Below are 66,139 nucleotides of genomic sequence, written 5' to 3'. Positions count from 1 at the left end.
GCTTCGTTTTTGTTGAGATGATCATCTATACTATTGAATACACCGTCTATGGTGTCCGATAACCGCGCACGAAAACTGTTCGAGTCCTCAGATGTAGGAAAGAATAGAAAATTCCCCGCAAAGAACAGAACCACCAGACCACTAAAAAGAAGCCTCCTCAAGCCAAATAACCGGGGCAGAGAAGGAGACAAAGGCTGGTTCTCAGCCTCAGACTGATTGCTGACTGTTGCCCCTGTAGCAGGTGGCTCGATTACGACGGCACCACCATGTTGCCATAGTCCCTCGCGACTCCCCCGGAGAGGAACATCCCCGATCATGCCAAAATGTTTATTTTCTGGGGCTTCACTCAACAGAGGAACTCCGCTGAAAGCATACTGCTGCGTATAGGGCAGCGAGCTAGGGGACGAAAATCCTTCTTGAAAGGTCCCTAGTGTATCACCACTTTCCCAGGTGGACCTAAAGTCAGTATTGTAGGTAGCAACAGCCTGCTCCCCTAAAAGGGCAATTATTGAGCAGGCTGCTGCCGCCTTGAGCTGTGGTCTGTGCATTGATTTATTTTGTCAAAGAAGGGTGTATGGAATGGATGAAATGACGTCTCCCTGTGGGTTTATGGGTATGGCGACAAAGGCTCTTCATTAGAGGGAACAGAGGGTTCCAATTCCACCGCACAGAGCGCAGCTGGCGTATGAATCGTAGGACAATCTATGTCTCCGAAGAGGGGCTGCAGTGCATGCTGCTGTACTGCTGGCGGACCAGCGACGGGAGTAGGCTTATCCATATCTTGTTTTGTCTCGAAAAATTCCCATAGATGCTTCTATTGACATCATTGCAAAAAATTTTCTCCATAATATGTATATGATGATTATATAGAGGTGTGAAGGAATAAGAGTGATTTCTAGGCTTGGTATACCCCAGGAATACAGCTTGCCGTCCTCATGTCCATCGTTACCGGGCGGGGCAGCGATCCACTTGAGATTGCTCCCCTGGACCAATCCTCTTTTATTGCCATTGAGGTATGTATTATTGCTTTTTCGATGCTTATTTTCTCTTCTTGGAGCATCGGGGTCATCTGTGCAATATGAGCTGTACGTCTTACTCTTTTGCACAGCGCAGCTGTAGGGGACTGTGTGCGCACATACCTAAAATCCGCCTGAAATATGGATACTTGCGGCTTATTGCATCCTGCTCTGTTTCGGCAGAATAAGACGGTGTTGTTACGGAGCCCCTCTCTTTGAAAACAAAACACCGACCTTTGACTTACTGGTGCTAGAGGTCATTGACTGCCATGTAGGGGCTGTAGGCGGATGTATGCTTCTTAAATGCACTTAAAGCCGCACTCACTCAACAGGGCATGGCCCAGCCCACGACAAAAGGCACTTCACCCTATTTGCAAAGCTCTCCTAGGGCATTAGCGAGCAACCCACGATGTTCACGCTGTAGGAAGCTTAGCCACTCCTAGGGAATTTGTACTGCTTTAATTATCTCTGATTAAGAACCAATAAGGAGTTAATTAGCTAGCTTGACTGCTCACGCGCATTGTTTATTACGGATTTATACTAGATATCTGTAGTAAAATCGTAAGGTTATGTGCTTCCGTGTTAGATGCAATAGGCAATTAGCTGTGAAGGTTTGGAATAATTTGAAGTTATAGCACGGGCTCTCCATCTGTTCTTTTCCACTTATGCCTGGAACTCTGAGGTGTGGGGCTCGAGGAAGGAAGGAGCTCTCTCCAAAAATGCTCATTTTTCCATTAAGTTTGTATTGACTCTGGAGATAAATGCCCCCTACGGAGGCCATGCAACAGTGTTACAGTTGATTCCGCTGCGTGGTTCGATGCGTTTGTCCCCCCGTCAACCACAGGCGGTGGATGCAGTGGGATGTCTGGTTTCCCTACGACAGTTGCCTGACGATGATCAAGTTTCCTGGTATTTGATCCTCGGATTTTCTTTGTCAGCAGTTCTGTAGAGGAATACTCGGTAGATGGAACTAACCGGTGGTGCGGCGCACTTCAGGACAGCAGAAACCGGCCTGCAAGGCGATGTGAATGCAGTAAGCAGGTGGTCTATAAGCATGATTTGTCCGCTGTCGATATTTTCATGGATGCGTCGATCAGATAATGCCGAACAAAAAATCATGACGGCCTTAGGTAGGGGCAAGTGCGCTAAGATTTTATCGACTGTTTAGAAAGGTACCTCCCTTTGTACCCCACAGAAGAAAGGGAAAAAAATTTTCTTGCGACCTGTCTATTGGAACACCAAGCAATTCACTGGTAGCTCTATGCATGGAAAGGGGGTCATTTGAATCTCGGGATTTATACACTCAAGTTTCCATGTGGCCTCCACCTTATCGGTTTTAGCTAAGACCAGGCCAAAAGCAAGCTTTGAGAGAGCGGAGAGGCAGAAGTGAATCGATCCATTTACAAATCTCTGCAGGGAAATATTCAAATTCAGATTCTAGACAAACTTAATGAAAATTCGTTGAGTGTTCTTCGAAATGGCTCTCCCCCTTTCCGTGCCGGCGCCCCTCAGAGTCCCCCACTCTGGGGAAGAGGGATCGCTAGGGGAACGCGTAGATGCATTCTCTCAGCACGCTTAGCATTCATAGCTAGTTGCCCAGCATCTACCTCTGGCACACAACGATGCTTCTTCGTGTACGAGGCAACAGTACTCTGCAATAAATAACAGAAATGAGTAGACAAACAACGAATCGATTCTTTGCTTATTCCAAGGTAAGAAATACACCTGTAGTAGTAAGTTCTTGAATGTAGTCCAGCCTGCTGCAGTCTCGACCAACAGGTAAGGAGAACGAAGGCATGCTTCTGAATTGAGGGGGGAAGATGTAGCGGGCTAAGCTACACTTCAGCACACCCTAACAGACTAGTTAGCTTCAACTTCTTGAAGAGTTGAGTAACAATTTGTGGAAGCGTAGATCATGCCTCTTTCAGAGTACTATCAGCACGAGACAAGAAGACTTGATGTTGTATGCTCGTGCCGTACATGCATTTTGGTGTTACCAGCCGTACATAGTGTAGTTCTCTGAGGTTTCATCAACGCACACCCCAGCTGTCCCTCTTCCCTGATGCGAGAACTTTGAGGGGCACGGGTGAAGGAAGGAACTACCTTTCTTTAAGAAGCACTCAATCAGTGTCTCCCTACAGAGGCCGCAGGTAGCGTGTTCCAGAGATAATAGAGAAGCGATTACCTTGCTTACAGCTACAGTGCGTGGTAGGGGTGCTGCCCAGCTTCGTGAGGCCATTCATGTTTAGAGAGCGTAGGCTCCCGCCTAATAGTGGGCAATAGGCGGGGATCCCACACTTAATCCGAGACTTTCCTCCAAAGAGATCTCCACTTTTCTATCCCGCAACTCCATTAGCTCCGAAAAGAGAAGAGTGGGACATCCGGGGAGTGTACTGGTGCACCCTCTGAGAGCCTCCAGCATTCAAACCCCTTTACGCTTAGCACCTAGCTCACCGGCACAACAACAAAATGTTCTCACAGTGCTGAGCTAACTGTCCGGTGCAGCATATAGCACAAACCAACAGCCAAACCAATTTGACTATTCTGAGCTTGCTCTAACATTGATATGACCAGTGTAGAGGAAGAGCTAAATATAGCTAAGCCCTCTGTACATAGCCTAATATTCAAGAGCTTTCCAGGCATTGCCACTGTGAATTAACGTCATAGCCCGATCAGTCCCATCATACAAAGTCCTCCAATATGGCGAAACACCGAATCCATTCGCACTCTTGTATTTGGAAATCAGAGAAATAAGGGTTTATGGGCAAGGGAAAACAATGCAGCGCCTCGTAGATGGATCCCATGAGCAACGCGTTCCCCCTACTAGTGGTGCCTCTGTCCTGACCGCCCTTTATTGATTGATGAATGCAATGCAAAAGCAATTAGAATCATTGAAGACAGGTAACTGGTGGGGTACCACATGAGACAAAATCTTATATGGGTACGTATCCCAATGGTTGACTGGCATGCAGCTGCTTTGAGGATACTGCCGAGGGACGGGTGCGCTCCTGTCGAAACTATGCTCACTTGTCGGCTTGTCTGGTTGAGAGCTTCTACATGTGTTCTAAAAGGACAATTAGACGTGTAGTTAGTCCTAAATCAACCCTCCACCCCAGGAGGGTCGAAGCATCTTCACCTATCTTCTCTGGTACCAAGATTCCACTCCACAGCAAATGATGCGGGGCGTTCATCTCACGACGAGAGCAGTCTGCTCATTGCTTCTTTTGGGGCTTCAACTAGCGAGTGCAGGCGAAACCTTGACCTCAATGCGCTCCGTGGATGCCTCTGATGAAACTTTAGGCCCTCAAGAAGAGGAGGCGCTTTTTACCACAACGTGGCTTTATGAGGGGGTTCAAGGAAATCCACTCTTTCCGACGCATGAACTCGAATCAGGTTCATATATTACTGATCCGGATGGTAAACTCCAAAATAACGCTGGCCTGGACAAGCAAGGACAGCAGAATGCTGATCGTACTGCTGTGGTACTTGAAGCAGGCTTTCCCACTGAGCCGCAGCACGAGGCACAGCCTCAATCCCTGCCGCTTCCTCCCGTTACAGGAGTGAAAACGGCACTGTTCGGTGCTGTACTTGTAGCTATTCTTCTGGCGCAAATTTTGAGTTCTTCACGGTTCCGGGAGAAAGACTCCCCTCCACTGTCGGGAAGATTTTCAACACTTTTCCATGAATGGGGTGAATCCACTCAATACTTATTTCAATCTCTGGGCCGCACAACAAGAATAGCATTTTTTGGCTCTCTGTTCGTTTTGTTCGGTGGCTTAGTAGAAATGCGACGCAGTCACTCTGCTCGACAGGCCATCCGCAGTGGAAAACCTTTGTATTTTTTGTCCCCCCATAGTGGCATCGAACTCCTGGCTCTCAGTGTACTTGTATTCGCCATCTCACCGATATTCACCCGGTATATGTCATTAAAGACGGTAGCACTACCAGCGGCTCTTGTTGGCCTAGGTTTTCTGATGAAGAGTTACTTCAAAAGAAGGAGGTACCTGCGGCAACTGGCAAAAGCTGAAGCAGACAATGCAGCATTTAGTCCAGCTGGAGGCTTGGATGCCACCAATTCAGCTTCCAGACATAATTTACCGGACACCCGTGTACCATGATTGCAATAAGTAGGCATCCTGTGGCTGTGTCCTACAGCTACGTGCTTCTCAGCATCCCTCCAGACTAGGCCTCCAGGGGTAGCGAGCCTCTGCAAGAACAGGTTCCGCAAGTCTTCGCTTAGATTGTACAACTTTGGCCTAACGCGTGGATACTCGTGCGAGCGCTTTCGCTGCCCCATTCCTTATCGTCCATTGGGGGAAAAGTATCAAGATTGTGATTTATTGGCGTTATTCCCGTATGTGTGCTGTACATGAACCAATATGTAGAAGATCCTGTTTCCATGTGACGCACGACTTGTGTTTAGGAGCCACAACAAGCACGTAGGTTTGTGGAGGCTGCCCACAGGTTGATTCGTACAATTGTTCGACAAGTCTGTTTTTGAAGGTTTTTGAAACACCCTGCAGTAGGTGCATTTGTCTCGCGAGGCACAGCCATCTGACAGAAGAGGGCAAGTGGCAATCTGCATCTGGCCTACTAATGCAGAGGCTCAACATGCACCCCAGGAGGGAAGAGAGGCAACGGAAAGGGGGGGAGCACATGAGAAGAGAGTAATATGAATGCCTTTTCGCCGCTCTTCCTTCTCCACCCTAGGCGCACTGAACGCACATGAGGCAGGAGGGTGCGAACTACGGAAAGGCGCGGGGAAGCCGTGGCAGAGCGACGGACGTACCTGGGCAAAAGGAAAAACAGGCAGAGATGTGAGAAGTAGTGGAGGGGCAGCTAGGGGACACGCAGCACACAAGGGGGCGGGTAGAAGCGAAGGATGGGCGAAGGGATTAGACGCATTTGAACATGTGGGAAGGATACATAAGCAGATGGGGGAAGGAGCACGCAGGCAGTGCCGAAGAGGATATGCGAAAGTGGACACACGGGGTCAACGCGGCAAGAATACTTCCTCTATCACCTGCTGTTTGGAGCATGTGGATAATGTCAAATATGAATATGCAGGCACCACAGGAAAGGGGTGAAATAGACAGGGGACAGCGAAGTGCAGCTGTCTTCGTCCTGCAGGGGTCCGGGCCCTTGCTTTCAGAATGCGTGTCTGTCGCAGGAGTGTCATGGGGGTTTCTCTACATGAAATCATTAATTCTAGACGTCAATAGGCTCTAAGGAAACCTAAGAGTTTGCCAAAAGATCTTCCAAGGGCTGCCCCTGCACAACCCTTCATCCTGGCCATTCCTAGAGGACGACAACAAGTTAAGTCGACATAGAGGGTAGTAGAGCAGCCTGAGAGGCAATAGGAGAAGGCAACGTGAAGTATCTGGTAACCCTGTGAGAAGCTCCACGAGCCAAAAAATAAAGGCCTTTGAGGCTGCCGCGCCCCTCTGGCAAAGCATGCCCACAAAGACATGACAAAACGCCTCTTTTCAGGGTGACGTTTGCAGGGCAAGTACTACTGCTGCTGGCGCTGCTTCTCATGCAGCTGTCTTTGACCTTGCCGATGGTGGTGTGCAGTGCACAAAGGCCTCCTGCGACAGGAACTAAGGCTCTCAAACCCCCTCATGTGGGTCGGCCATGCGTGCTGCAAGCACTCGAAAGCCCCTTTTTCTACTGGGGCCTTGCGTATTTCAGTGTGCGTCTATGGGCTGCATGCACCCTGTGGGGACTCTGCTGCATTCGTGTTTGCCTTGGAGGGTTTTCTTGCTTTAGTCACTTCCTTTGGCACACATAGCAAGCACACCTCGATCCACGGGGTACATCGCACCCAACGAGCCACCTCGCTGAATTCACTCCCACAGCGTCTCGTGTTTTCAAGAGCCCTTCTTGAAGGGCGTCTCTAAAGCCCCAAAAGACCTCGAGTGACCTCAGCCTCAGACGCTCCCCTATCCCCTCAATCCCCTGGAATGTGCGTCCCGCCTGCTCCTCTAGTCTAAAAGTAGGAGGGTGCTTGCACGGCTAAAGGTGTGCATGCATTGCATGTGTGTTGAGTCTTGCCTCGACAATGGCATCTACAGCCTGCTGATTAACAGCCTGAGACAGGTGGTAGAGTTGGTTTCTCCATCTGCTAAGGTACAAGCGCTCTGCTTCCAGATGGGCAGTCTCCTCCTCGACAAGGTTCCGCAACACAGCGGCATCCTGCTTCGCCTGCGCCATCGCCGTCAGCGCCAAACGAGTCCGATCGTCAGACACTGCAGACGCATGCACAGCAGCCGCAGCGGGGCCCCACAACTCGAATACTATATGTGGCAGCGACACCCCCCACTAGCGGCAATAGTGGAAGGGCTGCTGCAGCCTAAGCTGCACGAGGATGCACAAGAGGACGGCCTCTCTCTAGAAAGGGCAACGCCATCCACTTAATCCCGTTCTAAAGGGCAATTTGCTCGAGTCAAAGGCTTCAAAGGCCTGCTGCTCTAAGCAACCCGCCATCGCAAGGCTACCCCGGATTTCTCACGCGTCAGCCCCTTTCTTCTAACCGCACGCCCGACTCATACAAATGCCAACTCCCACGTGAGCGGGGGAAATGAGGGGGAGGGAGGCAGGAAAGGAAGAAAGGCCTTCAAGCCCCCTAGGAGGATTGAGAAGCTCCCCCTCCCATGTTGCAGCTTACAGCCGTCTACTATACCGGGGAAGAGGAGGCCGTCACCACGGCTCGAATCGTGGGAAAACACGAAGAGGGCGTAGATGCCAGCAGCGAGGCGCTTTTTGTAAAAGGAGCAGAGAAGGAGAGCGAGGAGCCTAACGCTTCGCTCTCTGTAGCGGTTGTTAGCGAGCCCAGTCCGCTGGGAAGCCTCCCAGCGAGTCCGCGCAACTTCCTCCGCTACTTTGCAACGCCCCCAAGCAGTAGAAAAAAGCATCATGGAGAACGACAGCTGACGCATGCGCCAACGCGATACTGTGCTGTACAAAGAGAGAACAAAGAAAGAGGGGACTAACAGCGCCCATGAACTCATACCAGGCAACAAAGACGAGGGGCAAGGAAAAGGAGTGGATATGATCATCACATCATCATTCTACGGTCGAGTGACACTTAAGAAGCTACAAATTGCACAACAGCGCTCTAGATGTAAATATACATATGAATATATGTATAGATATACGTATACATACGAGGTATCATTTCACCCTGGCTATCGTTTACCCTTCAAGTTTTGCGATTCCAGTCCCGACTTTGATTGCCCTTTGGGAAGTCTCATGCAACAGTCTTTGCTGTCGCTCGATGAACTTGGTGATTGTCTGTTGGTGCTGTTGAGATTCTTCTTTCAGCTGTCTCTCGAGGGTCTGAGCACGTCCTTGAAGAGTCTCGCGCTCCTCAGCCAAATGCTCAATCGCCTCAAACGCCTGAAAGGGGGCCCCCCGAAAGAAAAAATGCATGGGCCCCCAACTGTGCTCCAAGGGCAAGCAGGGGGCGTTCTTGGCTAGCTCTGAGACAAATGAAGACAAGGCGAATGCGCAGCTGGCTGCCTCCGGGAAACGCAAGAGAGGGGGGGTGTATGTACACCCCCCAGGGTCCACGGTGTGCGTGGCGCATGCAAGGCGTAGAGAGGGCGGCTAGCAGAGGGGAAGCAGGAGGGCGTTTTTGTGGCACTTGCATGCAACGCACTGGGGTAAACGACCGCTTTGGAGGCAGGGTAGACGGAGGCCTTTTCATCAGCAGCTGCAGCTGCCAGCATCAGCTTCTTCTGGGAAACTCCTGACTGAAGTGGAGGAACGGGGGCAGTCAGTGGCAGCTCCTTCTTAGGCTCAACTGGCGATGGCGGAGTTGGAGGAGGTGGCTGCAGAGTTGGAGGAGGTGGCTGCAGAGTTGGAGGAGGTCGCTGCGGAGTTGAAGGAGGCATCTTCTCCTTAGAAACAGAGACAGTTGGGGAGGAGGAGGGAGGCTTTGGAGAGGGATAAGGGGCGGCAAGACTGGGGGGTACACTGGCAGCGGCAAGGGTTGCCTGCTGCATTTTGAGGAGATCTGCTGCTTTTTGCTGCTGATCCTCCACTGCCTGGCGTATGAAGCGCGCCGTCTCTTGTATTTCTTTCTCTTTCTGTTCCAAGAGTTTTTCGAGCGCTTGCTTCATCTCCAGTCTCTTTCTCTCGCGTTCTTCTCTCTCCTGCTTCCTCCTGCTGGCCTCCCCGTGAGCCTCTCTTTCATGGGAAGACGGCACCGCTGCCTGCTTCGCTGCGACGGCTAGAGCCTTCCCCTGCTCCTCTTTCTTCTTCCTCTCCGCTTTCTTTTTCGCCTCCTTTTGCTGCTTGGCCCTTTCCAGAGCCAAGTCCACCTCTTTCTGCGCTTTCTCCATATCGCGCATCAGGGCAGCCAAGCGTTCCTTCCTCTCCCTCTTCCTCTTCTCCTTCGCTGCAGCCCTGCTGCTTTCCTCCTCTCCCTTCGCCTTCCGCTTGCTCTTCCTACTGTCTTCCGAGCTGTCTCGGGAGGTGCTGCCTTGAGAACTCTCCAGCTCTTGCAACCGTCGCCTTGTTGCCTCCACGGATCGAGGGCTAATCTGCAACTCGCCTGCTGCAGCGGCCTTTTCACTGTCAGTCCCCTTCTGCTTCTTCTTCGTTTTCTTCTTCCCGGAGTGCCCTTTCTCCGTCTCCTGGAGGGTGACCTCCTCGTCTCCCCTAGCATGGCCCTTTCCCTCCCTCTCGCGGATGCCGCTGTCTTCGCTTGCCGTGTGTGCCTCATGTTTCTTCTTTTTACGCGATTCCTTGGCTGAGACTTGTGCATCCACAACCGCTGCGGAAGGCGAGGAGCTCTCGGCTTCCTGAGTTCAACAAACAGGTCAGACACCCCATGGCGGATCGCAATCACCAGCCACTAAAAATCTCTTCCCCTAGTGAGCGGCCTTAGCGTAACAACGATCTGTGCTCAGCTCCAACAATAGCGAGCTTAATTACACTGCGTCGGCAGCGGCAATTTCATGAATGGTGCATCATCTTGCGGGTGGTAGGGGTCACGGTTGGTCGGTTCGGTTTAAGCGTAGATACACTTCAGCCGAGACGATTCAGCAACTACCCTAAGAGAATTACGTTCTATACGTCAAGCAGGCGGCTCAGCAGCATTGATGTGGCCCTCAAAAGCAACGGGAAAAGATACCGCATCATGGATCACATGCTGCTGCACCTTGACAAAGAAGCCTACCTGCGGTGCAGTCTCTCGCTCTGCTGGAGTCTCGTCGTACCCGAACCAGCTCCATATGCCCCCCCCGCCCGTCGTTGGGGTGGCGGGGGGGCCCTCGGGAGCTGGAGGCTGTTCCTCAGGGGCCTTTTCATCTGAATCACTAGGTTTTGTCTCCTCCTCTGGGGTGTTCGAGTAACCCAGGAGAGACCACATGGCCGCGGGAAGAGGACAAAGAGACGACTAGGAGCGCAGCAAGGTGCATGAGAGCCAGAGAATGGGAGGAAGGAGTGGATGGAGGGCTGCGAGGAGTCATAGAGGCGGGGAGGCGCTCAGCAGGCGGGAAATGACAACGAGATCAGGAGAGGGGTAGCGGCGGGTGTGCAACTGTATGAGCGAGGGGTGGAGAGGCGCCAAAGAAGAAGCTACAATAACCGGCGAAAGACTAGCGGAGGCGAAGGAAGCAACGCTCATGGGATGAACCCCTGAAACCGGATCCGCGGGGACCGTTACGTGAAAGCTAGTGACTGTCACGGCCACTGGCTTCCTCCCCCTGGCTGCGCCGAGTCTGAGAAACTACAGGGAGACACCGCTTCTGAAGCTTTGCTCTACTGGTATGTACAGCTACCTGCGGGCATACTAAACTCCCAAACCCCCGAAGGAGCAGAGAAGAGGGGCCCCCGCGTTCTGCTCACTGCGTCCGTGGAAGGAAAGCCAGAGAAAGCGCGAAGAAAGAGCAAATTAATGATGGAAGTCAAATTAATGAGAAAAAGGGATTAGGAATCGATAAAAAACACACGAATTGGCGCACGAGTCCTTGGGCCGACGTTTGCAATATTGTTAAAACAATGCGCCTCCGCTTGAAAACCAACGCTTGTTGGGGTGATCTGTGCTGCTCAGCACACCACTTGTTGAACGCTCAGTGTAAAGCTTAAAAAATACTTGACTGAGGGGCACTCTCAAGGGGAAAAAAAGAAAACTGCCGAAAAACAAGCAAGTACGGGGGCCCTGCTCGGGCGCTATTCTTCTACCTTTTCTTTGTGCCCAGCTACACAGCAACAAGACGAGGAATAAAAGCACTTGCATAAAGCAATGAATGCACTTCCTTTTAAATACTTAAAATAAGAAAACGCAGCTCTTTAGCCGAAATTTCACTAACTTTGGCCGACGTTTCTGGATAATCTTGTTTTGCCTAAACCGTGCATTCACCAAATCAGGTGTCAGCGGCTACCGCCCTTTTCCATTTGCCACTCCCTTTCTGGGTCTTTTTCTTATGTTTTAACCTCTAGGACGCTATATTTTCCCCGCATTCTCTATTCTTTGCACAAATAGCACAAAATGCAACTGACTGTACACCGCACGGGGCTGCTGTATTTACTTGTCTTATCGCTGCTTAGCATGGCAGGAGCAGCCTCGACACCCTCATCTGAGGAGCTGCAAAAGCAGCTGGATTCGGCCGCGCAGGTGCGTCAATCCCCTTGTCCTCCAGTAGATCTGGTCTCGTGCAGTCTTTACGCATGTATTTCCCCTTAGAATACTGTGGGCTCTGCTTCCATTGGCAGGCATGTACCAGATCCCATCCTAAGCAAACAGAAGAGCGTTTGTAGAAACCCTTTTTCCTGTTTGTGCATGCTGCTCCGGCCTAGAAGACGATGAAGGGACAAACGCCATCCATCTTTGAAGCCGCACTCTGAGCATTTGTTCTGACTTGTACCGCTTTTCTTGAGATCTGTGTGTGCCTCTTTCTCTGTTTCTTCTGTGTCTATGGGTTTTTACGTTTCCCATTTCATTTATTTCCTGGCGACGCTTCCTGGATACTGAATGACGGTGTGCGCCTTGCGGTTTGTGACTCTCAGACTGTAGATTTCTCTCATGTCAGTGGCTCGGAGACCCCCGATACTGCGGAGATTCGTGTTCCTCCTAACTCTACAGTTGCAGTTCGCTTGAGCTGCGTTGGCGGCTACAGAGGCTTTCTGCTTTCCGGTCACTCTGGCCTCTTAGCTCTCACAGATGTTCCCCACAAATCCCTTACTGCTGAGGAAGCCCGCAATCTTCTGCAGGAGGAGCCAAGTCTCCCAAGCGGTATTAAGGCAACGCAGCCTGTACCTTTTGCAGGTATAGTAACTGTCTCGCTGTTGTCTATTGCTTGCTCGCTTTCCCTGGGCTGTCCTGACTGCCTCTCCGGGGTGTACCGCTTGCTCTAATGTTCTCTTGCCTTTTCATCGAGTTTCTTGTTTTCGCTCCCACGTTCCTTTCAAAATAGAGCTGTGGGTTTCTTCTCCACTTTAGAACAAGCGGTGGGACGGAGCAATAGATCTAATCAGGAGGCAGCCCCTGTTGGAGCTCTTGTACAAGCAGCCGCCGTGACGGGAACTCCCCCCTTTTCTTCGCCGGGACCATAAAACTCTTCAGTACGGATCAAGGAGTTCATGTTTTGGTGTTTGTGGTGTGTTCTCAGGATCACAGGGTAGCGGTTTAGGGATCGTGGGGGCCCCTGTTCCCTTCTTGGGCATTGTCCACGCAGAAACCCCCGGTGTATATACTTTGCTGTACTCCATTATGAGGGCATGGGCCCCCAACAACGGCTCGCGATATGCCCTCAAAATTCATGTAGAACCCTGAAAGCTTACGAATTCGCAGCTCCCAAATTCTGATTGGGAGCGCCCTCTGTGCTTCATCACCCTCACGCTGCTCAGTTCACAGGTAGCTGCAGTAGCGGGCCGCACTCAGCTCGCGCGGCTGCGTCCTACTGCGTCTGCAAACGCTCTTCAGTGTTTCCTGTCTGTTTATCACAGCCAGATGCATTTTTGTGGTTGAATACAGGTGAACTTGAGTGAGTGCAGTAGGGCTCCCGCAATCTTTCATGCGTTTTTCGAGCCAATGGCTCCTGTGTGCCTCTTGCCATTCTGACTTCTTGAGGTTGAGAGACATGTGATTGTTACTTTCTCCCGCAAAACGGCTATGTATCTAGATAATAACAGCTAGCCTTCACGCCGCTTGACATTTAGACGGCAGGCGATATGCGGATACTGCATGATGGGGAAGACCGTAAGGGGCGTATGCCCCGACGATAGGATTGACCACCCCAAAACTCTGAACCTCCATGGGAATTTGGGCAGCTACTGAGCCCTGATAGTATATTTGGATGGCCTCCCCGCGATCCCGCGGCCAATCCCAAACAAGAAATATGCTTTCTGCATGCTTTTTGTATGCCAAATTGGGGATCCGTTCAAACTACAAGACTTAGAAGGGAAGCTACCTTATTTTAAATAGGAGGGTAGACATTTTTTTAGATTTTTATCTCCGCGAAGAGCAAGTCTTCCTCTGACCTCCGAGTACAGCAGAAAGCGTCCTCTCGCCGGAAGGCAAAGGATATGCGTATTCAAGTTATTTCTCAAGGGCCGTCAAAGGGGTGCTGCGGCGATTCAGTGCCGTCAGTAGTATTTTTGCTGAAATACTGCACTGCGTTATGTATCGTCTTCTTGGCCCCTGAGTGCCTTAGGGGACTACCAGGCGTTGAACTACGGCAGGGGCCGGAGCACGACAGGCTAGAGGGAGACCAGGCAGGGGGCTCTTGGTACGCGGACAAATATCAGCTACAGCCACCGATCAGCTTCAGAGCCATTCTTCAGCATCTCTCCTAACGAAGCCCGGGAGTCGTAGTGCGGTTTATGGCTCTCCCTATTACCGTAACCCTCTAGCACTTTTGTTCCGGTTCTTTGTGGAGATTTTCAGGGGGGGATTCCTTTACCTGAGACCCTTTTATGCGCAAGTCGAAGAAGCAAAAGCCGAGGACGCTTATGATCCTGGAATTGTCCAGCAGGCCTGGAGGGGCAGTGGTCCGGGAGTACGGAATATAGATTATGTGCAAAATGATGTTTTGTCGGGGCTGTTCGAAACCAAATGTGGGGAGAGACACAGAGTAAACGACATCCCACAGGTCTTGAATGACATGAAGAAGAGGCACAATTAGCCATGAAGGCTGAATGAGTTGACGCGCATCCCGATAGCGTGCTGGTCCCCTGGGGCGTAAGGATGCGAAACGGCTGTCCTATTAGAGCCCCCTGATGTTGTTTGTCCTGTCTTTTGCTTACCCCTTAAAGTATATTGAGAACAATATCTAAACTAGACTCGGGTAGAAGTAAAAGAACTGTGCGTGTCCTTTCTCCAAGTAGTAGTAGCCAGATCTAGGGCGGCATGGAAGGCGAGACCCTCCAGACGACTCGGGCTCTGTTGGAGCGGACGTGAGGGTGTGAGATCAGCTCATCAAAACATTCTTAAAGCAATGCTTGTGCGCTTATATGTTGCTCTAGTAATTATGATTTTTTATTTCAATCGGAGAAGGCGGTTTAGGTCCTGTGTGGCTCCGGTATGCGTGCAGCCGTGGCTTGCTCGGGTCCCCCCCTCCCCGCTGTCGGTAGCGAGCTGTACACTATTTTAACGTCCCTCTATACGACGTGTTCGGGAGCCACAACATTCTCATTCACGTTTACTGCTATATCTTAACAGGTGTTGGGGCCCCCTATACTGTCTGCTCTCTACTAACAATGCGGCAGCTCCTCTCCAGCCTTCTCGGAGCCTCATGCGCTCTGGCCCTGTGCAGCGCGGCTGCAGGCAGCGAAACAGAGTCACCGGTTCCTGTCCTCTCTGAGGTATCTGCTGAGGGTGGGGAAACAGAAGAAGAAGACTTTGGGGTTTACTTGAAGTTTGAGGGGGACGATGTTGTCGTCAGCTTGCCGCCCGGAATGGCAGGCTTCGGCCTTGAGGAGCAAGAACAAGGTTTTCTTATGGAGCCTGCTGAAGAAGGAGAGGAGGGCGCAATCAAGAGGGAGCTTTGCTCGGGGTATAAATGCGTAAAGATCCAACCAAGAACAGGCAAGACGTACAAGAAAAAGAAACACCACTACAAGAAGCACAAGAAGTATGTCGTTCCGCAGAAGGCCGTTGCTGTCCCCGTCCCTCGAAAAGAGCCAGAACCAGAGCCAGAGCCAGAGATAGTCCAGTTCGTCCAGCAGCCAACAAAGCAATACCTTAGGGCCCCTTGCTTTGCTGCGAGCACCACGACAACAACAACTGCTCCACTCCCTTGCGCTCAACCCCCCGTGACGAAGACCATCGACACCAGCAACATGATACAGCGGTACATGGTCAAGCCCACCTACATTATGGAGCCTGTTCAGCCTTCTTACAATAAGGGCTACTAAGCAAGACAGTTGCATAAGCAGAGGCCTACTTCAAGAGAGGGCACTCGCGTTGGAGCACTCGAACTTCTGTGTGCGAAGCTTCGTATGAGATACCCTCTCAACAAGCGTTAGATGACAGCACATGGGAAAGCGCCCAGCTCTAGATCCTTGTTCGTTTCCATTTAATATTTCAGTGTGTGTATCCGTTTAGCCAAATCAGCACCAGCCATTCCATTTTGAAGGGCTCGTCTGTTTGGTAAAAGGACGGAGTTCCCATGGCCCCAAGGGCGTTAATGGGCCTTGAGGATTTTAATACTTCCAAGTGCACCCACTGCAGGGTGGTGTCGGAAATGAAACGATTTAAATACCATAAACTGTTATGCTTCGTCTAGTAGTATCTTCTGAGTAATACGCCTCGTAAGTCTACCGAACGATTAGCTGAGTGCTGACAAAGGACTGAACCCTATGTCTTAGCGATAAAGCATTGGGCAGGGTGTCGCAAGGCACTGAATAAAGGCGCGAAAGGGGTGGGACAGGGATGGCACACTGTCTTGAGGCACAGGCTGGTTAAGTGCTCATGTAAATTATATGTCCTTTTCTGCTTGAACTTTCAAGAAGCTTCCATGTCGTTCCTTCGTGTTCTAAATTTCTGTGTCACACCACTCTTCTACGTAATTAAATCCTCGTATTGTAGTATTTTGTCGCCCTCTGTGGCTCTACTGCATTCAACTGTTGGTGATGCTACTCCCTCGTGGCCACCTGTCCTCATTCCTGGCATCGTTGACAACGATTGAAACACCCGGGCGCAGCTTTCAGAGCTCATGCAGTTAAAGCGGCGACCCAGAGTTCTAAATCTGTACCAGAACGTTTGGAAACGAATATGGAGGAGTGTCTTTTACAGAATCTCCTTTCGTTGCCTTCATTCCCCAATATTCTGCTCCGCTGGTAGAAAGGCAGCTGGCATGCTCATGGATGCACCCTCTCGTCACTTTGGGCACCCATTTGCTGATGCGCAGAGCAATTTACTCCAAGTGAAAGAAATAGGCTGTAGCTCGCTGCTGCAGGTAATACACAAGTAAATGACACCCAAAGAGCCAATCGTTAACAAAGGCGTACGTATTGTGACTTTTGCACAAGAATCCTGTATCGTAGCGTGGCTTATCATTGATGCCCCCGGAGCAAGCAGTTAACGACAGCATGCTGTAAACACCAAGCCTACAGCATCGCTCAGAGACAGCTGCAGTTTGCCCAGTCCGTGCAAAAGCATATAACATGTACCATGACAGAGTTTACTCTGAGGTTCCTTGATTGGGAGCTCAACTCTGTAGCTTGATGCGCGACCCTACATCCGATTATCTGGACTGGAGGATTGGGAAAGAAAACCCTGATCCTAATCGATAAAACAAAAGTCCAAGACTACTATCAATGCCCCAACCAATCCGTGCAAGCACGCCGTAAACCAGAATCCTTAAACCTGCATGCTAGTGTATGAATTCTACACTGTAACCCCGAACACTCTGTAGAGCATCCGTTTTGACGAAGCTGGTACTCTAATCGTCCAAACCCTAAACTCCGAGCCCTAATTAGCAAATTGTAAAATAGAATACCAAAATACTGTCCCATTTGTACTTTTAACGTTGAGCGTAATACAATCTTGACCCCTAGCACTAGCTGCCAGCAGCACATGCAAATAGGGCGCCACCGTGCCATGAATATCTACTGTAAACTCTATGCCTTAGACGACGTATTCTTGCGAATACACTATAAACTATCAATCATATGGCATGTGATGGAGGAGGAGTGCATTTTGGTCTTCTTTTCGACGCCAACGGGTAATCTGTTCGCCCCTGTGCCAGTGTAGCGACACCTGAACCGTAGATTCTGAACCCTGCATTCATCGCGTGTGCCACCAGCCAGATTCCCGGATTTGATAGGGAAAGGAATGATGACCAATTAAGCCCTAAAACCCAAAGCCGAACTATGGGCTCAGCACATGTCCGCCCTCAAGAAGCAGGTATGCAAATCCGAATTCCAATTGCCGACAGTCCCCCATTTCTACGCCCACCCGCTTCACACCCGCGGTTCTTTCAGACCCAAAGGCGCATGCCACTGCTCCTTCGGCTGCCGTCAAGCTCGAAATCTCACTGGCTGGTGTATGCGCAGTAGAAGCCACCCCCGTCGGAGGGACTTTACTCCTGAGCACCGGCGATAGGTACAAGGGGTGCGTTAGCCCCTACGTGCAAGCCCCCGAGCTTAGCGCTCTGGAATTCAGATTTCTGCCCTCTCTGAAAAGTCCTCCGGATCAGTCGAGAGGCGTCTTGTCGAAGCTCTCTAGAGATGCGCTCGACCTATGCATGCGCCTCAGACCCGTCGATTCTACCGGGGTTCCATCAGGGAGAGGCCTTCTTCTGCTCAAGTAATCTCTTCCCTCGCACCCCTTGCTTTGATTCTGCCGCCACTGCGCCATCCTCCGCTCTGCGCACTTTCTCCAAAAGCCGCTCCGTAGTCCTCGCCTGCACGTAGATGCTGCGGGGATGAGGCTTTGCGTTCGAGGCTTTTTGTCTTAGGGCTGGCCACTGTTTCTGTGGGACGTTCCATAGAGGGCGTCGCCAGGGGCCTGGTGTCTTCATAGAACTCCGCAAGGGCGGAGGACTTGCCATTCACTGGGGTAAGACGAGAGGGAGGGCTTTTTAACGGAAAGAACCGCCATTAAGGGCCATTCCTGAAGACTGCGAAACGGATGTTTCTTCTAAACTCTGTGTGCCCTGCTGAGTAGACAGACACCTTATGAACCCCTACCTAGAGGGAGAGAGGCCTCCCTCCCTTAGTTTCGTGAGCTTGCTCTCTGCGACCAAAAAAATTCCAAGCCCGCTCCTGGCCTCATTACTCCGTCTGCCTCCCTCCGCCTCTCCCTCCGAGGCTGGCTGCGCCTCGCTCAGGTGTCTGGCTAGACTGCTTCTTGCACGGACCCTCGCGTTCGCTCTTTCTCCCCGAGCGCCTGCTGGTCTACGCGGAGTGGGTGCAGGGGCGCCGTGTGCTCGTGAGGGGCCCCTCGCCTCTTCCGAACGCGCAAGCGCATGAATTTTTTTTCTCTAACCGCCGACAGTCTTCTGCGGAGACAGAAGGCAGCCTGCCTGAAGACCTCCTTGCCTCACTCCCGCAGGGGGAGGAATCGACTCCACGGCAGGAAGCGCTGAGGCAGGAGAAGTGTACCCGCAGCCTCTTCCGAGGGGCGAACCGAAACAGGGGATCACGAGACTCTGCACACGCAGCCATCAACGCCGATGACAGTATCGCGTCGTACTGCAGCAGCTCTGCTGCGGCAACGTGTGCTGGGGGGGGCGGGCATGACGGCGCGCAGCAGCCCACGTGGAGTAAGTTTTTCCTGCCCGCAGTAGCTGCTGCCGAGGCTCAAGCGCTGGAACCTTCAAGCTGTACACCCTTAGTGCTGTGTGGGATTGCGGCTTGCAGACGCGGCGGAGTCTTCCGACGATATCTGGCCAGACGAGGCAGAAGGTGTGCATTTTTTGCCGCTGCATCTTTTGCTGCTGCTACGCAGCAACGTCTGCTGTAAAACTTGGGGCCTGCACAGGAGTCGGTTCGGAGGGTGGGGGCAAAGTAGGAAAGCCTTGCTGTCGCGTTTTGTGTCTATGCAAAAGACGCAGTAAAGTCGGCGGCTGTTTCCTCCTTAAGCGGTTGGACTTTGGGCAAGAGAGGCTTATCAAGGGCTCCTGCTCCCGAATTCGCATGCGCATGCACTGCTGCCTTTTCCGGGGGGTGCTGCTGCTGCTGTTGCACACCCGTTGTAGCCCTATTGGCAGTGCTGTCTGTGTGACGATTGCAGCGGTCCACTGGTCGCCATCAGAATTGGTGTGTTGGCTACGCCTCGCTTGCAAGGAACTTCGCAGCCACCAGCTTCCCAAGGGGTTCATTGAGGCTCTCCTTGCGCGCCGAGTTGGAGGTAAGTTATTGTCGCTGAATGCAGTATTTCTGCCGCGTAGCTGAGCGGCGACACTAGGAAGGCGTCGCCTTTCCCCTCGTACGTCCGGCACCCTGGAGGGCCTCCCTCTCTTCTCCTGTGGGCTGCCTTTTTGTGGGGTCTGGACGCTTGCTTGAAATCCGCTTGCGAGGGTTGCCGAGTGTGCGGTTCGCGCGTAGGGGAGGAGTTTCTGTGTCTGACTGCTGGAACGCTTAAAAGCCACTTTGGTCTAAACACCTTTGGAGGCCGCAACAGGGTCCTTACCTTCGTCAAGCTGCTCAAGTAAACTGTCAGATTAGTTGGGAATGGGCATGCGTGTAGAGGCGATCTCGCTTGAGAAACTTTCGAACCTAACGAGTTCAGTGGCTGCTTCGGCAGTCCTTCTGACACGCCTCGAGAGGAGGCTATGTGCAGTCAGCTCACGCTGTCTGCAGACGTTTTTCTCAAACAGAAGGGCCTCGTTGCTCGCAGTCCTCCCTAGCCACAGACGCGTAGTAGTAGACACCCGCTTCTGCGTGGAAAGCTGTTTTAAATGCGTGCTTGCGCGGGTGTGTTGCTGCAGGCTGCAGGCCTCTCGGCGACGGCGCATTCGCCGTTTGCTTCTCTCACCATCAAACAACATTTTCAGCATCGAGTCTGGAAGTATCTGCTTCCTTGGAAGGACCCCTGGGGCACACGTGGCTCCCACGACCCTTGACTCCCGTGTGTCTTTTTCAAAAGCGTCTCGGCTGCATGCTCGCCAGCGTGGGTGTGCTGGACTTGTATTTCCGAAGGCTGAACGGGGTGTTTCGGAAGGTGATAAAAGGCACTTCCCCCATCCCCCTTTCGCTCCTCAGGGGGCCAATAATATCCCCCTGCGCGTGACAGCAAGGCAGACGAGTGAGGAGGGCCCCCCCAACCCGGGAGCTCTCATTCCTTTCGAGCAGCTACAATTTGTACGATACTTAGGGGGGCGAAGGACGAGTGTTTATTACGGCTTCTGGTTGGGGAAGGAAGTCGCTATCAAGGTCTTCAAGAAGCAGCACTTCTGTTACCACATGCCAACCAGCGCTGCTTCTTTTGCCACTTCTGGCGCAGTAGAAGCAGCAGCCCCTGCCGTTCCCACGGGGCCCCCTTGGAACGAGGGCCCTCTTGCACTTCCTCCGCAACGCAGTGGCGATATCGCAGACGCGCGAGCTTCGCCGGGTGTAAAGGCTTCAGATCTGCAGAAGCGGTTGCAAGAGATACAGTGCCACAACACTGACTTGCTGCTGCAACAGCTTCTTCTGCTTCAGCAGCTCCGTCACCCCCATTTAGTGATGCTTTTGGGGGTTTCACTTACCCACTCGTTCCACGTGTGTCTCGTGATGGAGTATATGCCGAATGGTGGTCTCGATGCACACCTCTCTCAAGGCGATCCCCAAGAAGTCGTCTCCCGTCCTTCAAGCGCCATCCGATCGCAGTCGCAGCAAGGCGGGATGATGGCAATCCTTTTTGGTGGAGGGGCTTCCCAAAGCCAGAGCATTCCCAGCCAGTGCACTGTAGACAGACACAGGAGCGCGAAGCCGTGTTGTAGTGCAGGGCGACATCCCCGACCGCTTCTCAGGCCGTCGGCATGCAACAGCTCTCCTGGGGTCTTCGGGAGGCCTCATGGGGGCCCCCAAGCGGGGGGGGCCCCCTGGTGGGAAAGCGAGTTTGCGGGGGCTGAAGGCGGCTCCCACAGGCCCGTCGGACGTGCTCCCCTGTTGCCGCCTCTGGAGGGGGGGGCCCCACACCCGGGGCCCCCTCAAGCGGGAGAGGGTTCCTTGCCCCTCCCTCCTGCGTGCTGCGTGCTGCCCCTCGTGCTTGCAGTGTCTCTGGAGGGGCCCCCGTCCCTCGAAAGCAGCCCCACAGCGTCGACGGACTCCCCGTGGGAGGTATCTCGGCGATGCCCTTCTTCCGAGGGGTCTTCTCCTAGGGGCCCCCGCCACCCCACAGCTCTTTCTCACGCATGCACGACGGACGTGAAGAAGAAAAATCCAGCAGCGACGCAAGGCTCAGCGTCGGGGCATGCAGCACTTGCCAGAGAGGTATTCCCAGGGGCGGGGCTCCTCCTGGGGGCCCCCCCGTTCTTTGGATTTCGCCCCAGGGGCCCCCTCTCCTACAAGGACAGGGCCCCCCTCGAAGGCCTGCCCTCCTCCTGTGGTAAGGAAGCCCACCAGGAAACTCCTTCTGAAGGCTCCGACTGCTTCTCGCTTCCCCAGCGGGGGCCCCCCTGCATTGCGTGGGGCGTCCCCTACGCAGTGGCCGGGCTTAGGGGCCCCTACTGCCACGATGGGGGCCCCCGTAGACCCACAAGTCCCCAGGGGAGCGGCGTGCAGCCGCTGCATTTGCTGGATGCACTCAACTTGGCACGTGGCATTGCTCTCGGCTGTGCATACCTACAAAGGCAGCAGGTGAGGCTGACAGCGTTCACACTCGCTCCCCCGTGGGCCCCTCCCACACAGCGCGCATGCCCAGACAGAGCCAATCGCGCTGCACTGCCCTCACACACGCGTTGAGCTTTTTTGCATGTGAGATTTTGGGGGCCAGGTCTACCACTTGCAGCTAAGGCCCTCCAAGGTGCTGCTGGATGGGGCCCTTACTCCGAAGCTCGCAGGATTTGGTAAGTTGGCGTTACCGTGCATATGCAGAGAACGAGCGGCGGCCGTTTACTGCGTTGTTCTTCCCTCTGTGTGTGCATGTCTGTGTGTGCATGTCTGTGTGTGTATGTCTGTGTGTGTATGTCTGTGTGTGTATGTCTGTGTGTGTAATTGTGTGCGTGTATGCGTATGGATACGCGTATATATGTGAATATATATATGTATGTACACATCCATATATGTATACATCTATATATGTGTATACAACCACACATGTATACATATATATATGTATATATGCGTTCGTCTGCATGTACGTATACGCATGTGAATGCGTGTATGTTTGTATGCATGCATGTACGTACATATATAAGTGTGTGTATGTGCATGTATGTATGCGTGTGTTTCGTCTTTTTCTCCGATTTTTTGTATGATGCATCACCAGGCATCGCTGAGCTGGAGGCGCTTTGCACTAGAAACGTTCGCGAATGCCTTGAGGGGGCCCTTGGGGATATGCTTGCTGCCCCTGGGGACCTCTTTCATCGAGGCACTCCCGCGGAGGGCCCCTTACGGGGAGCGACTGCCTTTCACAGGAGGTCGTCGGCAAGTGTAGCAGGTAGGTATTTTAGGTACCCTTTGCCCGTTTTTTGCCTTTCTTTATGCACTGCGCTAGGCAGGCTGACTTCGTGTTGTCACTCTTGCGACTTGCGTGGTTTGTATTTTGCAGAGAGCGCTTTCGAAGGGCTGGCGTCGCCGGCAGATCAGCAGCAGCAGCAGGAGCAGCAGATGGCCTCTGCGTACGGCTTATCCTTGGCCTTGCGTCAAATGAACTGGTGCACGCAGATGCTGCAGCTTCCCTGGGTGCCCCCAGCGGTAAGTGAGGCTCAGAGGGGGAGGGCCCTTTTGCAGCCTGCAGTGACACCCCGAGCTGGGGTTGCTGTTCCCCTGTACTGTGGCCGCACGTGTTTCAAGGCTTTCGTGTGTATCTGCAGATCTTGCATTTCCGTGTGTTAGAGGTGCTCCTGAGGGTGTTGTCGTTAGGCGGGAGACGTATCGGCCTTGCAGCGGGCAGGAAGCAGCCGATGAAGGGGGGAGGTGGGGCGGGGGAAAGAGAATGGCAACCTCCCAAGCGCCCTTTAATGACTCCTAAGTTGTTCTCACTGGGTGGGCTTCTCAGGTGTGCTTCGGCCTCAACAAGCCGGAGGACAAGGACTGCACCGACGTGTATTCTTTTGGAGTTCTTTTTTGGCATATTGTAAAGAGCACGGCATCAGTTGTACTGCGTAGAAAAAGCGTTGTGCTACCTCATAGCTGTCGCCTTGCACTTGCATTTGCAGCAGAGGTACCAAGATCTCGCGGGTTCGGCTTTTTCTGTGTATGTGCATGTTTAGGTGTAGGTGCATGCGTGTGTGGATTTGACTGCTGCAGCTCACCGGCCTAAAGCCGTTTGCGGGTCTTTCTACAGCGCAGATTGTGGTGAGAAGCAGCGCTCTCCTTGAAGGCTTAGATAGGGAGGCAGCCAGCGAGACGCGTGCATGACACAGCAAGCAGCCATCTTGCACGGAGCGTGGGGGCGGGTCCTACCTACCACACGACGCCACCCTACAGAGACTTATTTGAGTACCAGCTGCGCCGCACCGGGTGTATATACGCACCAAATATGTAAATATATATGTAAATATATTGTATATATGTATATATATTTGTGGTTCAAAGGGATGCGTGGAGTTTTGGAGGGAGCCGGTGGCCGACCCCCGTGACGCGATACCCGACACTTTGAAGGTGGGTTGCATGCAGCGAGTTTTTTTGTCTTTTGGCTGCTTGTGAGCCAGTTGCGACTGCTGCTGTAGCGGGCACGTGTCTCTTTATCTCACTAGGCTTCCCAACGGGTTGTCGGGTGGTGCGTTTTCTGCAGGCTCTTATAGAAAAGTGCTGTTACACCGCGTGCTCCGAACGCCCTACTTTCCTGAACATTGTTCATGCAATTGCGGCGCTTCACGCGAATGTGCGCGAATATGCAGGGCAGTTCTTCATATCCCTTTTTGCTTGCCTGGCTGGTGCTTCGTTTCCTCGTCGCGCTCCCCTCGGGGGAAGTGCGAAGCCGATTTCTATAGACCTCTCTTCGAGGTCGCCTCTTGAAGCGCTGCGTTGCGTTGCTGATATCTTTACCGTCAGTCGGCAGAAGGATTCATGGATCCCGCAAGAATAGTGCCCGCCTGTCCCTCTTCAAGTAGATCAGGTATAAAGGGTCTTCGTTTCGCTTTGTGTGCAGACAAGAGATTCAGCAGAAGACGCCCTTGAAGTATTCATGGGCTCCTTGTAGGAAGCCTAAAAGGCACACAAGAATCTGTCTGTGCCTACGCGGCGGGGAGGAAGGAAAAAGGGGGAAGGCAGCTCTGGCTACGTGTACAATACCTCCGCTTGTTAAGGCCCCCCAGCCTCTCCACCTACCACCACCCACCCATCACCACCCACCTACCACCACCCACCTACCACCACCCATCCATCGTTTGGAGTGGAAGGCAAGGGTCTCGAGAGAATTTGGGCAGTACGGGGGCATACCCATTTGGGCTGCCTTTTTTCTCGAGAACAATGATTCAATGTGGGATACCACGATTTAGCCTCCTGGCCTGCCATGTGTGCGGGCACAGCCTGCGGTGGCACTGCGCAAAGAACTGGCTTTCTTCTTCACGGGGCAGTGCGTCGGGAAGTCTGATTAAGTGCATGCTTAAACGCATTCAATAATTAGCGGGGCGCTCCTAGGACCTGCAGGAGACTTGCTTTGCTCCTAACAGCCCTTATCTGTCTTTCCACATTCGCTATACCGTAGCGCAGGTTCGAATCGCCTGAGTTCGCGTGAAATACCAATAAAACTTCCGAAGAAAGTTGGAGGAACGGCAGCAGCAGCAGCAGCTTAGCAAGTGCAGGACCGCCGCTACAGGCGGTGGGTGTTTATGGGGGAAGGCCCCACACTATTAAGAGGCTCATGGGAAAGCTCATGTAAAAGAGCCGTTGTTAAGGACCCCTCATGAGTGTGCAGTCGTCGTTCGTACAGCACGTTGGACAAAGCAGGTGCGCAGAAGAGGAGACAGGTAACTTAACCTCTTAGCTCCTTACAAAGGGGCGGCATTCCTCTAGGGAGTCAAAAATCCTGCGAGGTACCAAAGTTTCATCGGGCTGTCCTGTGAGGCTGCCTTCCTCGAGTGCGAGACTGGGGGGCATGTAGGACCCTTCATGTTCTGTGGGCGACACAAACGCAGTGCACAGAGATGCGCATTTCGCGAGCACTTCCACGCCATCAAGACTGCATGCAGACCGCTAGGTGCATGCACCTGCGACGCTCAACCCTTAGAGCAGAGATGTTCTGTCTCAGCTTCAGAAGGGGCTATTACGGACCGCGTTTTCGGCGATTCCTGGGAGTGAGCATTTCCTCATCAGAGAAGTAACTGCACAGACACCGCACGCAGCCGCACACCACAAATTTGAATTCTTGAACTTCCCGTGGGTAGCCAGAGCTAGCTAACACACATACGAAGAGTTAGGTAGAAAGCTTCTTCGGAAAGGGCAGCGATTCCAAAGCAGGGAAAGCTGCATGCTAGTTCCTGGCGTACTGGAAATAACCGTCATTTCGGACACTTGGATCTCTGGCCAGCACCTTGATATGCACATGCGCCGCCTGAGTGCAAGAAAAAGCGAAAAAACAAACAGGAAAAGGCAGCTTCCTCAGGCTTCGGCCTGCCTGCCAGCCTGCCAGTCGGTTGCAAGTTTAGCTTTAGGGCATGCTTTTTCTGCAGGCTGTTAGAGGCGGCTACAAAACTCTCAGGGATAAGAATGCGTTCAAGGAGAAGAGCGAATCACTGCACATTACAGTGTATGGTTATGAACCTCTGCGGTAGCCGTAATGTCTCTTTCTAAGCTGCCCTCCTCCGATTCTCCTTCAACCGCGTCTCCGTCTGACGCTCGCCTGCAAGAAAACAATTGCAAGCTCATTTCGAATTCTCATTCAACAAGGCCGACAAGGCCAAAATTCAAGGGAGACAGCAGCCTACAAGACAACGTAATGACATACATATGTATAGAGAAAGAGAGTTACTCATATATACATATATATATCTAGCTCTCTCTCTCTATATATGTATGCAGTTATACGTAGATGTAGTTATCTATAGTCGTTGTACATGTAGCTATATATATATATATTTTATGTATGTTTCGCCGTTTAGATTTGAAGCTTATAGCCCGCAAATGAGGAAGGGCTAAGGCCTTAGCATTTGTCGTACGAAGACTTCTGTCCACCCAGGCGGAAGGCGAGGAGCCCTACAAGGAGGATGAGCTGCAGAGAGAAATAGGGGAAAAAGGAAAGAACAAAGAGGAAGCAGAGGGCAACGCATGCAGACAACAGGAAAAAAGAAAAGAGATGCCAAAGGGACCTCAACCCTGTACAGAGGGCGAAGAAAATACGTGCGCACAAACTCCTCATACGGCACACGTTGGCAGACAAGACAGCAGTGGGTGTAGAGGCTACCGACAAAAGCGTTGATGCAGAGAGGAAACAAATATAGTCGAAGCAACGAAGGCTATGGAAGAGAAGGACAAGACAAGAACACGCGGCATCAAGAATCAGAGAGGCGAGAAGAGAGAGCAACCACGGCAGACACACACACACACACATATATATATATATATATATACACACACATAGAGACACAGACAGAGAGACACAGACGCACAGAGACACTTAGAGACACATACAGACACTCAGACACACAGACAGACACAGACATAGAGACACATACAGACACTCAGACACACAGACAGACACAGACATAGAGACACACAGAGAGACAGAGACACTTAGAGACACATACAGACAGACAGACACAGAGACACACACACAGACACACATACAGACACACAGACACACACTGAGACATAGACACACATACAGACACAGAGACACACATACAGACACACATACAGACACAGAGACACACATACAGACACACACAAACACAGAGACACACACACAGAGACACAGAGACACACATACAGACACACACAGAGACACACACACAGAGACACAGAGACACACATACAGACACAGAGACACACATACACAGACACACACACAGAGACACAGAGACACACATACAGACACACACAGAGACACACATACAGACACAGAGACACAATTTTGAGTTTGGCGTGTATGAGTGCGAGGGAAGTACCAGGCCGAAAAAGTCCGTAGCCTTCGCTGGAACGGCGCTGTCTCCCTGTGCGAGCACGCGAAGCGGAGAAGCCCTACGATTGAGAGTGTTGGGTTTGTGCACGCCTCACGAGGAGACAGTTTTAGAGCGTTTTTGCTTCGTGCATCTTGGTGAGCAAAGGCAGCAGCAGCAGCAGCAGCAGCAGCAGCAGCAGCACCCCCCGCTGTTGCAACTGCTGCTGCAGATGTTTTAGCGTAACAGCGCAAGACTTGTGAAAAAGGCCTCGCCTTCCCAAGTCTCGAGGCAGGTGTTCGCTTACCACGATAAGCTTTGAGTAGAATGCCATGGAAGTCAGCGGGAGGCGGACTGTCATTATGAGGAAAAGCACAGTGGCTCCACAGTGCTTCAGTACCTGCAAAGAAACACAGCCTTGGAGTTGCATTTGCGATTTCCGACAGCCAAAAAGAGGCAGCAGCTAGCCCGCTTCTTTGGCTGCAAAAGGCCTCTTCTTGCATCCGCGCAAAGCCTCAGTCTCGCGAAAAACCCCGGCTCCTTGAAAACGTACCAGCATTGAGCAGACGTTGTAAATCAAGTTGAATAGAACATAGACAAGCACTTCCACCTGTACAGCCCACAACAGGGGAGCGCTCGCTCAGCGTGTCACAGGGCGGGAGGCACCCGGTGAAGGCTCAGCGAGGCCAAGAAGAGATGTCTAGACACTCCGCCATCTACGGGGGATGAAGCACCGAAAGGTGGCTCGCGCAGCAAGCAGACGAAGCCTTTACAATCAAGAGTAATAAGGCAATATAAAACATGCCCGACTCGCGACTTTTACCCATGCGCCTTCGCAGAAATCACAGGGCACTCCCCAGACTGGGCCGCATTCCTGTGCGCCAAGTGCAGCACAGACAGAATACACCGAAGAAAGATCTTGGATACCGAGTCGATTTTTCTGAGCATCCAAACATCTGAGAGGGGCAGAAGAAGACAGCACGTCGCTCAGCAGGGGCTGGACCCGAGAGACTTCCTCACAGGCGGTACGATGATGCTGATGCCAAAGAGGCATTTTCCACCATTGATCAGACGAGTCCACAGCTCTGCGAGGGGTACAACTTCTGAAGAATCCGACAGCAGGCAGCAGACACGTAAGAGGGGGAAGAAGGGGGGTCGGGGGGTGTCGCTACGGCCTGCCTAGCCTCGCGCGAGAGGCAACGTTGAGAAACAGAAGCTAAGAGAGATGCCCTGAGCGGCGGGAAGGAGGATAAAAGGGACGGTTTTTTGGGAGGAGAGCACCAATGCTACCCGACTGTGTAGGATATCCGTGTCTCGCGGCTGTTTCCGCGAAGGATACCGCGATTTGAACCTCGTGTGCGATCTCTGCACGATCGCATACCTCTTCCAAGCAGCGGTAGGGAGGTGACGGGCAGAAGAATGAAGCCGACGAAAAACTGGAAGAGAGCCACCCAGAATTGAAGGAACGAAGTATTCATCTGCACCCCGCGAAATGCGATCTCCTTAACCACGTACGATAGACTGCTTGGCTGAAGGGACAAATTCAAATTACCGGAGGAAGAGACACAAGAGACAGGGTGAGGCCTTTAAGATTAGAATTATGCCTTGTGGTGGGATTCTTTTCGAATTACCGCGAGAGAGCCTCGCCTCCGCACAGCGGTTCACCCCTGACTACACCGGCCGTTTGTAACGGCATAGACTACGGCTACCGCTGGGGGAGAAAAAAAGCTCACGAGGATAGATAGCAGAAAAAGGAGATTGAAGAAGGGCACATTGTTGCTGTCCTCCTTATTCGGGTGCAATAAGCCAGGGCTCTCCACTACCAGAACTCCCATGATGATGACAGCAGCACCGAGGTGTTGAATGGCGTTGTACCTACACATCATCAGCAACCCCACCACCCAGCGCACAACTGACCACCACACACATGCTGGGAAAGTGCGCATGCATTCGCTGGAGCGACGGCAGAATCCGAAATGCCACTCCCGCAACCCACGAAAGGCTTACTTCTTGCCGAGCATCAACCAACAAAGCAGCAGCATCACGGGGATGCCTAGCTGAGACAGAACTACTTGAGCCGTTCCTGCACAGGTCGAGCACCAAACGGCAAACTGGCTTTGACTTTCAACCCCACACCCCCTCCGGCGCCAATGCGCACCTGATGGGAATACTCTCATCTCACCCCAACACGCAACCCTCGTCAGCTAGCTAGTTGCTTCACGAGATGCACTGTTTGAGGCTCCTGTCTCAGCGCAACTTCTCGAGCCGTTTATGTATCGACCTCCCCTGCCATTTAGAATGCGCGCTCGACAGCTACCCCAAAGCGCGATACTACCCCCCAAGCTCCCAAGCACCTGATGTATGTACACCGCCGACCACTGCCATAATACCGCAGAGTCCATCAAGGCATCCCATAAGCGCAAAATTCTTCTTCGGAAAACGCAGCACCTCCTAGACGCACACTCAAACACATTACACTCCACTGTTGCACACCTCGGAACACGAAATCGCATACCACCACTCTTGCACTCAAGAGGCCTCGCTCCTCTTTCTATACGTCTGCACGCCTCACAAGATGCGAGTCACGCAACGCTGCCTTCCTTAACCCCCCACCATATTCAAAAAAATCACCTGGGAAAGCTTTCCCTGAGAATACTGGTAGAGACAAAACGCCGCAAAAATCGGAATAAAAACAAAATTCGTTAGCTGATTCAGAAACCCCGAATAATTCGGCATCTTATCCAACATCCGCCTGTACATAAACAAACCCACATAGACAGCCATTTGCACATACGTACATGCATATGTACATACACATAAATATGTACATATACATACATATGCACATACATATGTACATACACATACACATACATACGTACATACACATACACACACATACGTACATACACATACACATACATATGTACATACACATACACATACATATGTACATACACATACACATACATATGTACATACACATACACATACATATGTACATACACATATATACGCACATACATATGTACATACACATACATACACACATACATATATACATACACATGCATACACACATACATATGTACATACACATACATACACACATACATATATACATACACATGCATACACACATACATATGTACATACACATACATACACACATACATATGTACATACATATACATACGTACATACATACACATACACATACATATGTACATACATTCACATACACACACACACACACACACACACACACACATACATACATACATACACACACACATACGCTCATATACATGCACATACACATACATACACACAGCACATGAACCTTCAATCTCACGACCAGTATTGCTGCAGCCGGCCGGACCCGCAATGCGCCCCTCGTCTCCCCACTCCATATATGTGCCCATGCAGGAGCTTTTTCCAATTACGTTCTTGGAGACATTCATAAGAACGGCCACGGCGTTCATTTACTGTGAAGCAAAATATTTCTAGAGGCGCCTCGTATTCCATCGAGGGGGAGAAGAGCGGCTTCTACCGAATCGGAGCCTCGTTGTCTACCCCCCCCTTCGTTGTCTGCCATGTAAAGCTCATGAGCAAATTCCACTTGTGTCTAGGGTGTCTTACTTGAAAGCAATGGTATTTCCGGTAGAGGAGATTAGCAGCCCTGCCATGTACAGAAGGACTTTGAGTGGTCTTTGGTTCGCATGCAGCCAAAACAGCACAAAACGAAGACCTAAGGTCAGGCGGCGGATGGCTAGGTGTAGATACAGCGAAACTTTTGAACGAATGCAAGACATAGGGCCTTCCCGTCCAGCTGGCGAAGATCTACGACTGCCGCCAACAAAGCTGCCGTTTTGAACCCGCGGAAAGTTGCCTTCGCCCTCGTCAGCACTGCTGCAGAATTCAACATCCGGCAAATAGGTGTAAACTTCTCGATCGGCCATGCCAGAGGGAAACACTGCACTGGGCAACACGACAGGTGTCCTACGGGGAGCTCCCCTGCTGTTGAGGCCTCCCCTGGAATTTCCCCGCAAGCAGGAAGTCGAAAACGCGGCGCACGGAGCATTCCGAGCTTCGGCAGTCGTGAGGGGCCAGCACACTGTCGGTACACCTTGGAAGGGTCCATGCAGGCTGTCTGCGAGCGGCGCATTTGCACGCTGGACACTCTGGAACGAGCAAGGGGCCCCCCCCCTTGTAGGTGAGGCCCCCTCTGCAGAGTGCGCCATTGAGGGGAGAGCCTCATCTTCCCGAGCATCTCCTGTGGGACTGGCGGGGAGCTGCTTTCCATTTGCGGTGGAGGCGGGAGAGGAAGACTCCCTGCTGCGCAGTCCTTCGCTTACCCCCGTGCTGGCGCGGCTTTGAGGCCTCCTGGGAGAGGGGATACCAGCAGCTTCCCCTGCAGATGGATGCATTGATGCAGAAGAGAGCTCCTGAGAGGTCGTAAGACCACGGGATCGTTGCACCGGCCATACAAGTCGCAACGTTCACGTATGTGTACGTGTATGTGTATGTGCGTGTGTGTACACATTCAAGGGACATGGGCAGCTTCAGCGGCGTTGTCGGAGGCCTCACACGCCCCTACCCTCTCCTCCTGGTAAGCGAGGGGCCTTCGCCATGGGTCAAATGCAGGAAGGACCGAGATTCGTTGTAGAAGCAGAGGCATGCATGCAGGCCGCTTTGGGTGTAGGCGGGTTGAGAGTGTAGTAAGGGAATATGGGGAGGAATGTGGTCATTAAAGAAGAATACAATACAAAAAAATAAAGGAAGCAAAGAGGGGAGAGGAAAAAAGGGTCCGGTTGAGATTAAATACGATATATCTCAGTTCCTAGCCATACGGTGGTGGACTGAGAGCACAGGAACGACCAACTGTGGTGACATGAGTTTTTGTGAATATTCGAGGCAAAACACCATTTAGATAGGCAGTAAAATTGAGTATTTCTACTTAAATAATCATAAGATGCACATGAATTGAGATTGCACTCTGCTTGCATCCCGTACATCTTAACGTTCTGCCAGCAGCGCCTAGCAGTCCATCAAGGCCAGTGGTTCGGTGCCGCACGTCTAGGTCCGCTGTTAACATTCCTTCTGTGTATGTGCTCCCTGATGTATATTGTAGCTCAGCATTCTAGCCCGAATTCCGTAACTCCACTCCTGTAAGAACAGTCGAGTGCCTGTAACCTTCAACGAAGAGAGAGTCATTCGCTACACGCAAGCCAATTTACGTCCACTGCACGGCTTCATCTAACACCGAGGTTCGTGCTTTTAAGGCTGCCCATTAGAGGCCCTCAGTGCTACGCAGGCTCATGTACGAGGCCCATGGGTGGGTGGGGGCCGGGAATACATACCACCAGACCAGTTCATGAAAAAAGGATCGCTCACGCTCCACTCCCCCTGCTTCCAATAGACTATCGGAACTCACTATCCAAGGCTTTGCCCCACTACACAATGCCCTCCTGTCTGTCATGACGCATTAGGACCACCCGATCGCCTTTCGGGATAAGGCGCGAGACGCAGGCGCTCGAGGAAAACGGGCGAAGTGCCATCATGGCCTCTACTTCAAGGCTTGGCTCAGCTGTCTCTTAATGTACAACAAAAACGGCGATCGACGCCCGAGGGCGCCCAAAGCGATGCTTTTTACTTTTTTTCTTTGTTGCAAGTCACTAGTCTGTTAGGATGCTTCAAAGTGCCAATAAAAATTTGCACTCGTACACCGTAGAAGACCTGAAACCCCATGTCGTGTAGTAGCACTTTTTCGCAGTAAGACTGGGGTTTTGTTCGTTACTTCTCCCTGGCTGCCGCTTGGAGCCCCCTTATACTCGGAATGCCCCCGGTTCGGCGCAGGGGGAAGGGGAGACTGGGGGGCAGCCATGTCCACTGTGGTGTGGATGCGGAAGCATCTCCGGCAGCCCTCCTTCGGGAAGCTCTGAGGTGGCTAGCGCATACATCTTAGAAAAGAAGGCATCCAGATAGCCGAGGGTCTCCCACCTGTCTGTAGCACAACGGACGATGGCTGTCTTCGGAGAGATAGTAAACCTTAGCAGCAGGTGGAACTTTGGAGGCAGGAATATCAGGGCATGCAGTGTCTCAAGCTGGGGCCCTCGTATAGTCTGGGGCCCTCCTCCTGGGGTCTTTTCACAGGTGCCCTCTGTGTGGTATTTAAGGTTCGTTAGAATTTCACTATAAGGAATTTGGCCATCAAAGTATTCATCCACGAAAACATCGCAGGCCCCCATGAGGGGAGGGCCCCTGTGCATTTCTCCTTCCCCTGCTGGCGCTACCTCCTGTCCCCCCACTCCAGAAGAATAGCTCGCTGGCGCATGCTCAGCAGGCACGGGGGAGCCTCCAGGGGCCTCGATGTCAGGGGGGCCTAGAGCAAACTCGGAGGAATAGACGGGGTTTGGGGCTGCATGCCCTTCCTCAGTTGTCTCATGCAGCCACTGATCCTGCAAGCATCCTCAGACACCACTCTCAACAGGCCACCCCTGCTGCGTATCTGCCGTGTGAATTCATGCATGCAAACAGCCTATATCGAGTGTACAGACACAACACCCACATGCAAAGCAGCCAGTGTCTAAAACAGGGACGCGTGCGCTGTGCGAAGATGGAACACGCATGCGTCAAGTCTCTGAGCCGCGTTTCTGCATTTGCATGCGCATGGGGCCATGACACTCTGAGCTGTGTGTTTGTTCGAGCATGCGGGCGTGCGTGTTTCCTTGCGAAAAAAAACAACGCATGCATCACCAGTAGGCTTTGCACAGATCCAGCAGCACAGAGAGTCGCACTCGAGAATAGTCGAATGTCTCGGGCTCCAGCGTGATGCTCTCTTCGATCAAAAACGGACTGAGAGACATCTGGATCATTCGCTTCACTACAGAACTCTCCAGGTCGAGTGTCTGCATCCCCGCACACAAGCGCCACAAAAATGTGAGCTATTTGTTCTTAATTTGAACTGTATATCCCCCGAAAAGGTGGAAGGCGGATGGAGACCGCCACAGCCCCTCAATCCCGAACCGTTACGAGCACCTCCCTCATATACCTTGACGGATCTTGCGGTGTCTCTACGGCTCCAAATGGTCTGGAACAGCACAGCTCGAAATTCTGCTGGGGCGCATATCTGAAGACAGGAGGCAACCGAATGCAGAAGAATGCATGCACGAAAAAATGCAGACTTGAGCCAGGAGAGTCGAGCACAGGGAGTCAGGCACGCGCAGCATCTTCCCACCCCCAGCCCTCCCCCCGCTGGCTGACGCCCCTTTCCGCTACAGCGCAACACATTTCTAGCGCCCATGAACCGAGAGAGTAAACAGGCAGAAGAAGGAAAATAACAAAGCGATCGCAATGCAGCTGCGAGGGGAGTGCTGCAGCAGCCAGCCCGACATGCACCGGCAGGAACAGGTCCTGGAATGAGACGGCGAATGGCTGCAGACTGCCAGAGTATGCAGCGCCTTGAGAGTCGCTGAAACGAAGTCCAACTGAGAATACTGCTGGAACGGGCTCCACAGGAAGTAGCCTGCACAATGCTCAGCATTCCGAGCAGCCACAAGCGCATGCAAAGTGGGAAAGCAGGAGAACGAAAACACTAGGAAGCCACATCAACGACTCATCCATGCTCCAATAGACGCACATGCACCACATAACGCACCACATGCAACCCCAAGCCAGCAACCAGACAAACATGCAGAGAGACACAGACATACAGACAAACATGCAGAGAGACACAGACATACAGATAAACATGCAGACAGACACAGACACTAGGCACTCCTTCAGAAGGAGCTCCCTCCAGCACCGGTTGTTGTTGGTGCAGTGCTGCTGCTGCTGCTTTTAAAGCAGCAGTAGCCTTTGAAAGGGATATTACAAAGCAGCCCATAGAGCGGCAGGGATTTTTTCGTAGGTGTTTGTACTTGAGAATGATCTTGTAGTCGAATGGAAAGGCATCCTCGGAGGCTTCTCGGAGCATCCGAGCTTCTTCTTCCGTCGGCGTATCCCTGTCTCCTGGGGAACAGTTCATGGAGGGGCTGTCGGGCAGTGCACTCAGAGGGCTCTGTAGGAAAGGGATGCACACACTGTGGAGTGGACGGTAAGAGGGGCAGTGCGAGAAGAACAACTCGATGGCGTAAAGAGAGCGCATCCGGAGTGCCTCCTGCGCTGCCATGAGGCCCTGTTCTTGGCCTGAGGTAGAGGGCCCCCCCCCCGCAGGAAGGGGGCCCCCAAGAGGGGCCCTGCAGAGGCCCTCTGGAGGGGCCTCAACGACGCGCAGGCGGAAAGGGAGGCACACAGAGAAGGCGTGTGAGGCGACAAAGTCGTAGTAGGCTTCTACTGCTGAGGCGGTCCCCCCGAAAAGGCTGCGAAGACGCTCAGCGGAAAGAACACGAGGCAGATCAGGACGGCAAGTTGGAGGGGTCTCGCCATAGACCAAAGCCTGCAGCATCGAAAAGCACGAAAAGACACAAGCCACCTCCAGAGGCTTCCCCACGACTTGCTCGTAGCCTGCGCCCCTTCTGCCTGGAAAGGCGCAAGCGACGGCAGCAGCAAAACGCATGGCGAAGAAAAACGGCAACAATTGAATCCCCATGAGGAGCACCTCAATAGCAGCCTCCCCGTGCACTTGCTCGTAGACCTCCTGGAAGCAAGAAATCCCACGTTTGCCCCCTTGGTGTGGCTCTTCAGTTGAAGCAGCCACTTCAAGAGACTGGAGAAGGCCCTTTGAGGCAGCTGGGGGAGTCAGGAAGAAGGCAGCCTGCTGATCGAGGAGTCCACAGAGGATGCGACGTTCCTGAGTTGATTTGATGAGGGTTATAAACGGCACAGGCCCCTCGAATCTGCGCAGACGCATGCAGCCTGCCGCTTGCGGTTCGGGGTGTTGTGGCAAAATTCTAAAGCTGCATGCATGCACGTTGTTGGGGCCCCGAGACAAATACTCAAAAGCAGCGGGAGGAGAGCTGCGAGTTCCTCAGCAGCACGAAGACGCCGCTTAGCACGCAGCATGCAATGACAGCATCACCTCCGCGGCTGGCACAAAGCAACAAGATGGATGACTTTTCTCTTCAAGCGCAAGATCGCGCTTACCTATACTGTGGTGGCGCAACATGTGTGAGGTACCGCTCAACGAGGCCGCTTGCCTCCCCTCCAGTCACAGTCAACAAGGCAACTGCAAGAGGTACAAGCAGGGGGCATTGGCACAGCTCCAGGAAAGAGGCACACATTCTCTCAGATGGGGAGAGCTGCAGCACCAGCAATCCTGCGTACACGCCGCTACAGCTGCAGTAGATACGCTGACTGCATCAGACAACAAGGGAAAGGAAAGCAGCCTCACGAAGAGCCCGATCGCTCGCATAATGAAGAGCCAAGAGGAGCAAGGCAGCCTCCTGTCGACAGTCGAATCCCCCCCGGCCCTGCGCGAGATCCTGTAGCAGAAGTCCGACTCCTTCCCGTATCTCGCTGCTCCCCCTGTGTGTTTGTAGCAGCTGGGGGGCAGCAAGCACACGAACAGCGAGTTTTTTAAATTGCTAAAGCCACTTTGCAGGATAACCGCCACCCCACACTGGTGCCTCGCTCTCTCCCCACGAGCAACACGGGGGCCCCTGGGTCAAGAGCAAGAGGGCCCCTTTGGAGCTTCCTTTCGGGAATAGAGACCCTCCCGACCCCCCCGCCCGTCCCTCCCACCCTGCACATACGTCCTGCATGCAGTCTGTTGTCATGCGCCTTCGGCTTTAACCAGCCGACTCTGGCACGCCACCCCTACGAAGGCTTCAAGGTGTCTCTAGCGGGGTGACAAGAACGGCATTGCGGACCTGCTTAATCACGGCGAGGAGACAAAGTGCAGCGTGCCAGCTCCGCCTGCCGTCCGCCTTATCTGTTGCTGCTGCAGTAAGGCTGAGACGTCTGAGCAGCGGCAGGAGCCGCTGCGGAGGGATGCCGCGGTGTACAGACAGCTCGAAGATCAGGGAGGAGAAATACACAAGGTCTTCGGGGGGCTCAAGCGTCTCTAAGAAGCTCGCAAGGGGGAGCAGCAGAGACTCGCACACAGAGGGCTCCGGCGGCTTTTTCTGAGGCTTTTGAAGGCACTGACAAGGCCCTCTCTTTCCGCAGGAAGCACAAGGCGCAGGGGAGGAAGAGCCTTGAAGCGAAGCCTCAGCCGCGCGAGACGCATGATGCAGCAACAGCAACACGCTCGCCTCCAATTCGACGGGATGGCATCTGAGTGCACCCGCACACGCAAGCGTCGAGAACAAGCTCCTCTGCGCTTTTCTTTGGAGGAATTTCCAAAATAATTCGTGCTTCCAGCAGCAGGCAGTACAGAAGCCTCTCTGTGCCGCCCCAAAGTGCGTGAACAAAGGGGCCTTTATCAACATCCCCAGCGGCTGCAAGGGCTGGCCTTTTTGACCAATCGATCTGTCGAGCTTCAGGGCAGAACGTGTGTCTGTCTTCTTTCTCTTTATCAACAAGCATCTAAGAAGCTTGCGAGTGGGTCTGGATCGCCGGAGAGTGTGGCCTTATTACCGGAGGTTCTCGCAGAGGAAAGCCTGGAGTTGCTGGCAGGCAAGCGGGGATCTCAAGCTGCTCCTGAGCAAGAATCTGAAGACTACTGCATGCACTTCGGGAGCGCTGCGTGGCCTTTTGAACTCGTACATGACTCCGCAGACGTCGAACAGGTTTGCAGCGGCACCCCGCCAGCTGGAATTGCTCCTGCAGCAGTGCAGAAGGAGGGCCTGTAGCAGCTGCTCTTTCACAGAGGGGGGGTCGCTCGCTGAGGGGCAGAAGACTGTAGGAGAGCTTCCCGCGAAGGCTGCACAGAAGTCGGGGTGTTGCATTAAGGCCATGTACCACCTGCGAAAAAAATCGAATTCCAAGCAGTATGGTGGGATATGGCGGAGTGATGCCTGAGCGGGCAGAGGGGCCCCCCGTAAGAGGCCTCGACATGCGCGGTTTGAGCGGAGACAGCAGCAGCTGCTGCTGTCTCCGCTCAAACCGCAGTCCAGCGCGCAAAACTCAGAGTTTACCGAATGCAGAGGACACGTTCGTGAGGATTCATGGTCTGGTTCTGCACAAGCTCCCTTAGCCGAGCTGAAAGCAGAATGGCATGGGGACTGCCTGTGAGCCGCTCCACTCCACCCGGTCCTGGTAATCTCTGAGAACCTCCAGAAAGGGGCGAGTTTCTCAAGGCTACAGCGAGGAGAGCCCACGCGTGGAGAAGATGCAGTCTCGAGGAGTGGAGAAGGGGCAGCAACATGTCGAGAGACACAAACGCGGGGAGGCAGAGCAGCCTGTGCAGCAAGGAAAAGGCCAGAGGGGTGCAATTACGCGCTATGCACATGACGCACTGCCCTCTCCTCCGCTTCCCCCTTCCCCGCATTCGCCATGCGAGTTTCCTTCTACAACGGCCGATGCAAAAAATACGCTCCACCTTCCAAAGCCTCACCGAGAAAAAAACGCCAGGTGCATGCAGATAGCTAGCTGGGGCCAGTCCCCATAACTCCAAAAGCCCTCCAGCACTACTGACAAGGCCTTCTTCAACGATTTGGCAAAGTCTCGAGCCAGCCGGGGAGGAGGCAAACAATCTCCCCGCATGCTACTGCTGCCCGAGCTGCTGAGTGTTACTGCTGGAAGAGGGACGGCAGACACCCCAATCGAGGGGACTGCACAAAAGACACAACTCACACGCGAGACACTCACACCCCCAGGCCTATATTGCTGCTCATCATACTGCTGCTCATACTGTTGCTGCTCATACTGTTGCTGCTCATACTGCTCCTGCTATGCATTTGTCAACCCTCACAGTAACCCCCCTGCTGTTTCTAGCCTCTCGGGAGCCGCGCTAGAACCCCCTTTTCAAGATCCTTTCGCTCAGGCAACCGCTCTAGTGGCCTACTCTTGTAGTGTAGCCCGTTCGTTTCTTCTTGGCAGGGATAAGGGCCTCCTAGGTGTCTTCCTGGTGTATATCCGAGTGCGTTGCCTTCGGAGGAGTCTGAGGTGACACGGCCCTTCATGTCAAGGCCGTTTTTGAGGGACTGTCTCCCCGTTTGTGTGAGCTCTGAAAGGTCTTCCTCTTTCGTGGGGAGGCCTCTCTCCGGCGCTTCTCTGGCGAGCCGACTCTCACAGACTATGTTGGCAGAGAGGTGACGCATGCAACGCAAGAGAAGCACTGCATAGGCCTCAGCAGCTAGTTGACGCTCCCTCTGAAGAAGATCTGTCAAAAACAGGGGAGATGAAGAAGCCTTCGTTGAATCCCCCTGCTGCGCCACTGAAGCCAACTGCAGAGTGCCTGCAGCAGCTACGCTGAGGGAACTTCCAAAGCCTTCAGGGCCTAGCAGAGGCGATAGCAATCCTAAGGAAAAAACGCACAAAAGACATACAAGAGAATCAGTAGATCGGGTAAAAGACCACATCAAAGGTGTGCAGTATCCAGCTTTCTGATGGGCCGCTCATTGTATGCCCTGCGGTCTGTCTCCCTCTTTGTCTGTCTATCTGTCTGTCTGTCTGTCTAGCACTCTCTGTATCTGTCTGTCTGTCTGTCTGTCTGTCTGTCTGTCTCTGTCTGTCTCTCTCTCACGCTCACTCTGTCTCTCTCTCTCTCTCTGTCTCTCTCTGTCTGTCTCTCTGTCTCTCTCTCTCTCTCTCTGTCACTCTGTTTCTGTTTCTTTCTCCCCATGACTCCGACTGCACGCGTATATACACCACTTGGCTCCCCCCTTTGCTACTGTTTCTTTAACCACTCCGGAAGCCCAGCCCCTACTACCACCCCAAAACTGCCTCCCTGTGCTCCTTGTACCGGGGTATGCCAATTCAAGTTCCTCAAGACACGTGCATGCAAAGGCTCTAAAGGGGGCGTCGGCTGGAGATCCCACGTTCCTCGCGAATGCATGCAGAAGCCCGACGAGGCGCTGCAGCCACTGGGGAGCCACCAGGAGACAGTCTAGAGACACTGCCATCGACACCCACACCTGCAATGTCACATAGCGTGAAAGCACTGAGAAGGGTCGCTTAACTACTACAGTTGCAGAGGGGCCGGAGCATCGCATGGCTCCTGCCCTTGGCAGCGGAGAACGGGGAAGTCGCGAGATCCCCCTGCTGCTGCTGCTGCTGCTGCTGCTGCTGCTGCTGTTACTGCTGGGGGATGCGGGGAAGGACATGTTGGATTCGGCGGGAGAAGCTGAGGCTCCGGAGCCGCTGCTGCACGTAGAAGTAGGCCTCAAGGAGTCTCCCTCCAAGGGTGTTGCCTCTGAGGCTTCTGCAGCCGTGGATTTAGCGTAGTTTTTGCAGGGGGGGGATTGCAAAGGGGCACTATTAGGCTCTCCGGATCGAGCAGCAGCCGTTGGTGCAGCAGTTGCTTCTGGCGCTGTCTCTGCAGCCACTCTCAGGGGGCCTCCTGTCCGTCGTCGCTCTACAGCCGGGGTGTCTCCGGAGCCTTGGGGCCCCTTGCGAAGCCTCATTCCTCTTGCATAAGGGGAAGTCGATCTGCCAGTGTCTATTGCTGGGGAAGTCGCCTCTTCAACAGGAGTGGCTTCGGGCTGTTGCTGCTCTTCCGCAGCAGCGCCATGGGCAGCTGAAGCGAGACTTTCTTCAGTCCAGTGTATTTTTCGGTGACGGCCTGTCTTAATAGTGAAAGGCACAGCGTTGCAGACGATTGCATCCAAAGCAGCGAAGGCTGCATGAAGACGCTGAGTATCCGAGAGGAGGCTTCCGCAGTTCGCCTCCAGCGTCAGCAGAGCAGACACGCGAGAGTGGTCGTTGTGTGCCAGCGCAATCGAATAGAGCAAGTATCCCAGGGGGCCCTCCCCCCCGGGGGCCCCTCGCGAGACGCCGGTGGAGGAGCCCTTACCCGAGGCCCCATGAGGTACACTAGAGGGGGGCCCCTTGTCGGCGTGATGCGAGAAGGGAGACGAGGCGTGGAAAGGCACTTCCGAATAAGAGGAAGTGGATTCTGATGGCAAAGCTCCCACTCCTTCGGGGCGGGGGTCGGAGTTTCCACCTGCCAGCGTGCTCATCGAAGTATCCATCTGGGGAGGACCATGGGGCCCTCCCAACAGACTCGAAGCATTCATTCTGCAGTGGCTTCGCAAGAAGTTTTCGTGCCCATCCAAAGAACGAGCGCCTGCAGAAACTAATGGGACGGGGGGCCCCTCCTGGGGGCCCCTGAGGCGGAGCGGCGACGCTTATTTGTGCAAGTCTCCGCTGTCTCAAACATGGGAATAAGCATAGCTTCTTGAATACAAAAAGCAGTTCTGGCTGCGAGACAAAGGGGTACAAAAAGAGCCGTCTTTACACCCACAAAGTGCAAGAGGGCCCCCAGGGGCGACACGACAGCAGTGGCCAGAACCACCAGGTGCCCCCCGTAGAGCACTCCCTGGTGCCTGCCCTCCGCCTACGCAGGAGTTCGAATAACGTGGTTTTACTCTCCCTCTTCACGTTATTTAAGACGTTTTTCGTCTTCTCTCTCCTCGTTGTTGCTCAGCGGAGCGAGCGGCTGCAAATGAAAAGTGCCGTGAGTCCCTTGAACTTGAATGTTCATGGGCGTCGTCATATATAGGGCCACACTCGCGTGTGCTTCCATCCACGATTCGACACACTGAAAACGCTAAAATGAGATGGTTGGCGAAGGGCGTGGCGTGGGCTTTACAGTAAAGGATCTTCTATGTCCTGAGCTCTATGATGCCCTCGCCTCCTCCACCCATGACATAGGTACCACAATTACTGTCGCATCGTCACCTGGAAGAACAACACCAGCAGCTTGTGCGAGTTCTCCTCCATCATTTGATTCCCAGATCAACCACCTTCTCGTCCCTCCTCGAATCGTCACCTTGCGGGTGAACCGGCTGCGGTGTCCAGACACCGCAGTTGCACTTGCGGAAGCAGAAAAATGCCTCGGAGCCAAGGGCTATGTACACCCCGCCTTCGCGGATATTCTCGTTTTCCCTCGATTTCAAACCCTTTCAGCCAACCAGCCCCGAGTTACCAGCTGTACAGAGCATGGGGAGCCCTCAGGGAGTTTTCAGGTGGGCCCTTCCTCGGCGGATACACCAGTGCCCAGCATCCCTCATGGCAGCACTCCTGACACCAGCGATTCTCCTTTATCTGGGTATCACTCTCGAACTGGGGCTTTCAGAGGTCCTATGGTGGTTGTCGGGCCGCAATGTGGTCAGTCCGTCCTTCGAGGTTCCCACGTTTTTGCACCAGGCATTCTCGCAGCAGAGAGAGGCATAAGGGAGGGGGCAGAAGTGTCTGTATGGGCCTTGCCGCGTCCCTTCAGAGGTGCAGGGCCCTTCGAAAGGCTCCGAGCGTCTGGGGAAGCAAAAGGGGTCATCCTGTCGCCCGTAGGAGGCGATCTCGTTGCATGCATGCGGCCACTCAAGTTCCTAAGGGGAGCCTACATTGGGGAGAAGGACAGAGAGGCTGTCGAGCGATGGGGTGTCTTCTGTGGGAGGGGTCGTCTGGTGCAACCACTTAAGGAAGTCTTCATGCACAGCAAAGGGCAGGCCATATGCATGCAGAGGTAAGGCGGGCTCCATACTACCGAGCCTTTTAAGTTCCCCTTGCAGCATTCTGCAATGCTTTCAGAGGGCCTCCAGTCGTAGGGGGTCCTTCGGGCTACTTTTCGGACAAGTCTGCTCGCGTTATTCCGTAGACCGTACACCAAAACGTCTGTCTTCTTCCCAGCTGCGCGTGCATCACTGCAAAAGTACACTCTCCGCATCAGTGTTTGCGTCATGCGTTTTTACTCCTGCATGCCCGAATGATGCAGAGTCGTCCTTTCCTCGACTCGGGGCGGCGGTTACTGCTGCACCAAGGAGGCGGAAAATGGACACCTAATTGTGGGTGCAATTGATTTTCCTCGTGTTCCTGTTGCTGCTGATGGCAACGGGTTTCTGGAGGCTGTATCTTTCTTCGTGTGCATGCGGGTGTGCAGCGCCTTTGATTTGTCCGATCTGCCCGCCTCGTTGGTCGCGCAGCAGCTGCCTTCGTGCCTTGTGGGTTTGGTGCTCTCTCCCCAGCCTGGCGAGCATGTGCTGGACATGTGCGCAGCTCCAGGCCATAAGACAGCCCATCTAGCGTCTCTTATGAGAAACACTGGGGTGCTAGTAGCCCTTGAGAGGAGCAAGAAGAGAGCAGAGGACATGTTATCCCTCCTGGCCCGCTTGGGGGCCCCCCGCGTGGAATGCATCCACGCAGATAGCACGAAAGACATGTGGCATTGCTCGCTTGGAGAGGCTTCCCAGCTTAAGTCTCGATTCGATAAGGTACTGGCAGATGTACCTTGCACAGGTCTCGGATTGCGACCACGCATCGTCTTTGACGACGTGGACGCGCGCTCGGTAAAGGCGGCTGCACTCTATCAAAGACAGTTTCTCTCTAAGGGCACAGAGCTACTTAGACCGGGGGGTATTCTAGTATACTCCACATGCTCTATCAGCTGGGAAGAAAACGAGGGCAACGTAGAATGGGCCCTTAAAAAGCTGCCTTTAGATCTAGAGCCTGCGGAACCCTTCTACGCAGCTGCGGAGCGAAGGCATGAAGGTTCCAAGGTGCAACGCTTCTGTGTAGCGGGAGACACTATTGGATTTTTCATTGCAAAGTTCAAAAGGCGAAGCTAACCCCTTAAAGAATCTCTCCTTAAAAGGAGTTCCCAGAGACTCCAAACGCATCACTAGGAGGAGGCGCTTTGAGGATTTATCTGGCTTTTTCAAGCACATTATCTACATACAACTGCGGTGTATGTACGTTGAAGGCTTTTTGCACTCGGTTCCTTCATTTAAAATACATAAACTCCACAAGGATTCCCCGCTGTTCACAATCCTCTGTGGGCTTTTTGAAATTTCACGCCCATGCTGTGCATAGCCACTAACAAAACTAATAGTCTTTATGGAAATATATAGAGCACATTGCATGTAAAGATACATGACGCAGTGCTGCGTCTTCTCCCCGCATGCAGATGCCGCATGTATGCGAGCGTTTACTTCACGTGTGCGATCACGCCAATATATCTGCATAAACTTGTGTTTTTTTGGATCAGCTGCATTGTGAGTGCAACACCTGTTGACTGCTCTAGTGAAGGTGCTTCGCCTCCCCTCCTGTTGTTAGGCTGTGCCGCTGACTGGATAGTTAAAGCTTATATATTTAGGCGGACTCTGTGGCAACAGGAAGCGAGGCGGCGATGGGCAGTGTCTCCTCAAGTTCTTCTTGACTTGAAAGGGCCCTAAAGTGTGCGTAGGCGGCTCCAACACCCATCATTGAGATGAAAACATGGACCCCACAGAATCCAATCCAGTAGATACTGAAGTAGCTAAAGACAACAAACAACAACGAGGCGACTGCCAAAAAGAAAGAGACTGTGTAGCACAGAACAGTCAGGCTTCCAAGAGTCTTTTGCTTGCATGCAGGGAGAGTGACAAGGACGCCGAAGAGACTGCCAATCAGTGCGAAGGAGTTGGTAGCAGTTATCCAGGAAAGAGCCGAGGGATACTTCTCAACGTTTGGAGGGTGCCCTGTCTGAGTCATGAGGTAAATGGAGAGAGCCGCATACACCACGGCCAGCGCACACAACCCTACGTTTATCCTGTTGCCCTTGAATATCGGCTTTCCAGGCACAGAGTTGTCATCCATTTTCACCTGAGTACACACATGGAAACGGAGGGATGCCCGGCCATCTAGAGAGACTGAGACTGAGGTAAACTGAGGTTTTTGGAAGACTCCAAGAGAGTTTGACGAATTTGGCGGTGAGTCGTCAGTGTAGCGAGCGTTTATAGCCGAGAGACATGATAAAATATCCCACAGGGGAACCTGAGAGGTGAAGGATGGGCCAAAAGAGATCTTTAAAAATGCCCTGTAAGTGCTCAAGGTTTCAGATTTATTTGAGATGTGACTTGCTGCGAACTGAGTCGGAGCAGGGAGGGCGTGGTGAGGTCTCTTTAGCATATGCGGACTTTCGCGGTTGCTCCGGTGTGTAGGTGACTCAGACAGGGCAAAACCTTGACAAAACAAAATTCGAATTAATGAACCACAAAGCATTGTACTCAGTATGGCATAGGGGGCCCTCCTTGTCAACGCTTCAACTCTTCACAGAGCAGCGGCTGTACAGTAGGCCGGGGTAACACAACAGGTGTTCCAACGACCGACACCTGGAGCTTCCAGGCTACACGATGCCAACCAAGTGTGAGTTTCAGGTGAGAGAACCACTTATCCATCATTTAGATTTATTTGTCCATGGAATTAGGAAGCCTTTTTTCCCCAAGAGCTCTTGATAATGTACTCGTACTACATGCTGCTGCCGTGTTCGGTCACTTCAGTCCCTGACTCATCGGCAGTCACTGCATGATCTCTCGCTCATGAGCACTTGCTTTAGCCCAGAATCCATGCATTATACTTTTAAAACGTAAAAAGGTGGCCAGCAAGCCAGTACGGGATGTGCTAGGCTCGCAGGGTGGAGACACGAGCCATGACAGAACCATCCAATTCGATTGGCAATGTAGTAAGGACATACAGGGGCTTGGCGAGGGGAATGGGGTACTCTACGGAAATGTTTGACGCCAACGGTTAGCTAGAGATGAGTCATATATAGAGGAACTACTCTTTGTAGGCCAAGCAACTGCCCTTATTTGCCCTCTCCCCCGTGCCTGTGCACCCTTCTCTTTTCACCCTTGTAGTCGGCGCAGCCACAGTTCGACCTTCTGTACACCGCTCCTTGTGGTAACTAAGAATTGAGAACTAGTTGAATGCTCAACTTGACTGCTTGTTTTTCCAATTTGTTGCTGGAGAGAGTTTTTCTCGATGCGATCAAAGAAAAGTACTGCATCGAGCGCATGCGCTGGATGCTGTGTGCAATTTGCTGTCAGACACAAAACAATAGCTATTCCCCCCTTCCCCTCATCTCAAGAACTCTCAAAGGCGCTAGCCGGTAAAGCCGGGAGCTTCTCTAAAGCCCTTATCAACTTCACTAATTTTTTGCATTGAGTCTGGACTTGAATGTGGCTATACGGAGTCTTCAGATAAAGTGTTAGTTGGTAGAGCCGCATGGTTCGGTGCAGCCGTTACTCACTCATACAGTGATTACAGATACAGTGGGATATCAGGTTCCAGACAGCACTCGGTGGTTCAATGATATATTTGGTAACACACAGGAAGGCACACCTTGTGGCATGAGTAATCGGTGAGATGACGCCTGTTGGGGCGGCAGGAGGCGCCCTCCAAGCTTATGCGAATGCAGCAAATCCGCATCTGGTATAAAAGCTTTAATTTCTTGTTGTTAAAATGCTCATGGATGTGTCGATGAGGCAATGCAGACCAGAAGAGCAGACGGGCATGTGGATGGGCATGGTACTCGCAAATTTATCGGATGGTTGGAGAATTTACCTTGCTTTTGCACCCCGCAAATACAGAGATACGTGTGGTCTTTTGGAATGTTTGCTGGAAGAGAATTATTTAATGGTGGCGGTATTCATGCAAAGGCAGTCGTCTACTTGAAGGGATTACCACATTTCGTGCCTTGCTTCACGCTCGCGCCTAACGCAGAAAGCAGCTTAGAGGATTGAAAATGCTAAAGAAGGAAAGCCTATTATACTGTTCAAATATCAAGAAACATGAAACTTTGACTTGCAAAAGCCACAACGTGGACAAACAGCTGCTTTACAAATGCTTTCTCTGGGGTCGAACAGAACAGTCAGAGCTGGTGGTTGCACGATGTACAGCGTCTCAACGATGCAACAATCGACCGGTAAAGCTTCCTCAATGACGGACTGCTTAAGGTTTTACAAGTTGTTGGGCACAACTTCTGCGTCTCTGGCTCAGAAGTCTAGCCCAGCCTAGAATATAGAACCTATGAATGTTGGGTCTGTGGCCACTAGGCCTAGCCTACGGTCTACTCTAAATTAGAACGAAAAGTCAGAGGGCACTCGCCCTCATAGACCACCCCAGTTAACCTTCCAACAATGCACCAGTCTCTAGTATGAAAAAATGAGAGTAGAATTGCAAGCACATGAAAACATGAACGCACTTGAGCAACAAGACTGTATCAACCGGAATCAGGCTGCTTGACGATCAAAAAACTGCACCAGGGAAATGGCGAGCTCCTCAAGAAGACTGCGGCGCACTTAAGGCGGCTAAGATGTGTAGTCTCTGTTGGAGACCCTTCCACGATTATTTATCCAGCCGACACAAGTTCACTTCAGTGGTCGAAAATTGCTAGCGTCATTCGGCAATGGATGAGAAGCAAATTTGTGATTCCCGGTGACGAACTGCAGTCTGCACGTTCACGCTTTAGCGCTGTGCCTAGAATCACCTTTGCTAACGGGCTGCACTACCCAAGGATCGGCAAGTCTACGACATTTATTTTTCGCTTCATATTGGTTTTGAGTCCTAAATACGTGGTCTGGGACTTCTACGATGGAACTGTGCAGAATGGTGTAATCATAGTTTCATCCCACACCAGCCTCCACAGCGCGCACCTATGCTCCCATGCGTGCAATCCATTGGCTTATCCATGGTGTCCCTGGGAGATTCACCTTCAGGTATCCTCTACAAGGCTGCTTTTATCTAAGATGAGCTGGTCAGAGTTGGAACCTCAACGATGTGAGGCAACGTGTTTTACGCGGAGGTCTCAGCAGTGTAGTGAAAGAAGACGACTCTTGGTATGCAACTCGCCTTTTCGGCTTTGAACTGTGTTGTTAATAAGCCGATTCTATCGAATATTGAACTGCAAGTGAACAGGAATGAGTACATATCGAGGGGGAGGTCGTGGATGTGCTGAATAATCAGGAATTTGCAGCAGCAGGCTGGCCTTCTGCTGGTCATCCAGCGCATCGTATTGAGCTGATTAGCGGGTTACCCAGCTTTGTTCCGCAGTACTGGACGCTTCACGCCATGGTAAAAAAATGGCGAGGCAGGCTGATGACTATCTGGGCAAAAGCAGAGTGCGGTAAATGGCCAGCGCCAATTGGCGCAATTTACTGCTATTGATAAAAGAAGGCAGGTAACACATCATCATTAATTTTCAAAGCCCCTTAAAACAAAGCGCTATGACAAGGAAGTTCGCGCTGCCTTATACTGGTGCTTTACATAACAAATTGCACAGCTTTCTTGTTTGCTCGACTTCCAACTCCACAAACGATTTCTTACAAATCCGCATCCACCCTAGTGACTGTGTTCCACATTCACACTGTTAAATTCGAGTAGCTGTGCATGGCTCTTCACATGTTAATGCTCCTAAACGGCTGCGACGGCAGCTTAATCGGAATTTCAGTGAGATAATGGAAAAGGGCTGCATGGCTGTCTACATTGTTGATGCCTTGGTATTTCCCCAAGCATCCAAGAGGGTCTACATGGCCTACAGCAATTCAGTGGTTGGGGGCAAGCAGTGCTTTTTGAAGGCATACAATTGTTCGATTCTATGCTAGCGATTGCATTTCCAAGAATCTACGTTGGGCTGCAGGAATCGAGCCAGACTCAGCAACTACTGAAGCAACAACAGCATGGCCTTTACCTTTGCGCAGGCCCACGGAAGTTGCGAAGCTTGTACTGCAGAATTCTTTCCGATTGTTCAGAGCGGTTTTCCTTTAACTGGCCTACGTGAACATATGTAATCTGTGACCCCTATAGAGGAGGCTTCTGTACATTAAGGAGCTTATTCTCCTCTTTGCAACTCCTTCGGCACTTGTGCTGTCCGGTCGTGAGCATCAGTGCTTTAATGCAATGAATCCAAGTGAAGGCGCAGTGGGTGCTATTTCCTTCCAACATGCTATCCATTCTGCAAAGCATCAAATGATTACTTGTTATTCTTGGTACCGCGCGGAAACGGAACAGCTGTATCCATTGCAGGACAAGTACCTTTCTGCGGCCTAGCGGGACGCGAAATAATAGAGCTCGCACTGCTTATATGGGCATCCTTTTACTATTCAGGCCGACTCTCTGCCTTTATTTGACCGTCCGAAGGGTGTGGGGATTTAGATAATTGGCTAGGCCTGTTTTCTGACTTGGGCGGCTCCTGAAAAACTATTGTGCAGTGAATTATATTAGCAGCTTTACCAATGAGGTTGCCACCGCGCTCTTACGGCGCCCCGACAACTCGCTATTGCGCAGCGCAGTTGCTCTTGAATGTGATGATGAACCTTTTTTTACAGAGAATGCGTTCGTTCTACACTTCTGGATCTAGTCATCCGCTTTTATTGCAAAAGTCTACGATGGTACATGGGTGAAGCACTACCATATCGCGGACGGCTGTCCGTGGTTCACAACAAAGTAATGAGTCTTCGTGTGTGCAGCCCGCTTGTACAGTTCGATTTTGCCTCGCATTGCCGCTTTCCGCAGGACCACATCCCCATCTTCTTTCGGGTCCTAGCGGGATCCACATTGCAGTAGAAGAGCTATCACGATCTTTCAGGTGGACTGGGATGCGGTCGGCGTCAGACGAGCGTGCACTGTCCCAATCAGATTGCCAGCAGCTGAAACATGCTATGTTTTAAAACCGGACCTTTAGCACAATCAGCCGGTTCCCGAAAACACTTTAACTGATATCGCTTTGAACATCACTGTTGGACTTCGGCACAGCAAGGAGAAAAGGGCATCTCGTGGTTCTTGACAAACAGACTCGGCAAGTATGCTCACGTCGTCCTTGGTTCAAACTGTCTTAGAAGTCAGAGAGTCATGCAATCATCCTAAGCTAGTGTTTGGAAACTTCACAGATTCCCCAGGAGTATCATCACGGATGAGAATACGAAGCCCGTTATAGCGTTCTAACGTTCGTCCATGACTCGCCTACACATTGACCATGATATAGCAAATCACCCTGAGACAGTTATGGTATTTGGTACTCTCTGCTCACGTAACTCCAGTTGCTTTCTTTGATGTTTTATCTTCTGTTGAGCGCACTGAAAAACCAACAGTGCACGACTCTACCATTCCTCTCGCGAATTGTCGGTCTACACGGAGAACCTTCCTTCCGATCTGGGCCTGCACTTGGTGTTCCGGGGTCAGCAGTCACCCCTACCGGCGGAGCTTTGTAGAGGACAGCTGGCTGATGCATGCGGATGAGTGCGGAAAACACAAAAGACCAGCACGGTATTATGATAAGCGCCGGTGCTTTGTGTGTTCTGAGCCTGGAGATTTGATCATTTGAGATCATAAGACATTATAAGGAAAACTAGACGACGACCAGATGAAGACGTTTGCAGCCAGGTGGTTGTAACCATCCTCTCATGAATCAGTGCTGCTGTTTTATCGATTCCCCCCCAAATCTCAGGTACCACAGGACTATCAATTTAGGCTTTCTTAAAATGGCTCAGAGCTCCTGATAGATTTGTGGGCTTTGCCGCAGAGGGCGATCGCCCCTCTTGAGGTGATGTATTCACATGAAGCTATAGATGTGCTGGGTTCTGAGACTAGCGAGCGCTGAAACAATACATTAAACAGAAGTTTATCGTGAAATGAGGTCCGAGGGAACGCCGACCTTAGTTGTTGAGAACAGTTCAGCTACGATTTCGCAGGCTGCAGGGAACTTTGTGGCATCACGGGAATGAAAAAGCCCCCTACGCGGGTTATGGCGCATTAAAGGGAGCAACAGAGGACAGCCTCTTAGTTCAAGGTCAAAAAGTGCTATCGCGACTCAGTACAAGATGTTTAGCGGATCGTCTAGGCACGGAAAAATTGCGAAAGTTCAATCTGCCTGTTCACGTTGGGGCAGTCTGTGTTTGTTCGAAGAGTGTTAATTGCCATAGACAGTGCTCCCCGCGTTCCTTCAATTGCCCTTCCCCATTGGATGCTTTGTCTGGATCTGCTACCGCCAGGTTCTGCTTGAAACGCTGCCATATATTTATGCTTAGTCGTGCTCTACGCCCTGATTGATGTCCAGGCACGTTCAGACATGTTGTCTCATCACATTCCCTACTGCCTGCTCTGCGTCTTTAAATTCAACCGCGCAGCATACAACAGTTGTGTTTGCATGCAGATAATTTCATCATAGGAGCGGAAGAACCTGCATCGGGCTGTGTATTGTGTTTTCCCGTACACAGTCTACTTGTCTTCTGCTTTTCTTGTTGCAGGGGGCTGACTTACTGCAGCAGCCAGACGACCGCAGGTCTGCACGCCGCTGTGGTCGCCTTGGTTTGGTCCCCCATTCGCTGTTGGCTTGTATGTGTCTTTCTTGCCTCCTATGTGGCTCTCACTTTCCTATTCTACCTCGAACTCTTATAACTTCATGGGGAGTGGCGATAGGGCGGCAACTCTTCCGCCATCCTTCGTGCCAGCTGTCCTGACGTGCAGGAGCGGAATAACGTGTCTGGACACGGTGAACGTAAATACACTTTCCCACTAGATATCTTACTTTGGGGGCCCAAGGCAAAGGTTAGCCAATGACAAAGTGCTCGAAGGTGCAAAGCTACTCTGGATCACCATACGGAAGCTCTCAATTCCCTTGACATATATCAACGCTTTGTAGGAAGCTATCAGGCGTCTCTGGCGAAGGAATTTCACCACTCTTTGGCACTGCCCCATGCCAAGAGTGGTGACGACAGCAGACAGGTAGGCCCTGTGCTCCGGAAATCTACGCACAGCAGCTGTTACTCGGCACGTAGCATCCGTAATTATCGTGTGGAGTTCGACCAGCTGTGTGAAACGTAGTCCTTTAGAACAGGCGAGCCAAATCGTTGGTACTTCAGTAGGCCATAACTGGAGACAGCAGCTGTGACAGAAACCCGCCGAGTGTAGCTGGTTCCCCTGAAGAGCCGCATTCCATGTGCGAATAGCTCAAGTTAAGCGCGTATGGGTGCTTTCAGAGCATACCGAATGCGTTGAATGGTGCCGTACTCAAGCTAAATAAGCGCAAAAGTCTGCTGCCAAGCTGGTAGCTACTGATATTTGGAGCTGTGCGGGCACCGCGGGAGGACGAGTACTATTGATGAAGCCTAGAAGCCCTCCAGGATGCCCGCTTTAGGCGAGATACCGGCTTTGCATCGCTTTGTTTTCATTCGAACCATGGTGGCCTCTTACGAGGAAGTGTAGCAACCTAAGATGGGAGCCAATATGTACTGTTCTACGCCATCCTGGTGGCAAGCAAAAGGGTTACCTAGTCACAAACAGAACCTCAACGGCCCCCGCTCAGTATGCTGTGCATCTCCATGGCCCAAAGCCTGCGTATAAGTGCTGCAAAACATGGCAGATCAACGACTCGCGCATTTTTTCCGTGAGTGTGAGCGGATGCCTTTAGGCAGAGGGGAGCGGGGGGGCGGGGCGGCCTGCGGATGGGGTAGCAGATGACTGGCGTGCGCGTCTCAGGAATGACACGCGCTTATTGCAGGCTCGAGCGGGGTAAATAATCCCGAGGAGGCCAATAACAAGAGGATAAAGCATTGACAAAGTGAAGGAAGCGCTTCTCAAAGAGGAGGCCACAGTAGAGTGACACTGGTGTCCTCGATCGGGGGGCTTAGTAGAGGGTTTGTTTGTTGCAAAGGAGGCAGCAGGGGTGCCACCAGCAGCAGTACCGTGTTTGTTGCACCGATTTTATGTAATGAATGGCAGCAGTCCACATAAAATCACGGGTTTCTTCCATTTCATGCGACCCCTCAACAGCATGGACCGGCGGCTCTATTGGATGCTCCGTTGCGCTGCCAGTAGGAGGTAGGGGCTTGAACTGTTGTACAGATGTAGGTATCTGCGTTCGTTTCTTTTGCGAGGCGTGCGCCTTCATCTGTCTCCTGTGGCGCTTTCAGTTCCCTTCCTCCCTTTGCTTTTTATTCTCACCGCTTTCTCGAGGTTTTCCGGCCGCTAATTCTCACGCTTGCAGCAAGAGAAGGAGAAGCAAGAGCGGCGACGGTAGAGTACCTCGTCAGCTCCATGAGCGGCGCATGTATGTGTTGTTTCTCCCTCTCTCTCTCTTTCTCGTTCTGAACAAGCCCCTCTCTTGTTCGCTTTCCTACGAACTACGGTATTAGCGGCATATTCCTAGGCGTCGTGCTGCAGGCCTTCGCCCCCCATGGATTTCCGGAGCGAGGCAAAACGATTCTGACCCTCGATTTTTCCCCTCCTGGACGAAAAGCTGCGTTTTACGATCTGGCACCGGCATCTTCAGAAACGTCCACAAGGTATTTTGTATATATATGGCTATATATATGTATGACACGTCAGCACCTGCCGCAAGCGTTCGCTGCTCGTTTTTATTCCACGGATACTCGCACACAGGAGGAAGGCCTTCTCGGCACGGGTGCCCAAAGGGGAGCGGGAAGAGGAGGAAGAATCCAAAATCTTTGTAGCCACGCAATAAAAAGGCCCCATGAGTCGACAGAGTTCATGGCTCTGCTCGCGTAGGGGCTTGCGCTGCCCCTTTTATCCCCAGTAGCGTCGATCTGGAAGCAGAAGCAGCCGCAAGGCGGACGGCTTCACATGTTGCTGGCTACGGGAAGCTCTCTGTCAAAGTATCCAGAAGCCGCTCCTCCCTTCGGGGAAGACGGTGAGGGCGGCTCCAGGAGCACGGAGGTTCCCATGACGCCTCTGACCTCGCCGCTGCCTCCGCAGCCTCGGCAGCAGCCATGCAGTTTCTGGTCGTATTCAGACACTCCTCCCGAAGGAGGCATGCAGGATGGCGGGAGTCTCTCCTCTGGACTTGAAGGCAGAGGCAGCGCCGCAGTGCAAGCGGCGGGAAGAAGGCATGCAGGAGGCAATTACATGGGGTACTGGCAGGTAGGCGTCGAAGGAGGGGGGTCTGCACCTCCAGCCGCCAGCACCCATAACATTACTCCCCTAAACACTCCCTCTTACGGGATATTTATGGAAGGGGATTTTGCGACTGCAGCAACAACACCAACAGCAGCAGGCGACGCAGCGGCTGCGCAGCATGCGTGGGGAATCATCAGAGGGCCGTCTTGCCGATGCGCTGCACCCGACGCATGCGGTTTCCACTGTGGTGTCACTTCACCTTACACGATGAGCATGCAACAGAAGTCGCCTCCTCTGCCACAACGCCCTTCTTACTATGCCTCGCCGCTGGAAATTAGCACTTTCGTAGAGCCCTCTGCTTGCCACAACATTCAGGGAGAGCGCGCTGCTCAGGGTGCCCTCATGTTGCCGCATCATCATCAGCATCATCAACATCCACATCCTCATCACCAGCATCATCATCCACCTCCTCATCATCAGCAAATGCTGGAGCATGTAGTCCATCAGCAGGCATACCAGCAGCAGACTCATCAAGAGGCCTCTGTATACCCCGATCCTCAGGCAACGAAAGTCATTCTTTCTGCTCTCCGTGTGCACCTTGCGGCTGTAGTTTCCGAGTTGTTTCGTGCCGCAGGCTGTTCTGCGCGTAGCTGTTTCGCAACGGCGTCTTTGCAGCAGCAGCAGGAGCAGCTGCAGCCTTCGTTCAAGAAGTGGCAGAAGGAAGGCAGCAGCCCCTTCGGCACTAGCAGCACTTCAACTACAAGCGGGAGTATCGAGGATGAGGACGATGCTGCTTTCAGCAGCGGCAACAGCACCACGTGCAGTGCTTACGGCTTGCTCAGTGGATCCGCAAGATCGATCAAGGAGCGACATTCATACGAGGCAGCAGAGACAGTCGCCTGCTCCACCACGCCAAGGAGAAAATGCCGCCTACCTCCAGAAGCGCACGTCTGCTCCGCAAGCAACGTTCCATCAGCAGAAGCAGCTGCTGCTACTGCTGCAGAAGCAGCAGCTGCTACTGCTGCAGCTGCTGCAATCACGCCATCCACGGAGGAAGCTTTCCATCTGGCATATATAGCCGGAGGCTCCCCGCAGGAATTAGGACGGTACCTCGCGATTTTGCTGCCCTTCTTGTCAGCTGCGCCGCATGAAATAAACTCCATGAGTCCTCATTGCCTTCTCAACGCGCGAACGGATCTCCGCGCATTGCAGAAAGAAATGCTGCAGCATCAGCAATTTCCACAGCAACACATCATAGATCTGCAGCAGCACCAGCTGCATATTGCACTTCATCCCATACAGCAGCAGAATCCGATGCCACAACAGCCACAGACTTTAACGCTGCAGCACGAGCAGCAGGTTACCATACAGCAGCAGCAACAGTCGATGCAGCAACCGATGATGCAGCAACAGACGATGCAGCAACAGACGATGCAGCAACCGATGATGCAGCAGCAGTCGATGCAGCAACCGATGATGCAACAACAGTCGATGCAGCAACAGACGATGCAGCAACCGACGATGCAGCAACAGACGATGCAGCAACAGTCGATGCAGCAACAGACGATGCAGCAACCGACGATGCAGCAACAGACAATGCAGCAACAGTCGATGCAGCAACAGACGATGCAGCAACAGACAATGCAGCAACAGTCGATGCAGCAGCAGACGATGCAGCAACAGTCGATACAGCAACAGACGATGCAGCAACCGACGATGCAGCAACCGACGATGCAGCAACCGACGATGCAGCAACAGTCGATGCAGCAACAGACGCTGCAGCAACAGACGCTGCAGCAACCGACGATGCAGCAACAGATGTTGCAGCAGCAGACGCTGCAGCAGCAGATGCTGCAGCAACAGCCACTGCTGCTGCCGCCATTACAACAGCAGCAGCTAGCTCCTGCAGCGCAGACGAGCTATGCAGTAGGCTGCTGCAGAGTGCTGGCCGATTCTACATCAGTAGCAGCAACAGCAGCAGCAGGTGCACCGAGTGGTGCTTTCAGCAGGAGCCCACTGGCAGAGCAGGGTGAGTGCTGATGCGTAGATGGGGTGTCTGGAAGTGCATTGTTGCCTTTAATGTTTGGTGGCTTGCCGCTCGCAGTTTTCGCATGCGATCGTTGAAGGCGCTGCTGCTGTTGCTGCATGCACATTCACATCCACTTTTTAAATTAACACCAAAAGTGCCCTTCACGACTCGCTTTGTTTTCGCGTTTCCTTGCTTCGAGGGCGTTTTGTGTGGGGAGCCTGTCCTCTGATCCACGAGGACGCGCAAGCACGCTACTGGAATTTCTCTCGTTTTTGTCTTAAAAAAGGCGTGTGTGTTTTTTCTGTGACGCTGTGTGTTTTCTCTGCCCCCTTGGAGGCCTTCCGCTTTTCGCCTGGATACGTCCGCCTCAGCATCCTCGCGAGGATTTTGCTTGCTGCAGACAGAGCAGAAATACGGGCAGGGGGCGTTGGAAGGAGGGGATACTAGTGATTGTGTTTGTGTTTATGGTGATTGTGATTGTGTTTGTGTTTGTGGTGGTGATTGTGTTTGTGTTTGTGGTGGTGATTGTGTTTGTGTTTATGGTGGGGGTGGTGTTTGTGTTTATGGTGGGGGTGGTGTTTGTGTTTATGGTGGGGGTGGTGTTTGTGTTTATGGTGATTGTGTTTGTGTTTATGGTGGGGGTGGTGTTTGTGGTCGTGGTTATGGTCGTTTTTGTGGTGATTGTGATGGTAGCTTGTAAGTGCGGTATTCGCTTTTGTTCTTGCAGGTTGGGGGCATGCAGGGGCCCCTCCAGCGGGGCCCCCGCATGGGGAGAACGCCACTGCGGATCGGAGTTGCTGCGCTTCCTGGCCGATGGAGGGGGGCCTCTCATGGGGCCCCCCTGCTGCGTCATGCTGCTCCGAGGGGGGTGGCGGGGGTGGCAGCTTTGCCTACTTGAGCTCTGCAGCTGCTGCTTCTTCTGGGGAGTCGGCGTGTGCGGCCGAGTGCAGCAGCCCGAGGACTGCGGCAAGTGTTCAGGAACTGCTGCCTGGTTCGATAATGCAAGCCTCGCTAGCTTCTCCGAGGGCAGCTGTCGCAGCTGCACGAGCAGATGCGCTCATGCTGCCTTTGAGTGCAGGAGAAGGAGGCCATGTCGGGGGTTCTTCCCCTTTCTACGGACAGGATAGCTTGCCAGTGACTCCTCCAGGCAACAGCCGCATGGTGGGGATGCCGTCGTGGAGCGAAGACGGGGGGGGGAGAAGAAGTCTGGGGAGTGGCTCCCAGACTTCTCCTCCCCTTGGAGGAGGCCTTCTGTCTTTGGACACCTCGACAAGTGCAAGTGCTCTGACGACACCCCCCGCGTCTTTGTTTCCAGTTTCTCCCTCTTCTTCCGCGACAACGGCTGCTCCCAGCTCGGCAGCAGGAACGCCCACAGCGTCCGCTGCTGCTGCTTCTGCTGCCGCTGCTTCTGCTGCTGCAGCGGTCTCCTCACTAGGAGCTGCTGCGCCTTCGCTCGGAGGGGGCCTCTCGCACTCCTGGATGCCACAGCAGCAGGCAAAGAAGAAGGTGGCTCCAGCAGAGTTGGGCAGCGTGATTTCGGCAGAAGGCCTGGGGCGCTCTCCCCGTGGCAACGTCAGGGTTTGCCACAGCACTGCACACAATGCGTGGCTGGTCCTGTGCTGCGCTGGAGGTGCTGAGAGTCGTGCTTTCTCTATCCAGCAGCTCGGGAACGAAGGCGCAAAGAGGGTTGCCCTACTGTATGCTGCCCAATGTAAGGAAACAAGCAGCAGCAGGCAGAGAGAGATCGACAAAGCGATAGGCACACAGATACAGAAGGGAATAGGCACGCAGAGAGAGAGGGGGCAGGAGAGAGAGAGAGAGAGAGAGAGAGAGAGAGAGAGAGAGAGAGAGAGAGAGAGAGAGACAGACAGACAGACAGACAGACAGACAGACAGACAGACAGACAGACAGACAGACAGACAGAGAGAGAGACAGACAGAGAGACAGAGAGAGAGAGAGAGTACAAGGCGCTGTATGCGACTTCTAACTTTTGCGCATGTGGTTCATGTTCCCAAATCGTTTTCTTTTGGAGTCTGCATTTTTGGCCTTCAACAATAAATATATAGATAGATGTATATTTTTTTGGGATGCCTGTTTCTTTATTTGCCCGCACATGGCTGTTAGGGGGGGTGCCCACGTACGAGTGTGTCCAGGTGTATATACATAGGGGGTTTATTGGTGGTGGCGAGGCTGCAAGTGTGTGCGCAAGTCGTTTTTGTCCTCCCGTCTAAAGTGCGTCATTTGAAGGATCTTTGTCTGGGGAGTCTCGTTCCCCCATGCGTAGCACCCGTTTCTGTCTCTGTTGCTGCTGCAGGCCGTCGACTGCTGAGCAACCGCAGGGCGGCTGCAGTAAAAGCGGCAACGGCGTCAAGTGCGGTGTCTCTTGGGCCTCATGACAAGGCCTCGAAAGTGAAAGGCATTGAGGCCTGTGCCAGTGGACTCCTGGAAGCGGATTTTGGATCCTCTGGACCTGCAGGAGGCGCATATAACCTTGCCAAATGTGCGGGAAACGCGTCGTATACAACCCGCAGTGTAGGTCTCATGTAATGCTCGTACGAAGGAGGGGGGGAGGGGGGGAGAAGCGGCGGTCTGTTTTGCAGGCACGTGCAGACTGCAAAAGGTTGGCTGGCTGGCTGGCTGGCTGGCCAGCTAGCTAGCTGACCTTGTTAAAATGCGGGAGCTGTGTGCATTGTCTTTTTCTGTTTTTCTGTATGTTTCCGAGGGGGTGCTGTGGGGTTGCTGGCCTCGTGTTCCCTCACGGCGCCTTGACTCCTCTCAACCCGCCAACAGTTACCTCTAGGCATTCGTGAAGGGTGTGTTGAGTAATCTTGATGGTTGTGTGTCGCCGTTGGGAATTTAGTTTTGCTTTATCTTTTCTTCTAACCTTCTATATATATATATATATTTCCGTCTCTCTATCTTCTTGTGGGGGTACAGCCCAGTGCGTGCGTTATAGTCTGCTTGGTGTGAGCACCTCTGGTGGCTGGCCACCTAGGTCTCTCTTCACGGCTTGGCGTTTGTAGGTGCTCTCTGCTGTTGCTTTTTTGTGCAGGACGTGTCGGCAAGTCGTGTAGCCCGTTTGAGCCGTCGTGCGATGGAGTTGCCGTATGTGCATGGCGTTCGGTTTGAAGCGGAGACGTTTGCCTGGGTGGCGCACATGCAGGGGGAAGCCCGCCGCTTCTTGGTCAAGAAGCATGGCTTTATCAAATCAAGACTCTGTGCTGTCGAGAAGATACATGCGTGGCGCGCCACGCTAGCCCCAGCCTTGCTTGAGGCTGAGCTCAAAGGTATATCGGCGTTGAGTGAATTCGGAAGTTGCCAGTCTTTAACACCCGGGAGGGCAGGGGGGTGGGGTGGAAGAGATAGCCGTTTTTGGAGCGAGTTAGACGAGTCGAGAGAGGGGATTTATGCTTTTGGTCGATGCGATGTTTTTGTGCTGTGTTTCCTGCAGTGGAACAAGAAGTGCTGGAAATGCTCCGTAACTCCGCGGTTAAGGCAGCGACAGTCGAGCAGGAGTTCTCCGGGATGTCGACATCCCCTCTGTGCCAAATTCTTGATCCTGCGGAGCCCCCTGGTGCTCTTGATCTCTGAGGCAGCTGCAGCGGATTGCGTTGCTTCTGCTCGCGTTGGCAACAGTCCTTGCTGCTTCCGTCTGCTGCCTGCAGAGCTGCGTAAACAGAGCACTTTCCCAGCGAGGAGTTCTCACGGTTTCTCTGGCCAAGGAGTGGTGTGTGTAGGCACGCGTTGGCATGTGTGTCAGGCGCTCCTCTTGTCTGACCACTGGGAGATGTCTCCTTTTCTAGGGTGTGCTGGAGGGAAAGGCGCCAGTTGATGCAGACCTCGTACCGATACTGCCGAGATAAACATTCCAGCTTGCTGCAGTGTCATATCAACGTGCTGCACTCTACACCTCGGGGGTGCCAGGGCGCTCATCTGGTGCGTGTGTGTGTGCGATTGCCACTCAAATCGAAGTCTCCTCCAGCGAGAAAAAGGCAGCAACAGATCTCCCTGTTTTTGTTGCCCCGTAGGGCGCACGTGTCCCTGATGCGCATGCCGCGCGTTGTTTTTTAAGGGGCTAAGATGAATTTTGCTTTTAAAGTGCTATTTGCGACGAGAACTTGGCGCGCAAGCTCGCGTGCCAAGCTTTCCGTTTCCCGTGACACCCTTTAGCTACGCCTATTCCCCACAGAGAGTGCCTCGTGCTGCTAACTCCGCACCAACAGCAGCCTATACACCCTAAGGCTGCTGCCCCAGAAGGGGCGGCGTCAAGCAGAATCCGTAGGCCCCCTGCCCCCCAGGCATACACGCTTCTGCTCCATATGTAAACAACCGTGTATCTACGCAGTAGGGCCCCTTAGCTCAGCCGGTTCTTTTCGCAAGAATGATGCGCACTTGGGGAGAGGGAGGGACGGGGGTGCAGCAGCCAGGCGCTGTTGCATGTATCGCAGTAGCGGCTCCCGGGGCATCCCCTTGCCGCACCAACGCGGTACTCCTTTATCTGTATGAACCCAGACGCGTTTACAGCGGAGCCCGCTCCATGTGCTCGCAGAAAACAGCCGAACGGGAACTCAGTAGCTCCTACCGAAGAGGCACCACCGCTTGGCAGGACGACCCGTAAAGAAACAGCGCGTGCCCTCCGGCATGGGGGGTTGCTCGAAAGGAATGCACAAGGTTTTCATAGCGCCAGTCATTCCGTCGGCATTCTCGCGAGCCTGAGGCGTCACATTCAAGAACACCACTCTTCACCCCCAGACGCAATTAGAGACGCGCACAGAAGGCCATGATGCATGCACCGCCAGCAGCGAGGAACACCGTGAAGAGTGTAAAATCCTGCATAGCGCCTCATAGATTATAGTCCCGCTAATGGACGCGACTAGCTCTGCCCGGGGCACATGGCAGGGAGGCTGCATGACATGTAGACCTGCAAAGTCTGTAGAGGCAACTGCTGCTGCTGCTCAGCATCGCGAGAAAAGCAGTGCAAGGCAACCGGTGCAGCCGCCTGCCCAGGGAAGGAGTGGGTTGGAGTGGTGTACCTGAAGCTCCGAAAGCCGCTGTGTCTCTTTCTTGATTTCGGTTTCTGTCTGGGGGTCCTCGCACCTGCAAGCGCAGCAACACTCCCAAAAGACGAACGTTCCTAAACGCCTCGTTGCTGGCCTCGGTGCATGCAAATCTGCGCACGGAGGTATCGCGGCTCCAGTTCGCACTCGTGTGTTGGAGCTGCCTTTCCTGCCGGCTGCTATGCCACGACAGACTCGGAGGCTTCGGCCCCGAGGCGAAACGCTCTTAGTTTGAGGGAGAATGCTCTTAGTTTGAGAGAAAATGCTCTTAGTTTGAGGGAGAACGAGCTAGAAGCTGAAACCCTACCATGGGGCAAGGATAAGATGCCTTCTGTTGAGAGCAGGCATGACCTCTTCGAAGGTTGTGATCTTTTCAATAGATGCGTCGAATCTCGCCTTCGCCTTTGTGAATAGGGCCTGCTGAATGGCATCCAGCAATGCGGGGATACGCGTTTCCACATCATCCCAAGGAACATTCTCAGCAGACGAGGTGTCTCTCCGCACAACCCGTGTCTGCCGGCTTTCCACGTCTCGGGGGCCTATCTCCAGCCGTAAAGGCACGCCTTTGAGTTCCCAGTCGTTGAACTTCCAGCCCGGCGTATAATTTGTCTGATACAAGCCATCCAACAAAGTACATATACATATATATGTATCTATATATGCATACATGTATATGTTTCCATGTATATGGATACACGTATATAGTATATGACTTGACAGGAAAAAGTGCGGCACAAGCGGAGAAACCGGAAGGCGTAAATCGCAGACAAAACTCTCGAAAAAGCTACAAAGGGAGAGCGAGCAAGCACTTCAAAAGCAACAGAGAGCGGGCGCGCGCGCGCGTGCGAGAGAGAGAGAGAGAGAGAGAGAGAGAGAGAGAGAGAGAGAGAGAGGTGTCTGGCCGCACAGCACCCTGCGAGACAGAGCTCTAGAGAAGATGAGAGGAGCAAGAGAGGTGGGCTCTTGACAGGGCAAGCAAGACACGTGGAGTGTGGCAGAGAACTGCTAAGAAGGCGACCTGGGGATCTTCAAAAGAGAAGAGAGCTTACAATTTCTGACCGCCTAGCACAACACCCTAGCCAGTAAAGCACCCATGAGGAGTCAGGAACAAAAACTATTTAAAAATGGGCTGATGAGGCGTGGCAGATGAAAAAGAAATGATGGAGTTATGTGCAAACAGCGTCAGAGAGAGAGAGAGAGCGAGAGCGAGAGAGAGAGAGAGAGAGAGAGAGAGCGAGAGAGCACTGAATGATGTAAGTTGCATGAGCAGACATACCCTATCGTCAACCTTTACGCGCACACCGACAGCTTTTAGAGACTGTTCGACTTCGCGGCACTTGGCGAGAACCTCAGCGCTTCCACTCTCCTGCGTCGAGAGGCAAAAATGGCAGCCGAGAGCAGCGCAGCCACAGGCCTACATGAGGGCTCGGCGCGACAAAGCAAATCAGCAGACAGTTGGAGAGAGGGTGCAGAGCAAGGAAGGCACGAACAAGGCCTGAAAAAAGAAGTTGGAAGCTTGCATGTCACAGAAGCAGCAGCAGGGGGGGGTTATGCATGCATAGAGAGAAGAACTTGAGAAGCAAGCGGGGCAGAACCGAACGAACGGCGAGGCGGATTTTTCGCAACCATAGCACTGTGCAGAGACAGCAGGAGGTCGGGTGTGAACTAACTTTGAAGACGATTGGAATAATGACGGCCTGTACAGCTGCAATCCGGGGGGGAAGCACCAATCCCTTGTCGTCTCCGTGTGTCATAATCATGACGCCAAGGGACCGCGTCGTGCACCCCCAACTCGTCTGGTGTGCAAACTGTTTTTCGCCTTTCTCGTCTGAAAGAGAAGCGGCACATTGGCAGCAGGATCCAAGACACTCGCTCAGGCTTTCCCCTAGGATGGCAGCAGAGAAGACCACGCGATCAAATCCACACCTTCCGTGTCTCCCCCCGCCACACAAACAGAGCAGCGACACACGACCGAGGGAAGGGCGCCTCGAAAAAAGACACAAGCGGGAAGGGGCAGCAGGAGGAGCCTGTCACTCCCGACCAACGCTGTCGGACTAGCCGGCGGTGCAGGCACTGGCGAGGCAGGAAGTTGAGCGAAGCAGCACCAACAAAACAAGTAAAGAATCACACCGCGCGAGCAGAGGCAGAGACACAACACAGACCGACCTAACAGGGCGCTCTAGAGGACAGGAGGCCGCAAGGCGCTAGAGGGAACAACTATCAGCAAAAAAGCCAAAACTAGCAGCGCATGCGCCGAAATCAGCCTAACCCTCGAACTCAATCCCAAACATCTTCGAGAAGTTCTGTCCAAGCAAATGCGACGTTGCTGCCTGGATGCCACGTCCTGTCTCGGGAACGAATCCCTCTATCGTCGTGGTCTTCTTTCCTCCCGCAAACTTTTCGTGCTCGCTCTTTTCGCCCTTGATAACAGGTACAGCCAAATAGTCCTCGTACCACCTGATCAGGCAGCCACAAAAGCACAGCACCCACCGGGTTAACCGGCGAAAATACATGCAGCAGCAGCAAGTGGAGCAGCATTTGCAGGTGACTGGGGGGTCCAGCACCCTGAAAGACTATGGACTTAAGTAGCGTTGCGAAGAAGACTGCCGTTCAAAACCGCATGCGGGAAGACACAAGAGGGGCTGGAAGGGTTTACTGTCTGTAGAGCTCCAGGATATCGAGAACGAGTTTGAACGCCTCCTCCTCGGTCGCATGCGCCGTATGGCCTTCCTGCCACAGGAACTCTCGAGTGCGAAGGAAGGGAGTGGGCTGCTTGAACTCCCACCTGCAGCAAAAGCACGCAGCGCATCCCCGACGCTTCGCCAAAAGTGCATTCGCTTTACATGCTCAGGCCCTGCAGTACAAGGCCTTGTACCTTTTCCGCGTATGAAGCTTTCCGCGAATGCGGAGACACCCAGCAACAAGAAACTCTCTCTCTGCATCCCTGTGCGCTAGAGCACGCTCTCGAAGTCTTGCTCAAACATGCTGCCGCTACAAAAATGCCAGTAGCAGGTGCACTGCCAGCTAAGGCTGCGAGAGAGACCTTAACGCCACCGCTGACACGTTCTTCCCGCTGGGAAGAAGCCTCACCTGACGACGTTGTTCCACTGATTCAGCTTCAGAGGAAGATCTCTGTGCGATCGGATCCACTTGGCATACGCAGGATACATGATGGTTTCGCTAGTAGGCCGGATGGCAACTTTTTCTGGAAGTTCAGAGTCTCCGTAATGTGTTACCCACGCAACTTCTGGACTGAATCCTGCGACGTGATCCTTCTCCTTCTCCAGTTTGGCCTGGCAAAAAATCACGCAGGGACGTGCACCGACCATGTGGACTGCCGTACGCACTGCATGCGGCAAGAATACACAAATACATGTGCAATACATGTACATGTATTGCACGTGTATTGCTGCTGCTGTTGTTTAGCCTACGAGGTAGGCTGACGCCTCCGCTAAGGGGGAGGATTTAACATCCAAACGGGAGGGCGGGAGCGAGGAGGATCAATTGACTGCAGCAGCGAAGGGATCCTAGAAGCACGATGACTGGGTAGCAGCAAGCAGTCGGGAAAACAAGGAAGGCAGCAGAAAGAGAACAACTGGGGGATCTCAGAGAAAAAGGAAGCTCCGAAGAAAAAATCCCGGAGCGACTGCGTCCGAGCACAGAGGGAGAGGACAGAAAGAGCTGTATACATATACGGCAGGGTGCCTCTTACCTTAGAGACAAACATGGGAAAGTAACAGTTCTCGACGCCTAAGCGCTTAATGCTATCGTCGAAGAACTTCTGCACGGCTTCCCACATCCGATACGCCCAGGGTCTAATGATGTAGCATCCGCTAATGTCATAATACTCAACGAGCTCGCCACGCACAATCGTCTGAAACATTTACACATACATACATATATTTATATATAATATACACCACCCAAAAGGACTGGACTATAATGCAAGCCGGCTGGCACCCTCAAGTTCCGCATGTTCCCACCAAGCAAAAATACAGACGCATGTACCCATATAAATAGATATATACGCATATAAGTACATACATATACATACATATGTATATACATATATACAGGTACACTGCCGCCTTTTAGACTGCAGAGCATGCGGTGGGGGAGACAGACCGCAAAACAAGCGGAAAAAACGCCAATACACACACTAGAGGGAGGCAGAAAAGAGCAAGGATCGAAGCGCCCTCGAAAAAGACGCCACCTCACCTTTCTCCCCCTTCTTCCCCTGTGTCCACCTCCCCTCCCAACATTGAGCTTTTAGAGACATATAGACACGTGCGCAGCATATTACCTGCGTATACCACTCTGCAAAGTTGGTTGCCTTATGTGCGGTAACTCCCAAAGTGGCTTCAGGCTGCTGTGAATCCTCTTTGCCGCCTTTTGCTGCAGCGCCAGACTTCTTAGCTTTTGAAACTGCGCCGTCTGGACCGTTTGCAGGAGCATCCGCTAAGGCTTGAAGCTCTGAAAAATACGAACACGCACAAAAACATGCATACAATTATATACAAAAAATACATACAAAGACGCACCTACATCCATGCATACATACATGCACACATTGCAACGAGCAGTCTTAGGGTGTTGCTGAAGATGATGCAGGATCAAAGCACCACAGCTGCCGTAAAGAGCTGATCACGACATGCCTTTAAGTCGGGGCAGAGGCGGCAATCTGCACCTGCCACTGCAGACTGCCGCCTCTTCTACCTACTACCCCCTCTCGCACAGGCAGACGCTGAAGGAAGCCGTGTATAAACATCTAGGTCTGTATGTACATATATATATGTATATATATATATACACATATATGTATCTATGTATATACAACATACCCTGGCAGTCAATGAAGGTTATGGTAATCCCTCTTGAAGTGAGAAACGAGATGATGTCTCTTGGTGCGATTTCAAGGCTTTCAAAGTTGTGGAGGGGATGCACCAAGACAGGAGCCGTACTGTCCTTTAGCTTTGCATCAAGCAGCAGCGTCACTTCCTTCCTGATGGAGCAGCCAACAACAGCCACAGGCTACGGGTTGAAGTAAGTGCCTTGCTTCAGCGATACGTATGAAGCATCCAAAGGCAACAAGGGAGGGAGTGCTCGGCATGGTGCCTGGAGAGCAGCATCCTCCGCACTGGCGAGGCATTGCATTCCATCTCACTTTTCATCATTTTGAATAGCGAACGGGGTGACGCAGCCGGGTAAGACGTGTAAAGTGTCCTCAAGGATCTTTTCGTCCGC

The 66,139-nt window shown here is 52.7% G+C and overlaps 10 protein-coding genes across 10 annotated transcripts in view; 4 read left to right on the top strand and 6 right to left on the bottom strand.

Moving 5' to 3' along the window:
- Window positions 1-6,714: 6,714 nt before the first annotated feature.
- Window positions 6,715-8,911, bottom strand: LOC34617957 (pre-mRNA-processing factor 40 homolog B). The gene is made up of 5 exons (XM_026338266.1): window positions 8,666-8,911; window positions 8,215-8,537; window positions 7,684-7,973; window positions 7,048-7,264; window positions 6,715-6,895 (listed from the first exon to the last, which is right to left on the bottom strand). Exons 1-5 carry the CDS (start codon window positions 8,909-8,911, stop codon window positions 6,715-6,717), a joined length of 1,257 nt encoding a protein of 418 aa, XP_026194051.1.
- A 2,603-nt stretch (window positions 8,912-11,514) lies between these two features.
- On the top strand, window positions 11,515-12,798 carry LOC34617959. The gene is made up of 3 exons (XM_026338256.1): window positions 11,515-11,640; window positions 12,033-12,291; window positions 12,635-12,798. Exons 1-3 carry the CDS (start codon window positions 11,515-11,517, stop codon window positions 12,796-12,798), a joined length of 549 nt encoding a protein of 182 aa, XP_026194041.1.
- Window positions 12,799-17,339: 4,541 nt separating this feature from the next.
- Window positions 17,340-24,261, top strand: LOC34617960. Its single transcript, XM_026338246.1, has 16 exons — window positions 17,340-17,373; window positions 17,529-17,580; window positions 17,725-17,775; window positions 17,927-18,027; window positions 18,299-18,922; window positions 19,204-19,320; window positions 19,518-19,620; window positions 19,901-21,117; window positions 21,169-21,752; window positions 21,889-21,961; window positions 22,384-22,811; window positions 23,116-23,193; window positions 23,367-23,414; window positions 23,655-23,720; window positions 23,854-23,943; window positions 24,211-24,261. Exons 1-16 carry the CDS (start codon window positions 17,340-17,342, stop codon window positions 24,259-24,261), a joined length of 3,717 nt encoding a protein of 1,238 aa, XP_026194031.1.
- Window positions 24,262-25,326: 1,065 nt separating this feature from the next.
- On the bottom strand, window positions 25,327-31,587 carry LOC34620839. Its single transcript, XM_026338235.1, has 11 exons — window positions 30,978-31,587; window positions 30,647-30,778; window positions 29,715-29,812; window positions 29,512-29,605; window positions 28,178-28,260; window positions 27,981-28,031; window positions 27,711-27,767; window positions 27,465-27,557; window positions 27,167-27,211; window positions 26,219-26,271; window positions 25,327-25,384 (listed from the first exon to the last, which is right to left on the bottom strand). The coding sequence occupies exons 1-11, from the start codon at window positions 31,585-31,587 to the stop codon at window positions 25,327-25,329; spliced, it is 1,374 nt and encodes a 457-aa protein (XP_026194020.1).
- Window positions 31,588-32,985: 1,398 nt separating this feature from the next.
- On the bottom strand, window positions 32,986-35,717 carry LOC113147484. The gene is made up of 4 exons (XM_026338228.1): window positions 35,080-35,717; window positions 34,538-34,685; window positions 33,958-34,104; window positions 32,986-33,552 (listed from the first exon to the last, which is right to left on the bottom strand). Exons 1-4 carry the CDS (start codon window positions 35,715-35,717, stop codon window positions 32,986-32,988), a joined length of 1,500 nt encoding a protein of 499 aa, XP_026194013.1.
- A 523-nt stretch (window positions 35,718-36,240) lies between these two features.
- Window positions 36,241-41,220, bottom strand: LOC34618261. Its single transcript, XM_026338219.1, has 9 exons — window positions 40,584-41,220; window positions 39,948-40,202; window positions 39,048-39,503; window positions 38,598-38,814; window positions 38,179-38,442; window positions 37,679-38,005; window positions 36,982-37,375; window positions 36,492-36,642; window positions 36,241-36,326 (listed from the first exon to the last, which is right to left on the bottom strand). Exons 1-9 carry the CDS (start codon window positions 41,218-41,220, stop codon window positions 36,241-36,243), a joined length of 2,787 nt encoding a protein of 928 aa, XP_026194004.1.
- A 543-nt stretch (window positions 41,221-41,763) lies between these two features.
- On the top strand, window positions 41,764-43,767 carry LOC34618262 (putative methyltransferase NSUN6). Its single transcript, XM_026338209.1, has 3 exons — window positions 41,764-42,427; window positions 42,494-42,668; window positions 43,083-43,767. The coding sequence occupies exons 1-3, from the start codon at window positions 41,764-41,766 to the stop codon at window positions 43,765-43,767; spliced, it is 1,524 nt and encodes a 507-aa protein (XP_026193994.1).
- A 523-nt stretch (window positions 43,768-44,290) lies between these two features.
- Window positions 44,291-45,181, bottom strand: LOC34618263. Its single transcript, XM_022731599.2, has one exon. The coding sequence runs from the start codon at window positions 45,179-45,181 to the stop codon at window positions 44,291-44,293; it is 891 nt and encodes a 296-aa protein (XP_022588748.2).
- An 8,551-nt stretch (window positions 45,182-53,732) lies between these two features.
- LOC34618265 (mucin-19) lies at window positions 53,733-58,385 on the top strand. Its single transcript, XM_026338191.1, has 5 exons — window positions 53,733-53,833; window positions 56,175-56,292; window positions 56,703-57,275; window positions 57,333-57,549; window positions 58,153-58,385. The coding sequence occupies exons 1-5, from the start codon at window positions 53,733-53,735 to the stop codon at window positions 58,383-58,385; spliced, it is 1,242 nt and encodes a 413-aa protein (XP_026193976.1).
- Window positions 58,386-60,406: 2,021 nt separating this feature from the next.
- The window catches only part of LOC34618266 (proline--tRNA ligase, cytoplasmic), a 6,455-nt gene continuing 722 nt past the window's right edge, over window positions 60,407-66,139 (bottom strand). The window contains exons 3-14 of the mRNA XM_026338169.1: window positions 66,060-66,139; window positions 65,737-65,897; window positions 65,199-65,368; window positions 64,608-64,769; window positions 63,986-64,188; window positions 63,552-63,680; window positions 63,165-63,352; window positions 62,566-62,723; window positions 62,172-62,261; window positions 61,203-61,504; window positions 60,872-60,935; window positions 60,407-60,550 (exon numbers count right to left, since the gene is read on the bottom strand). The exon at window positions 66,060-66,139 is cut by the window's right edge and continues 60 nt beyond it. Coding sequence (XP_026193954.1) covers window positions 60,407-60,550; window positions 60,872-60,935; window positions 61,203-61,504; window positions 62,172-62,261; window positions 62,566-62,723; window positions 63,165-63,352; window positions 63,552-63,680; window positions 63,986-64,188; window positions 64,608-64,769; window positions 65,199-65,368; window positions 65,737-65,897; window positions 66,060-66,139 — 1,851 coding nt within the window. The remainder of the gene's footprint in view (window positions 60,551-60,871; window positions 60,936-61,202; window positions 61,505-62,171; window positions 62,262-62,565; window positions 62,724-63,164; window positions 63,353-63,551; window positions 63,681-63,985; window positions 64,189-64,607; window positions 64,770-65,198; window positions 65,369-65,736; window positions 65,898-66,059) is intronic.

Source organism: Cyclospora cayetanensis, unplaced genomic scaffold (genome assembly GCF_002999335.1).
Source record: "Cyclospora cayetanensis isolate NF1_C8 unplaced genomic scaffold, CcayRef3 CcayRef3_contig_102, whole genome shotgun sequence".
NCBI lineage: Eukaryota > Apicomplexa > Conoidasida > Eucoccidiorida > Eimeriidae > Cyclospora > Cyclospora cayetanensis.
Note: the sequence above shows the minus strand (reverse complement) of the source record. Positions and strands in the feature narration are given on the sequence as shown.

Excerpts from the sequence above, each read along its gene's own strand:
- LOC34617957 (XM_026338266.1), bottom strand. The coding sequence starts at position 8,911 with ATGCCTCCTTCAACTCCGCAGCGACCTCCTCCAACTCTGCAGCCACCT. Across the intron at positions 8,538-8,665 it reads TTTACCCCAGTGCGTTGCAT|GCAGCCAGCTGCGCATTCGC; the intron begins GCAAGTGCCACA and ends CGTTTCCCGGAG. Across the intron at positions 6,896-7,047 it reads AGACTCAACACACATGCAAT|GGCTCTTGAAAACACGAGAC; the intron begins GCATGCACACCT and ends CCCTTCAAGAAG.
- LOC34617959 (XM_026338256.1), top strand. The coding sequence starts at position 11,515 with ATGCAACTGACTGTACACCGCACGGGGCTGCTGTATTTACTTGTCTTA. Across the intron at positions 11,641-12,032 it reads AGCTGGATTCGGCCGCGCAG|ACTGTAGATTTCTCTCATGT; the intron begins GTGCGTCAATCC and ends TGTGACTCTCAG. Across the intron at positions 12,292-12,634 it reads GCAGCCTGTACCTTTTGCAG|GATCACAGGGTAGCGGTTTA; the intron begins GTATAGTAACTG and ends GTGTGTTCTCAG.
- LOC34617960 (XM_026338246.1), top strand. The coding sequence starts at position 17,340 with ATGGGCTCAGCACATGTCCGCCCTCAAGAAGCAG. Across the intron at positions 17,581-17,724 it reads ACCGGCGATAGGTACAAGGG|ACCCGTCGATTCTACCGGGG; the intron begins GTGCGTTAGCCC and ends CATGCGCCTCAG. Across the intron at positions 23,944-24,210 it reads TTGCGGCGCTTCACGCGAAT|ACAAGAGATTCAGCAGAAGA; the intron begins GTGCGCGAATAT and ends CTTTGTGTGCAG.
- LOC34620839 (XM_026338235.1), bottom strand. The coding sequence starts at position 31,587 with ATGCATCCATCTGCAGGGGAAGCTGCTGGTATCCCCTCTCCCAGGAGG. Across the intron at positions 29,606-29,714 it reads ATCTTGTGAGGCGTGCAGAC|GTGCTGCGTTTTCCGAAGAA; the intron begins GTATAGAAAGAG and ends TGCGTCTAGGAG. Across the intron at positions 27,558-27,710 it reads ACAACGTCTGCTCAATGCTG|GTACTGAAGCACTGTGGAGC; the intron begins GTACGTTTTCAA and ends GTTTCTTTGCAG.
- LOC113147484 (XM_026338228.1), bottom strand. The coding sequence starts at position 35,717 with ATGCGTTTTGCTGCTGCCGTCGCTTGCGCCTTTCCAGGCAGAAGGGGC. Across the intron at positions 34,105-34,537 it reads TGCATGTCGGGCTGGCTGCT|CTCACATTTTTGTGGCGCTT; the intron begins GCAGCACTCCCC and ends AAGAACAAATAG. Across the intron at positions 33,553-33,957 it reads AGACATTCGACTATTCTCGA|TTTGCTCTAGGCCCCCCTGA; the intron begins GTGCGACTCTCT and ends TATTCCTCCGAG.
- LOC34618261 (XM_026338219.1), bottom strand. The coding sequence starts at position 41,220 with ATGAATGCTTCGAGTCTGTTGGGAGGGCCCCATGGTCCTCCCCAGATG. Across the intron at positions 38,815-39,047 it reads GAACGGGCTACACTACAAGA|TCCCCTCGATTGGGGTGTCT; the intron begins GTAGGCCACTAG and ends TCTTTTGTGCAG. Across the intron at positions 37,376-37,678 it reads TTCCTCTGCGAGAACCTCCG|ATGCCATCCCGTCGAATTGG; the intron begins GTAATAAGGCCA and ends GGGTGCACTCAG.
- LOC34618262 (XM_026338209.1), top strand. The coding sequence starts at position 41,764 with ATGGTTGGCGAAGGGCGTGGCGTGGGCTTTACAGTAAAGGATCTTCTA. Across the intron at positions 42,428-42,493 it reads CTTGCCGCGTCCCTTCAGAG|GAGGCGATCTCGTTGCATGC; the intron begins GTGCAGGGCCCT and ends TGTCGCCCGTAG. Across the intron at positions 42,669-43,082 it reads CAGGCCATATGCATGCAGAG|CGCCTTTGATTTGTCCGATC; the intron begins GTAAGGCGGGCT and ends GCGGGTGTGCAG.
- LOC34618263 (XM_022731599.2), bottom strand. The coding sequence starts at position 45,181 with ATGCTTTGTGGTTCATTAATTCGAATTTTGTTTTGTCAAGGTTTTGCC.
- LOC34618265 (XM_026338191.1), top strand. The coding sequence starts at position 53,733 with ATGGCGGGAGTCTCTCCTCTGGACTTGAAGGCAGAGGCAGCGCCGCAG. Across the intron at positions 56,293-56,702 it reads GAGGGGATACTAGTGATTGT|GGGGGTGGCGGGGGTGGCAG; the intron begins GTTTGTGTTTAT and ends TGCTGCTCCGAG. Across the intron at positions 57,550-58,152 it reads CCTACTGTATGCTGCCCAAT|GCCGTCGACTGCTGAGCAAC; the intron begins GTAAGGAAACAA and ends TTGCTGCTGCAG.